At 36.3% G+C, this 60,948-nt stretch overlaps 2 protein-coding genes, 1 long non-coding RNA gene and 2 other non-coding genes across 7 annotated transcripts; 1 reads left to right on the top strand and 4 right to left on the bottom strand.

Annotated features, from left to right (window-relative positions):
* Positions 1 to 4,637: 4,637 nt before the first annotated feature.
* Positions 4,638 to 7,261, bottom strand: LOC127789227 (uncharacterized). Of its 3 annotated transcripts, none has more exons than XM_052318055.1 (6): positions 6,854 to 7,255; positions 6,219 to 6,309; positions 5,862 to 6,040; positions 5,397 to 5,460; positions 5,215 to 5,272; positions 4,638 to 4,852 (listed from the first exon to the last, which is right to left on the bottom strand). In XM_052318055.1, exons 1-5 carry the CDS (start codon positions 6,986 to 6,988, stop codon positions 5,256 to 5,258), a joined length of 486 nt encoding a protein of 161 aa, XP_052174015.1. In that variant the 5' UTR covers positions 6,989 to 7,255; the 3' UTR covers positions 4,638 to 4,852; positions 5,215 to 5,255. The 3 variants fall into 3 exon arrangements, with proteins under 3 accessions (XP_052174015.1, XP_052174017.1, XP_052174014.1); XM_052318057.1 differs by having other exon boundaries at positions 5,397 to 5,457; positions 6,854 to 7,253; XM_052318054.1 differs by lacking the exons at positions 4,638 to 4,852; positions 5,215 to 5,272; positions 5,397 to 5,460 and adding an exon at positions 5,478 to 5,769 and having other exon boundaries at positions 6,854 to 7,261.
* A 9,177-nt stretch (positions 7,262 to 16,438) lies between these two features.
* LOC127788867 (uncharacterized) lies at positions 16,439 to 17,301 on the bottom strand. The gene is made up of 2 exons (XR_008020461.1): positions 16,902 to 17,301; positions 16,439 to 16,738 (listed from the first exon to the last, which is right to left on the bottom strand). It is a non-coding gene; the product is annotated as an uncharacterized LOC127788867 (long non-coding RNA).
* A 2,339-nt stretch (positions 17,302 to 19,640) lies between these two features.
* Positions 19,641 to 19,722, bottom strand: TRNAS-AGA (transfer RNA serine (anticodon AGA)). Its single transcript has one exon. It is a non-coding gene; the product is annotated as a tRNA-Ser (tRNA).
* A 77-nt stretch (positions 19,723 to 19,799) lies between these two features.
* TRNAG-GCC (transfer RNA glycine (anticodon GCC)) lies at positions 19,800 to 19,870 on the bottom strand. The gene has a single exon. It is a non-coding gene; the product is annotated as a tRNA-Gly (tRNA).
* A 3,291-nt stretch (positions 19,871 to 23,161) lies between these two features.
* LOC127787894 (uncharacterized) lies at positions 23,162 to 24,641 on the top strand. Its single transcript, XM_052315960.1, has one exon. The coding sequence runs from the start codon at positions 23,298 to 23,300 to the stop codon at positions 24,312 to 24,314; it is 1,017 nt and encodes a 338-aa protein (XP_052171920.1). The 5' UTR covers positions 23,162 to 23,297; the 3' UTR covers positions 24,315 to 24,641.
* The last annotated feature ends 36,307 nt before the right edge of the window (positions 24,642 to 60,948 follow it).

Below are 60,948 nucleotides of genomic sequence, written 5' to 3'. Positions count from 1 at the left end.
TTGGCAACAGTTGGATAGTGCTAGGCTTGAAATTAAACTTATGATGGTTAATGGGAAGAATAATGCGTGAGGGAGTTGTCTACCTAGGAGGATGAAGATACTCCCTAAGGGGTCTGATCAATGGGATCAGGGTCACCGTGGTCACTACCATGTGCAGACATATTAGGTGCAAGTGGCAAGTTCTAGTTGTGTTGAGACATGAGTGATTGATATTCTACAATTCTACCTAACCTAAGTATCATACACCACGCACAAAAATAAAGTAAAAAGAAACAGAGTTACCAGATTTATCGAGAGATGCTTATTCTTATTTTTTTTTTCTTTGCCTAAATCTTCCCGGCAACGGCTCCAAAATTTGGCTGCACTCTCACCCTACAATTAAAACACTATAAAAACACAATAAAACTTTTATATTTTTTTTTCTTTATTTAAGTGAGAGGTTTATACTCGTCAGTGTACGAGTGCAGTTGTAGTCTAAATTTAAATTTGTATTTTCTGGATGAGTTCAAATCGTCCACTGAGAGATTTATTTATGGCAAAAGAAAAAGAATATCACACACATATTTGAATAAATTGACAATAAGATTTTTTTTATGGATTTTCAAATAATAAATGCTAGGAAATAAAGCAAGGCAGAAGTTAAAATAAACACTGAATATGAGACTATGAAATTAAATAACACTTGAGTTAAGACAATTTCAGCATCAACCCTCTGATCCCTAATTTTTAGTAGAAAAGATTAGCAACACTAATTTAATTTCAGATATGAGGGTTTGTTATTAAATGCAATTAGAAATAATGATAGTTCTAGTTTAAGCAATCACCATACATGATATGCGGGATTCTAGTTTAAGTAACTACCATAAATTCGATTGTAATTAATTAATACACAAAACAACTAAATTAATCATCCAAATTTGGGTATGATAGTGTTTCCAGTTCTAATAACTCCCATACATGACATGAAAACTCTAAGTTAGGCTTACGCTCCAATCCAAATATAGTGATTTCTCAATAATTAATACACACTCATACTGACATTTAAATTAATGTCACTCATTTAAAACGCAGATTGTTTTGGGAATCATTGGCGCTGGACACTGTCCTTGTCTTAATCGAAAATTAGATTTAACTATTCATCTTCATTTAAAAATTAATTGACATGAATTTAAATGGTGTAATTTAAATAACAAAATTTAAATGACAGGAATTAAAACAGCAAAAATTAACTGGCCATTTAGGCGATGGATAATAAAAAGACGTGAATTAAAAATTGTAGAAATTTAATGGCATAAACTAACCGGCCATTTAGGCGATAGATAATAAAGGAACAATAAATAACATGAGAATTCAAAAGAAAAAAGAATAGAAGAAAGATCACAAGAGAGAAAAGAAGAGAGAACAATAGCAATTATCAAAGAAAAACTCTAAGAACACAACTAAGCTTTCATTCAAAAATAATAACCTCCTCACAAATGTACCCAAGTGAGCTATTTATAGCTCACAAGATGCAATACAAACCACACAATTTAAAATTATACAGCTAGACATAATTATATCTAATGGGCACTCACAAAACATTCACCTAACTAGTGGAAGAAAATTAACTAAAAGACAAAAAATACAAAAGACTTTAGGTAGTGGAATACTCATAAGAATACAAAAGACTTTAGGTGCTAAAACACTCATAAAAATACAAAACAAAGAAAAGTCTTCTACAAGTTGAGCTTTGTTGGGCCTTTGATTGGTCTTGGGTCTTTTTTTTTTAGATTAAAATGTTTGGGCCTTTAGTTGGTCTTTGACCTTTCTTATGTTGGATTCCATTTGATAATTGGGCCAAGTGCACTTGAAACATCCTCTAGACTCCATAATTGGCTCTTGAATTTGAGCAATAATAATGGGTAATCCAACGTCTTCGATTTATGCCCCTAATTAATTGTAAAAGTCAACTTTCTTGCTTCATCCTGAAATAATATGTAATGCGAATAATTATTTATTTTAAGCATAAATATAAAATCAAAATGGGGATATAATTCATTAAGATTTAAGAAACATTAACCCCAAATCATGAAGGATCTGGTGTATACTCCACAGGCATTCTTGAGACTCCGAGGGATGATTTGGCGTATACCTCAGGACTCATTGGTAGCCTGTTCTTGGCTACTAGCAAGTTTGTATACTGATTCTTGGGTGCCAGTGTCTGCACTTTATGTGGGCCCCAAAGACCATATGTGTGCATTTATGCATTTTTTATTATGACTTGGCATTATGGTACATGGCATGACTTGATATACGAAACATATTCATGTGTGGGGGATGTTGATGGACGAGTCAACTATCAGCCCTATTATTCCTTTTTTGGGTATCGTGTTATATGAACACATGGTATGGATATTGTGTGTTATTTATGTATATGAGACCGGCTTGTGTTTCCATATGCGACATGATATGCATGATGTTCAGGGAAAGTCTGGTCATATCTATTTTTCATTATTTTTATGCACTTGTTGAGTCTTATGGCTCACCTTGAAAAAAATGTGCTTTGATGAAGTATAAGAAAGTGTATTTCTTTGAGGACATTGTTGTCCAGTCTTAGAAGGCATGAACTCAATGATTGTTTAGATGTCAGGTAATGATTTTATTTTGACTCTGAGTTATTCATAGTTTCATATATCGTTCTATGGATGATTCCATTTGTTATATACTTGTTGAGCGTTGTGGCTCACCTTGTTTCTTTTGTCATTCTAGGGAAGTGGAAGATAAATATTTGGGGGCGAGTTCTGATTAGATGTGTACAGAGATGTCCCGACCTCAAGATCCATAGGTGTAATTTTGAGAGCATAAGTAGAGGGCTTCATTTTGTATTTATAGTCGTAGCGCCCTTTTATTTTGAAAATATATGGGTGGTAACCCTGAGATGTCGATGTAATAAATGTTATATAATTTATTTTGACTCTTATTGATAGAGAGCAAATATAGAATGAAAAGAAATTTTTGGACAATTTTAAGTATTTTTCTATCTATATCTATTTTGAATGGACATTTTCTGGGATTTCCTATGCTAGTGGAAAAATCCGGGAGTAGATCTTGACATAATCATTTAAGGGAAAGTGTTATAAATTATTAATTATTAGTGAATGACTATTGTACCCTTACACCCCTAATTTTTACCTATAAATATAGGACTTTGGTTCTTAATAATATACACTTTTTGAGGTATGATTATATTCATCTCTTCTTTTTTTCTCTCTATTTCATAATAATCTTTATATATGTTTGTTATCTTGGGAGCACTTAGAATCTGATTTCTTTAGATGAATTAGTGCATCACTATCACAAACACTCACGGATTGTTCGAAATTAAAGATCAATCATATATAAAATAGAAGAGAATGGAAAGTATTGACAAAAATATAAATCAAACCACAAGAAAAATATAGATTCTTATCCTAATTCAGATTGTCCCTTGGGACAATTCTACATTCAGCCTTTAAAGCCTTCAAAAGCAGTCTTCTTTGATAGAATAGAAAGCGATCAGTAGAGCTTATCTCTCCTCACCATTACAAGCATTCAAAATTATAAATAACTATTCTATGACACAATCTTTCCTCTTTTGTTTTCTCGTGAGAATCATGCATCTACTCAAACATCTAGCCCTCTGTCTTATTTATAGAATTTAGGACGTTAACTCCTAAGCATTTCATTATCGGTTTGAATATTACCGATTTAACCCCTTAACTTAATTTTAATTATAAGTTTAGTCACCGCTTATCTATACCCTTTAAATATTAATGCATTCTTATTGTCAAATATCAGCATTACTCAAGAGAACAACTAACAATGTTCCAAGACGATAAGAATATTAACACACTCTAATTATAAAAATATCACTTTAGGTCCTTTCATATAAATTTTCATAAAATATGAACCACCACCCACTTTCAAATATAACCCGAATATTTCAGTAGAGGGACAAATTAAGTTTATGATCATTATCCTTAATTATGATCATTATCTCTAATCTACCAAAGCTTGGTGGTAGACACAGCCATATCTGTCACACTCGCACAGCCCTTGAACAAGAATCTTAAAATCAACCGAAACTGGACGACTAGAGAGACAACAGTGGTGGTCCACAAAGGTACTACTATTTTGGATAGTAAACAGCCCCATAGCCAAATTTGAACAGCTCGAAAGAGCTGCCATGGAAGAGGAAGTCGACAGCTTTGCAATAAATCTTCGGACATTTTCCAGTCTACAAGATACTCATCAGCTTCTTTGTTTTGTTGGGTCACTACCCAATTCGAGAATACATCCAAACTGTTCCTGGCGGACAAATCCACGTTACCTATGCCATGGACACCTAGCCTGCTGCTTTGCTGGCACTCCAATCCCGGATGAAACATCATGCAAACCCAATTCTTAATTTTTTTATTTTTATTTTTGTCCATATTTGTTGTCTCGTCATCATCGTCACGAGGTTTAATCTCACTACATGTATAGTCCGCTGTCTAACAGTACAACCCTATCCTCCAGATAAAGAAAATAATAATACCTCAATAGAAATGTTAAAAGGATTACTATCTAGAAACATCTACCACAAAAAAGAAGATAATCCAGCCACAATAAAGCATAGGTTGAGGGTATAATGAAGCACCAAAGCAGACTTTATTTACAGTAGAAAATTACAGTAGGGTTGGAAGGAGAAAAGGAAAATATAAGGCAAAATTACATGTAACTACTAACTCTATAGTTCTGATATTTGACTGCAGCAAGCATCAGCTTCCTGCATCAAGCTACTAGCATGCATCCATCTTCCACATAATAAACTGACTGCTATGTATATCACTTCCTGAAAGTAGATAACAGAAGGAGCAGTTAAATCACAAGAATCTAGCTAAAACAAATAGCTAAACTCAAAACACACAGAACTAACAACGACAATCAAATTCATGTGATTTTGTTAATAGATGGTGAGAAAGCAGAAGTAAAGCCAATGAATGGAGAGCTAGTAAAGAATCTAGAAAGAAAAGGTCTATTTTTGAAAATCACACATCCTGGGAAGTTGCATTAATGTGAAGTAAAAGGGTAAGATCCACGAGCAAATTCATGTGAAACTTAAAGACGCTTCGGCATTGAAGCGACAAATGAAGTTACACGGAAAGAAAAATATGTAACAACCATTCCAAGCGGATAGTTCAACAGGGAAAGGACCTGAGTATATCGGAAATTCACATGCCATCGTCGCTGAACTCTTAGTAATATAGAGACCCTGCAGCGCAAATATTGAACAAAAAAATGTTTTTAAGTTTACTGCAGGTCTTAGAAATTCGATTTTGCTAGAAAAATGCATGAATTAAGAGATGGCGGGGGAGGGCAAGGGCTTCAGATCCTACCTTGCCACCAATTTCCTCTTGAAGCGCTGTCTGAATCATCTTCACCCCCATCCTTGTTTAGCTGCTAATTAAAATCGAAAGATCCTGTCAACTTACTTTCCATGTACTCTCGTCAATGAATATAAGATGATAATCCTCAATAAATGGTGATTCCAGTTCAAATCCAGCCTTAACTTTTGCAGGATTGAAAATGCTTGGGAAAGAGGTCATTTGATCTACGAATAAAGACTATTTTCTACCACAGAAAAGAGCTGTTCTTTTCCTGCCTTCAATTTAGTTATAGTTCCATGGGGCAAAGGTGTTTATTTGTCAAACCGTAAGTCCAAGGAACCCTCTGAAATTGAATCTTTGCGATATTCATCACGCGTCTTACCTTCCAGAAGACATGTAGAAATCTCTCGATAACAAGTCCTTTTTAGGTGTGTCACAACCAATAATTTTATGTACAACATAACAAGTACTCACCGTTGTCGAGTACCCAGAACCTTGAGGATTCTGAGGGTGAGAGTAGATGTCTTGGCCGCCATAATATAACGAGGAGCTGAGATGACAAGGTTGTTGTACCCTTTGCTCCTGATAACACGGACCTGTGTCCCTACTCGGTCCACTCTGATTTTCACCTTCTTTGCTCCGGGCTATAGCATCTAAAAAGCGAAAAAGTATTACCCAGAATTTCAAATGTAGAACCCATCATAAGGAGAAAAATACAAACAGGAAAATGATATCCTGATATTTTCAACTACTTGAGTTTCAAACTAAAAACAGAAAGTCAGAATTCAAGCTAGAAGTATAGCTTTGTTCTATAGTTTAATCTTCACAAACCTTGAGATTCCGGTTTGGTGCTCCAAACCTGACTTGCAGAGTTTTGCTGCTTCTCAGTCGCTTCGGGGCGCAGAGATTCTCTCCCCAATACCTAAAAACGGGAGAATGAAAGCAAGTTGAGAGATTTCTTGAAATACAGAAACAGAAAATTCATAACTCCAATCATCATTAGGGATTGAAAAAGATCGAAGGTTAACAAGAACAAAGCCAAGGTAAATTCCAAGAATACAAAGTAGAAAGCCTGAAAAAACAAGACTGGCATAGACTAGCACAATCTCACTCCATCTGTCACAAACCACTTATCTTGATCGAACCCATTAAAGTTCCATCTCCAATACATCATTTGGATTCCAATTTCCTCTTTTGACTGAGTTCAGTGCCACAAAATGATTAAACCTATGATTGATTTGAATATCATTCCCTTTCACCTTCGTGCCCAATTACACAATTTGATGAAGCAAAGAAATTGCCACAAACAAAAATTCAGAGCAATCGCTTGATAGATAGCATTCAAGATTAACAGAAATTCTTGAAAGAAGGGTAATTATGCAAGAATAGAAAAGTGAAATGCACAAAGACCATTTAACGGAGACATCGAAATAGAAAAGTGAGAGAAATTCAGTATCGCGGTTTACCCTGGAAGGAGGCGGAAAAATGGAGCCGAAAATTCCGGAAGACGAAGAAGCGGAGGAGTCCTTTGAACCGAAAAGATCAGAAGTGAAGGATGAGGAGGAAGAAGAAGGAGAACCCAATTGCTTCTTTCCATCCATATTCTATATCTATCTTTCTATCTTATTTTTTTCCCTCTCTCCCCCTATCTCGCTCTCTCTGAAACCTCCCTCTGCGAAACCGAAATGAGTGTGGGCCGGAGAGAGAGGACGGAAGCAGCGAGCGGCGTCGAAGAAAGGAGGAAGCAACCGACAGATGGGGAGAGAAACAAACAGAAAGTGCAGAGAAAACGAAAGAGAAAACGGGAGCAAGAGAGAGAGAGAGAGACACGTGAAAGATCAGCTCTCCTTGTGCCTTTGCGCGGAAGAGAAGAGAGAGGAGAAAACCGAAACCGTCGCTCACCATTTTATAGCGCCCTCCCTCTCTCTCTTCTCCTCTCTCCTCATTAAAACTAACAAACAAATCAAGCGCCCACTCCCTCTCTCTCTCTCTCTCTCTCTCACACACACACACACATCTTGGCCGACCATCTCCTCCTCCTCAGTCCTTCCCGCTGTAACTTCTCCTTGCATTGAAAAATTGTCAAAAACAAAAAGACAATCAAATTTTAATAATAATATAATAATATGTAAACTCCATATTTATTTTTTTTTTTTTTGAGGGGGGGGGGGGGTTAAAATGTTACTCATAAAATTAATTTGAATTGAATTTTTATTTTAAAGTAAAATATTTGAAGAAAATATTTTAAGTCCAAAACCCAAGTCTTCTCCCTCACAAGATTCAGATTCTACCGCCTGGTTAGCGGTTACCGTTATGATGTGAGTGCACGACGTTAAGTCAAATCAAGCGAGATCAGATATCGCCACGTGGAGTATCAGATCATGCCGATGGGCCCTACCAATCTGTCGTCCAACGCTTTACCGCCACGAGTGCCTAGTGGATAAACCCGACCCAGTACACCTCCTCCTGCTCCTGCTCCTCCATTTAAGTGACGAACTGAACTCCAACTGTTGCTTCCCTGACCCTGACCCTGACCCTGACCCTGACCCTGAGAGGCCTTTGTCTTCGTCCCTCTCAATTAAAACCTAAACAATTCTTCTTCTTCTTTTTCTTTTTATTTTTATTTTTTCTTTTTTATTTGTTGGTTCGGTTCAAAGGAAAGGAGTGGGGTTGGGCTTATCATGTTATCTTCTAGTTGTGGGACCCAAGCACAAGAAGATTGCCTCCTCCTTCACTGCAACTCCACTGCTTAAAATTTAAATTTGTTACCAAGTAATGGAAGTTACAAAGACCCTGCAACTGATGCTATCAATTCATATATTTCCCATTATTTTTTTTTTAATTATCTTGCATCTATATAGTCTTAGGGACCATTTGTTAATCAAGATATGAAGTAAAAAAATCAAAATACGAGACACATTCATAACTTCTATACTTTTCAATATATTTGTTAAACTTATCTAACTATTCTTAAAAAAATTATTAATAATCTCTTATCCTGATCTTTCAAGATATACTTATATCTTCCCCTTAATAGATAAGAAAAAAATAATGTTTCATTTAGTGTATTTTAAAAAATTTAACAAACAGTTTCATAAAAATTTTAGAATATTTCTCAATTTTATCTCGATCATTCCATATCTTGGTCCAAAAATTATTTTAAATTTATTTTAATATTTTTTTATTTTATTCATTTTAATAAATGCTACCTTAGTTGGGGGATGGGATGCAATTAATAATAATATTATTTCATTAATTAATTTCAGCAATGGCATGCCCACTTCATCATCCCTTTCTTTGCTTTTATAATAATAATTCATCAAAAGCTGGCTCCCTTTTTGGAGGTGAGGTCCCAACCTCAACACTATCCCGATTTCATTAATGGAATGTTGAAAATTTCGGACCACTCAAGAAAAATGCTTTGGCTTGGCGTCCATGGGATCATGGTTGGATGGATGGATGGATGGATGGATACTTTAATGAGAATTTAAAAAAGTAAACATTATTAAATCACGGATCATGATTTAGTAAGCCTGTCAAAACCTTCTTACTAGCTGCTTAATTATTTTTTAATTAAATGACAATGAACCACGTAAACATTAATAGGACCCCAACTTTTGGATGATATATATATTAAAAATGTACTTGATAACATTAAAAAAGTGGAGAGAGAGAGAGAGGGGGGGGGGGGGGGGGGAAGTGCAGTGCAGTGCAGACCACTGTGGGTCGCCGCGTGCTGTACGTGTGTCCAAATCTAGGCCACATGGGGTGTCGTCGTCCCCCAATTTCCCAACTATTTATTTATGATCATCATCCTATTAAAAGAAATTTTATTTGGAGACGTGACCCAATTTTCAAACTCTATTAAAGTTTAATAAACATTTAAATTTTAATATTTATTTCAAACCCTTACGTGTATGTGCCCTGCCCTCTACTTTCGCATCTCTTCATTCCAACCTATCTTACTTGCTTATATATCCCTTGTCAAAATTCTAATTCTAAAAATACCCAACTTAAAATATATTAACTATAATAATAATAATAATAATAATAATAGTTACCAGTTTTCTTTTATCCAAACCCAAAGGGGGGGGGGGGGGGGGGGGGTTGATGAATCCAATTGTGAGTGTGGAAGGAATTTGTCACTTTGCTGTGTTCTCCAGTATGTGCTTTAATTCAATGGTGTCAAATCCGCAAGGCAAGGCAAGGCAAGGCAAGGCATACCAGCCTTGGACTTATCAGGAAAAATGGTGATATGGGATCGTGTGGAAGAGACCACCACCACGTGCCCTCTTGTCTCGAAGCAAATATGAATTCATACATAAAACCAAGTTATGTGTATCTTTAGTGTTAAAGGCACTTATATGAGTTTGAATTTTGAATTTTAAAAGTCAAATCAAATCGAATCAACCCAACTCAATTACGTGGTGATTCATTAAGTTGGGTCTCTACCTTAAACCATATAAAATTTTATGCCCATTAGAATATTAAGATTTTTAAACATGAATTATGATAAAAAAAAAAAAAGCACAATTTGACTAAGCAAATAGATTTAACTAAATAGAAGGTTGAAAAGAAAGACAAGTTTAAGAAAAATGGGTTATATATATTGAGTTAGGTTAGGTTGAGTCCATAGACCCAATAGTCTAATCTAAGCCTAATCTTGTGTCAATCCATTCTTCTAAAAAAAATGAACTAAAACCAAATTAAGTTAGATAAGGGAAAAAAAACAACAAATTAGTCTAATTATAAATTAATTCAGTGTTAATTGTTAAGTCTATCCACACTCACAAGCAGTCCTAATTAGAATAAATAAATTGCGAGAAAGTAAAAAACCTAGTATCTGTGTTCAATTAATTTGAATAAAATGAAACTAAAGCCAATTTTTTTACAAATTCTTAAAATAAAGAACAAATCAAGAGTAAATTACATAAATAGTCATTAAATTTTGCATTAAAGTATAAAAGGGTTATTGAATTTTAATTTATAGTTAAAATATTACTAAATTTTAATCCAGTATACAATTCAATGACTACCGTTAATTGCAGTTAAAACAAACTAACAAAATGCTGATTTTTTTGTATTTTTATATAAAATTTAGTGATCATTTGTGTCGTTTAACTGTTCACATTGTTAGCCACATCAACATCTTTAGATTTTTTTAACGATAATTATGAAATTGTATATTAAATTTAAATTTAATAATATTTTAATTACAAATTAAAATTCAATAATACTTTTGTACGTTAATATAAAGATTGATGACTACTCATGCAATTCACCCAACAAATCAAAGGCCAAAAACTTATTTTGGGATTCAAACACCTATAGAAAGTAGAAAGTAGAGAGATGTGAAGGAGGCGTGGGATTGTGTCCTGTTTGGAGAAAGAAACAAGAAAAGGTAGAATGGGACAAGTTTGAAAACACATCAAAGCACGCTCCGCGTACCATTAACTAACTCTTATCGTGTTGTGAATGGGCCGGCCCGCCCCCAGCCTGCCTTATCTCTCCCTCATGTCATGTTGTGTGCTGCTTTTTCCCAAAGCATCTCTTTCTTTGCTTCTTCGGTCTTCACGTCGGCCAAAAAAATACCACCTCAATCTCTTTTTTTTTTCTTCTTTTTATTATTTTGAGATTTTCGAGCTTACACCCGATTAATCTTCAAGAACGGGTGACATTCTCTCTTGATGCACCTCCCATATTAATTCGGATGCAATCATAAGTTATATACACTTAGAATGGACTTTCAAGAAATTGTTTCCCTTTCTATCGACCCCTTTCACGTCATACGGACAGAAACTCTAGAGAGGTGATAGGATGCACCATAATCTTTCCTCCACAAGGGCGATTTATCTTTCACCATTAAATGTTATTTTTCACAACGTCGCTAAGATTCAAACTTTTGATGCTCATATTATTTTTTTTGTGTTTTACTGTCGTAGTGCGTGGAGTCTGATTCTCTTTTTTTTACGTTGCCTAATAGGTAGGTTTTGTTTTAAAACAATTTATTTATTTAGTGAATTATAACCCTTACCCACTCTATGCAAGGTAGATGGGTTTGAGTGGTACAGATTAAGTTAGGTGTAGCTGGACACTAACAGAGATTATATGGCATTTTTAACCTTATAAAGAAAGCATTTTGGTAATACTAATAAAATATTAAGGATGTGATTTTGTAAATAAATATTCAATTAGTCTGAGAAAATGTTGTACCCAAACTGGACTTATACCCATTTTAGTTATTTTATTTTACTCTTTTTTTTTTTTTTTTTTTTGTAGGCTGGGCGTATCCAAATTTGATTTTACTTCCAACTTTCATTATTGTTATACACCTGTATAATGCCCCTCTCATGCCCGCCCTAAGAAGATTCGACCCAGATGTAATCCTTAATTTGTCTTCTCTAGACTCTAGCTAGTTTTATATATGTTGTGTTATTATTTGTGATTCAAATAATGTTGATTTATTATTTGTTATATTCTATTAATTTATTTGTATTGTATTTACGTAATATGTTGTTACTATTTTTATTTGTAACATTATTTTATCATGTTATCTATGACATATTCTACCGTATTATATGACTAGTTTTATTAGAGCCGTTGATAATCTCATTGGTTAATCCCTCTAATCGTTGTTCTTTCTCTGTAAATGATGAAATTTGGTAATCGTCATACTCTTGACGTATCTTGCAAACTCTCTCATAAAGCTACAAGAACCCGAATCCCTCTAATCGTTGTTCTTTCTCTATAAATGATGAAATCTGATAAAAGAGAAATGTAATCGGGAATTGTTTTGAGTACTGTAACAACTTGTATATCGCTTGTGCTATGGTATAATCTGTGTTCTTCATATTACAAGTTGATCTTGTTTATCTTGTTATCTTTTGTATTTTCTGTAATCTTTGTACTGTAATGTCTTGATTTCCTAGTTGATTGACTAAAGACGACACCCCTACCGTGAGTAGAATTATTTTGATCCCAACACGTAAACATTGTCTCCTTGTGTGTGTGTGTGTGTTGGTTGTGTTTTATTTCGTTTTTCACTTTATAATCTTGGTGATCCTTGGTATTGTCAAGGTTCTTGTGTGTTGTGTATTGGCCGATTACAAGGAATTCTATCAAGTGGTATTAGAGCCACGTTACGATAATACAAGAACGAGTACGGACAAGGAATCACTCAAAGGATTAAAGATTCGTGGTGAGTTGTTTCAGACTCGAGTGAGATCGAAGTTCATACCAAAACTTCGACTCTGTAAGTATAATCCTTTTTTTTCCTTAATTTTTGCTCTAATTCTTTATTTGGTTGTGTGGTTTACTCCACAGGATATTAACAAGTGATAAATAAGTAATTACGTTTTACTTTGTTCATAAAGAGTCTTCCTAGGGCTTCTTGTTATATCTTATATTTGCTCTTATTCCATGTTATTAGTCCTTTCCTTTGCTATTATCTATCCGTATTTTATTTCCTATCAAGATTTATTATATTAATAAAATGGCACCTTCTAAGTTAGAAATAGAAAAGTTTGTTGGCCATAGTGATTTTGGGATGTAGCAAAAGAAAATGAAGGCAATCTTGGTGCAAAACTGGTGCTCTAAGGCACTAGTTGAGCTCAAGACTAAGAAAGACCAACCTCAAACCATAATTGTCTAAGAAAGGCAGGAAATGGATGAGTTGGCCTATAGTCTTTTGATTTTAAGCCTAGCCTATAATGTCCTAAGACAAGTTAATGAGAAGACACGACAACAAAGGTATGGACAAAATTAGAATCACTTTACATGACAAAGATCTTGACAAATAAAATTTACTTGAAAGAAAAACAATTTGGATTTAAAATGGACTCCTCTAAGACATTAGAAGAATACCTAGATGATTTTAATGTCATCACCATAGGTTTGTCTAATAAAGATAAAAATATGTCAAATGAGAATCAAGCAATAATTCTCTTAAATTCTTTACCAGAGTCTTATAAAGAGGTAAAAACAATAATTAAATATGGTAGAACCTCTTTTGACTTTAGAGGATATCTTATCCACCCTAAGATCAAGAGATCTTGAAATTAAGAAATAACAAAAATCCAATTTTGTTGAAGATCTCTATGTTAAGGATAAGTCTAACAAGAAATCTCATTTTAGAGATAAAAGTGAGTCTAAATCTCAGTCTAAGGGTAAAGAGAATTCAAAATCAATGACATGTTGGTTTTGTAAGAAAGAATGTCATCTTAGAAAAAATTATCCTTCAGAGGCAAAAGGATTATAGATAAGAAAATGCAAATGTCTCAGATAGATATGAGAGTGGAGAAAGGCTAAGCATTTTAGAAGTATCGGCATGATAGATTGGGGCGCATAAGCTTGAGAGGACTGTAAGAGTTAAACGAGTTAGGCTTTTAGATTCAAAACAGATTGATAATCTAGAGTTTTGTGAGTCTTGTGTTATGGGTAAATCTCATGGATGCCTGTGTTATGGGTGAATCCCATATGTTGTAGTTTGCTACCTCTATTTTTTGGGGTGGGTTCTTCCCATATTCATGTTTTCTTTTTAGGGCCTAATATGTTTCTTTCCTTTGTTGGTGGATATTCTAAAAAAAATTGGGTATATTTCCTTAGGCATAAAAATGAATCTTTTGAGAAGTTTAAGGAGTGAAAAATTTATCTTGAATATTAAACAGAAAAGAGGATTTAAGTTTGAAAAACTGATAGTCGACCTATAAATTAATGTGTCTAATCTCATAGGATTAGTCAAACCTAAACAAACTGATGATATTTAGTTTAAGGTGGAAACGTGGAAGTCTTAAGGTGGAACATTAGGAAATGCCATGTTTTGGTGATAGCCCTAGAGTTAGCCTTGATCTCCTGATCATAGTAGTCTTGATAGAGTTAGATGATCATGTTGTCTTTAGTAGCCTATAGTAACTGAGTTTGTCCTGGTTATAAGTTTGAGCAAAGTAGTAAATTTTGCTCAATGTGCTCCATATGTAACTGGGAGACTAAGTAAGGGTTCTAGTCAAATTCAAAAAAAAAAAAAAAAAAAACACCTTTGAATAAGGGGGATTTTGTTATTATTTGTGATTCAAATAATGTTGATTTATTATATTCCATTGGTTTATTTGAATTGTATTTACGTAACATGCTATTGCTGCTTTTATTTGAGACATTATTTTATCATGTTATATGTGACATATTCTATCGTGTTATATGGTTGGTTTTATTGGAGCCGTAAATCATCTCATTGGCTCATTTGACAACTCGTGTTTCTTACCCCTTTATATAAAAGGCCCCGATGGAATTGTAATCATCATACTCTTGACGCATCTCGCAAACTCTCTCAAAAAGCTGCAAGAACCCTAATCTCTCTAATCGTTATTATTTCTCTGTCAATGATGAAGTATGGTAAGAGAGAAAGGTAATCGAGGATTGTTTTGAGTACTGTAACTGCTTGTATATCACTTGTGCTCTAGTATAATCTGTGTTCTTCAGATTGCAAGTTGATCTTGTTTATCTTGTCGTCTTTTGTATTTTTTGTAATCTTTGTATTGTAATCTCTTGATTTCCTAGTGGATTGACTAGGGGCGACACCCTTGCCGTGAGTAGAATTATTTTGATTCGAACACGTAAACAACATCTCCTTGTGCGTGTGCGTTGGTTGTGTTCTATTTCGTTTTCTATTTTATAATCTTAGTGATCCTTGTACTGTCAAGGTTCTTGTGTGTTGTGTATTGGTCAATTACAAGGAATCCTAACATGTTGTTTGATTAAAACAATAAATTTATTTGATTAGAAACATCATCGTCAAGCTGCTTGAATTTGAAAAATAAGAAAACACTCAGAGGGCGTGGTGAGATCCCTGCACAAACACTCTGATACTTAAGTCAAACACTGAAGATGATATAAACTATATTGAAATCAGTATTAGAGTCGTTGTATATTTTTATGAATGAGTGCCTACTTATTTATAGAGGAATATAGAATAATCTTTAGTAATTCGAAAATATGATTATTATAGATAACACTTATCTTGATTCTCCCTAATCTAATTGGAACTATCATTATTATAAATAGCATCTATAGATGATGTTTATTTTGCCATTTTTACAAATGAATTTTTTTGTGAATGATTGTTTATCTCAATATTTTAAATTTTTTTTGGAATTAGAATTTTTTATGAATAATTGATTATCTCCCCGAAAAAAAATTTAGATGTAAGAATTATCTAGTTTGCGCATTTGTGTAGGACTCCCGCCTTGTGTATGAGAAATTTATGTTTTTCAACCCAAAATATTATTTTGGCCTCTTGAGTTTTTAATGAATTTTTACTAATGACACAATAATATATATATATATATATATATATATACACGGGTAATTGTTGATACCAAAAATCTTAATATTTTATGCAACTGGAAGATCCGACCAGAAAATGTTGATTTTTTTATATTTAAGACTCTCATGGGCCTAATCAACACTATGAGATTACCTAGATGGGCCGGGCCGGGCCGTCTGGTCAGCCCTCTGGAACGATACATCATCAATGAGATGTTACTTGTCTCGTGAACTCAACCAAAGGTGTACATATCAGCTCAATTCACTCAAAGGTGTACATATTTCATATTTGGTTTGGTTTCTTGATTAAATATGTTGGATCTTCTAGAGATGTTCGTGTTGGTTCCCGTTGGCTGCTGTTTCTGTTTTGTTGGCATAAGGAAGAGAAATCTGGCCGCCGGAGGTCACGTGTGGACATGTATATATTGTATTATATTATTTTACATTTTACAGTCAATATCTAGACCCGCCAGCCACAGCCACAGCCACAGCCGACGTCTGAGTAATTCTAGAGCTTTTCGTGATGCATTGATAGCATCATCAACTGACTCCGTCCAACGCGTCTAGAAGCCTCACCAAATATTCTATTGCTCTTTCGGTCACTTTGATAAGAACATCGCATTACGAAGACACCGCCCTGTCCCTGTTTTGAGTACTCCTTGATAATTATCAACTCCTCAACCCATCCCATCCCTTCTCCCTTTTGTAGACCCAATCGGAGAATCAACGTCGAATGGCCGGAAAACTCAAGCTGCTGGGCCGGAACCCACTTCATTGAATTTAGCTATATATATATATATAAAAATAAATACACGCAACCGACAGCTGTCTATATATATTTAGCTATATATCCCTACATGTACAGTACAGCCAAAGATTAACATTAATTAATTGTGCACAAAATAATGAATGCTAATGGAGCTTCCATGGCAGGCATTGGAGGTCGGAGCAAGGCTTGACCCATGCGCCTGTGCATTCTCCGCCGTCGCAGCACTTGCACTCCATCCCCAGCGTCGCAAACAGATTTGAGATTCCTGTTATCATTAATCGTGAAGACGTCGCGTTAGATATATATTCCACGGCAGAGTCACTATAATCAATCAAACAACATGAATTATTGAGATCGAAATGAATGAATAAAAAAAAAATGCCAAATGCAGCGTTAAAAGGGAGAGGAGGGAAGGAAAGAAGACTTACTCTGCTGTTGTTGTTGTTGTTGTTGATGAGGTAGGGAATTAGGGAGAGGCCGGGCTTCCGCGGCCGTGGGAGAGGTGAGACGGAGGAGAAAAAGCAGGGAGACGAGGAGGAGGAGGAGAGGAAGATGAGGCTTGGGAAGGCGGAGACCCATCCTTGCTATGCTATGGACTGAAGAAATGAAGCAGGAAGCTGGATCATATATATCACAAATAAATAAAGCGACAAAGAAAGAGAGTCCCAATCAATCGCTGGGAACTCATTTTCAATTTTGAATCTAACACAGGAATTAATTAATTGAGAGGATTAAAATAATGTGGATTCTAGATGGGTGCCGCTTTCTCCTTTGGAATAGATAAAAGCCGAATGAAAAGTGGGCTTCTAGAGAACAGGGAGGCATACATTTACGCAATACAACCCCCCTTTTTGCAAGGTTTGTTGTGATAGATAGATATATACCCCATGTCTGTGTTGTACGAAAATATTTCATAGGACTCGTTTTTTCGTTTCTGAAATGTTTTCTATTCCCATTTTGGATCTTATTTATGTTTATTTTTTAAAAAAAATATTTATTTACACGTTTTTATTTTTTATCAAAAATATTTTTCATTTTCATTTCCGTGTAAAATAAGGGAAGGATGGAGGGATGCAAAGGTTTTGGTATGGTTTTATTGGTCCACCAACTGTTCTCATTGACAATAATTGTCCTCGACCTGGCCCGCGTTGAAGGACTTTTATGTCCCTTTGCTAATGTTTTCAAATGTAATGGGTCCCATCCCAAATCCAAGTAAACGTCTCCCCCCCCCCCCCCCCCCTCCAAATTACACCCCGTTGTGTAAGGAATAAGGACGACCAGAGCAGTCTTATGCGTTGTTATTTTTGCTCTGGAAAACCCAAATATGTTATTTTTATAGGCTGGCTAAATTTAATGCAACATCTTTAAAAATATTGATCATTTGCGTAATTTTAAAAAATAATATACACCTTCCTTAATGTTAAATGTTGTGTAATATTTTTTCCTCTATAGTTAATTTGACAATCATAAAATTATTCTCATATTTTTTTTTTCTTTTTTTCTCTCTTATCTTTTTGACTGGGACAAATTGACACCAACCCCTTATCATTGACGCGCTCTCTCTCTCTCACACACACAATAATAGACTTTGAACCCATTATTAAAAACTTGGGATTTTATTAGAAGTCTCATCGAAACTAATATCATTTTTAAGTAAATCCTTATCATAATTTTTTGGTGAAACCCATCGACATTGATAGGGTTATTGTGACCGTAATAGGGTTTTTGCCAATGAAATAAGGGGATAGAAGAGTTTCTTCTACAGTGACGAACAATGAAAATGAAAAAGAATATGGATTCCAATCGAAACCATCATGGAAGATAATCAGATGATGATGATTAATTCCTTTTCGTCTCTCTCTTTTAAATTGAAACCTAGCAATTAGCTCTTATAAGACCTCTCATTCATTTTCTCTTTCATAAAAATTCTAAAACTACCACCAATTGCTATTTGTTTGAGGTGAAAAAGAGAAGCCCTATTCTAATTGAAGAGTCTACATTTGTCCATTATCGAATGAAGGCTAAGAAGAATGTATTTTCATTTTTACACTTTAGATTAGTTTTTGATTAATTTTACATATCTATGATGATATATAGATTTAAATTAAAGAATGAAACTCGACCTTGCAAAGAAAACAGGGGGGAAGGTATGATTTAAAAATATGAATAAATAATATATTAACTCGATCCATTAAAAGTATAGAAGGTGTGTGCTATTTTTTAAAACATAAAATGGTAGATGTATTTTCCATGAAACCTCAATGGCACTTGGTGGAATTTACCCACTTAATTGTGCGACATTTCCATTACAATAAACTCATTATTACTGCTAAAAACTTGTTTTTAATTTTATATATATATTAATGAATTTTATTTGGTGAATTGGTTTAGGAAAATTTTAGGAGATTTGTCTTCAACGACTAAGAATCAACTTTAAATATAATTATTATTAAACACCCTTGCAAGTAATCCCCTCACCCCCACGTCACCAAACATACATATGCTATGTGACGTAGCACTCTCTACCAAGCAAAATAATAACCTTTATCTTATAATATAAATTATAAACTATCTTTTTTTTATGTTATTAGTATATTTGAGTAATTATGAGTTAAGTATAGACTAACACTTTTTTTTTTATTTTTTATAATGAAGTGTGAGTCACACGTCCTTACCCCCAATAATAGACTTACCATTAAGTACAAGGTCCATCTATTTTAATTCGGATTTTTCCATTATTTTATAATTGAGATTAGTTGGTTAATTATTTATATCATTATATTATTTTTACAAAATTTTATATTAAAATAGCATTTTTTTCTCAATGTGTTAATAAAAATTTAAAAATATATGTATTTAAGTATTATAGTGAGCAATCACGGTGCTTGACGTAAACGTTAAGTTAATGAAAGTATAATTGACGTTAAATTTAAGTAAAAAGTCATGTTTTAATAAAAATTTTAAAAAAAATATGTTTAAATATTTGAGCGAACAACCTTAGGTGAGAAGTCGTAATTAGTCAATGACCAATCAGAATTGTGGAAATGAAGAAACATAATCATACACAAAGTCTTCTTGATTGATGATTCATTATTTCCATTTCTGCCAATTTGTCTATTCCATTGACTCCGACGACATTATCTTTTGAAAATAAGAAAAATAAAAGGCGTGAGCGGCAGGATTCGAACCTGCGCGGGCAGAGCCCACATGATTTCTAGTCATGCCCGATAACCACTCCGGCACGCCCACCCTCATGCTGTCTTCATCTCTCTCTGGAATTTCATATTAACATTCTTTTATGTTAAGTTTACCCAAAAAAATTGAAGTGCACCAGCCGGGAATCGAACCCGGGTCTGTACCGTGGCAGGGTACTATTCTACCACTAGACCACTGGTGCGCTGTTGCCTTCTGTTAATGTACTCTAATATATTGTAACTACTACCTTATTTTATAATATAAAATCCATACATTAATATATTTTTTAGGATTTTAGATAGATAATAAATTATAATCAAACCATCAAATACACAGGAAACACAAAATTTTAATATGAAAAACCCAAATGGGAAAACAACCTCAATAAAAAAAAATATATATCATTGTAATGATATTAGCATTACAAAAGTGATATTACTGTAATAATTTTAAGATATTGAGCATCTATTTATAAATTTATTACTCATTTATAAATATATATATATAAAATAATTTAAATAAATCTATATTCTAATCAGAAATGAGCCGTGAATATGATAAATATTGAAAAAGATAAATCTTTTATTGTAGATGTATCTTAATCAAAGTTAAATTTGACGTTCCGATCACAGTTAAATTTGAATTTTGAATCATAATTATAACAATAATATTGTATGATGACTATGTATGATCTGGCGATGGAAATATATAAATTAATAATTACAAAATCTAGTATATTAAATAGCTATAAAGAGCAACTATACCATTAGAATTTAGCAAGGCATTGCTAAATTTTTGCATGACACCTAAATGCAACAGACCCTATAATGCTGTTAGTTTTTAAATTTTAAACAATAAAAGCTAAATAAGTTGTTTGGTGTTAAAAAGATCAATGTGAAGATGAATAATAAGTCAAATAATACACAAATAGTTGAGTTCCATGTGATTGGCTCTAACCCAACTACTTTAAACGACAATTCTATGAAATTTACAACATTAATTGTGATAGTAATTGACTTAGAAGTTAAGACAATGGCTAGTTTACAACAAATTTGTAGCAATTATGTGGCTAACAAACTAAATTGATTCAAACATGCATCATATATTGATTTTTAATTTTAAGGGGAAAGGTATTTTAATGTTTATATTTTATAGTTTATAGATAATAAAATAAAAAATGACCTTATAATCCGGGCCCATAATTTGTTGGATTAATTTAAATTGTCAAGTTATGGGTTAGTTTTAATTGAATTAAGGTAGTTCATTTCACTAACACCGATCTATTTTTATTTGAATCTTCACCAAAATCAAGTGTTTCGAGAATTCTTGTTTGATTAAACTTGTTCTTGGTACATCAAAACCAAGAAAACATGTTGTTTTAGGTAATTTCTTTGATATGTTTGAGCAGGAAAGTGGTCTGGTTCTAAGATCAATAAAAGTGGTGCAATTTCTTTATTTTTTTTTAATTGGTGCTTGCAAGAAATATGCTCAGCTCATTCACCTTCACGCCCCCTTGGTTTGGCGTGGGTTCCACACACACTCGACCTTTTTCTTCGGTTGCTCTCTCATTGTTGACAACTTTTCGATCTTATTTTTTTTTTCTTATTTTTCTATTATTTATTTTTCTTTTCTGCTATGCTTTCCTTATTTTAGGTTGGAAGGATCTCGAAATTATTGTCCCTAGGGCACATAACAAGTGATTGAGCCACAATAAGATGAGATCTGTATTAGTAGACCGTGCATTCAATTCTTTGTTTTGCATAATTAGGCAAAGTCTCCACCTGCGATTTATCTTATCTGTCAAAATTGAGGGCACGAGCAGCAGGGGACCGTATAAGGGCGATAATCTTAAAGATCTCAAAATTGTTAGTTTTAAGCCCTTTTACATAAAAATCTATTAGAAAAATTATGTATACATATTTTCTAATTACTAGAAAATATATTTAAAAACTAACAATATAAAAATTGTATTTTCTAATTACATAAAATATTTATTCTCTTACATAGAAATCTTTATATAAAGATTTGAGTTATGTATAAATCCTTATATATATTTTTAAAAAATTACTCATAAATCCATGTAAAGAGATTTAAATATATATGAAAATAAAAAAATAAAACATAAGAGCATCAAATAATGACAATTGAACACCGGCCAGCAGTGAGGAACCAAGGGATTTTATCTATAGCATTATTCAATAAAGGTTGACCTAAAGGGTTCCGATCTCTCAAGATTAGAGTTGGGAGGATTTAATAAGGGTGAAGGTATACAAATATTTTTATAATTTATCAAAAAAATTGTGTGACACTTTGAATTTTCAAAACATTCCATTAGATATTAAACATTCATTAAACACTGATTAGAGATAAAGACTCAACATGACATGGACGTGTAGTAATTATGAATATCTTTTATACTTTCTCCTTGATGCTTATTTTCCTATATTAGAAAATAGGAACTCGTTGAGTCATTTCGTTCTCGACGTCCAAGACAACCATAATATTGTTAAGCAATTCCATTCCCATTGTCAAGCCATTCCATTTTTGACGTCCAAGATAATCAGAATGTCATTAAGTAGTTTCGTTTCCATCGTTAAGCTACTCCATTCTTAACATCCAAGACAACTAAAATATCATTGAGCTATTCCATTCCTTTCCTATCATCAAGCCACTCCGTTCTTGACATCTAAGACAACCAAAACGTCGTTGAGTCATTCCCTGTTGCTCAAATTGGAACATAGTTCCACATATGACTCATTTATTAGGCTTACCCTAATGCCTTTTGCTCTTCCAACTCTTGAACCTATTGATTTCTTCAACACATGATTCTACCATTACCCTCGTCCAACTCTCTTTCTTCAAAAACTATCATCTCAACTGCCATATTTCTTAGCATCTTTTGCCCCCAAACTCTCACTCATTCTCTATTTCCATGGAGGCAACTTTATGCTTTTCAACACCTCATTCCAACCCTTCCACAACTCATATTTCTCCATCACCACCCAAACTCTCATTCTCGTTTTCTCCATTGTCTACTACTTTACATTCGAGCATTGCCTATTCACCGTCTATTACAACGCTTTCAACTAGCTTTACAACCAAGTCTTCATCCCAAAACTCTCAGATGAACGGCTCCAAAATCACGTTGATTTTTCCAAGTGCTTATTGTTCGTCCTTTTCAATGACTACCACCTCGCGCAATCTTCTTACTACCTTTTTGTATATTTAGTGTTTTTGGTAAAGATTCTATAAAAAGAGAAAAAAAAGAAAAACATGACTTCATAATAGAGAGAGAAATGGGGGAGTGACCTTGTTAAACGTCCTCATTAGTACATGTTTTTACACAGTTTGATGAATAGGTAAAAATGTGTTTAATAATTTAATTTTTTATAATATAGATATTTAGTGAATCGATTTATTTAATCTGAAGGCTCGTGTAGGCTTTTTTTTTTTTTACAAAATGAAAGTAGTTTTAAGAGAATAGAATAGAATAGAATAGAATAGAGCCGCTCATCGTCACTCGCTCCACCTTCGCCATCATCAATGCTCACCTCTGCAAATTAGGGTTCATTAGCCTTCACAGCAATCGGTTCACTTCAAAATTACAAAAGAAAGCGAGGCAGAGAGAAATGTGGATCCTCCAGATGTCCCTCCCAATCCCAACACCCCCGCGAAACCTGTCTTCCTCTAGGGTTTTATCCGGCACGAACCCCATCCCTACGAATCTCTTCCTCACCACTAACCTCTCTGTCCCCTCCCTCCTCCCCGCCAGAACCCCCTGGATCACGGTGACCCCGGTTCGCATGGGCGGCGGCCCTAGAACCTTCCCCGGTGGCGTCTCCAAGTGGCAGTGGAAGCGGATGCAGGCCAAGAAGGCCAAGCAGCTCCTCAAAGCCCGCCTCGCCCGTGAGCGCCAAATCTACGAGATGCGCAAACGCGCCGAGCTCAAAGCCGCGGTTTCCGAGCTCGAGCGGCCATGGGAGGTGGTCGAGAAAGCGCCCAAGCTGTTCTCCGTGAGCGCCGACGAGCAGGTCAAGGTTTTGGCCGACAGGTTTCAGAGGCCCGGCGGCTTCGACATGTGGTCTGAAAAGGACGGACCGGAGCTGTTCTCGCATGTGGATGGAGTCGCTTCTGCCAGGTTTTTCCCCAAAGGGGTTGTTCATAGTATCAAGCCCTACGGGAAAATCGACGACGGTTCCGATGGTACGGGGGAATTGGATTTGCCGACTTCGGTTTCGAAGCCTGAAACTCCTGAACAAAGAAATGGCCACTTGTATTCGGGAAGGTTTGGAGGTGTGTCGAGAGGTGAAGGTCGCTTTGAGACCAAGAATTTTGTAAAATCTTCTGTGGAAAGAAATAGTAAGGATTCTAATGCTAAATTTAGGAAGAAGGGGAAGAGGAGAAGCTCTCGGATTGAGAATTGGAACAATTTGAACGGGGAACAAAGGAGGGAGACTCCGGCGGCTTACAGCGGTGGTAATGGGAGAAGGGGCAGTGGCTTACAGAAATTGGTAGATCTGAATTCTGAAGTGCATGACTTGAGTCTTCAACATGATGGGAGCTACGGTTTTCAAGCAGAGAACTTGGGATGTGACTCGAGTTCTGGGGCTAGAATTGGAAATGCTGTCAAAAACGAGCCATTTTAACTTAGTGTACATTAGTTGGATGGCAAGACTCTTTGATAATTGAGAAAGTTCCGCTACATTGTTATACCCCAAAACTGGTGGACTTTGACTTGAAGCTGGTTGAGCCCCTCGTTCGGTACAAGAAGTAGATTGTAAGTATTAAGGTTTCAAAATGGTCAGGTAATGACCATCATTTTTCTTAAGAAATTGTTTATACTTGTACTTCAACTCTAATATTTATGTGCAATGTAAAATTTTAACTTGAGTCTTGCTTATTTGACTCATGGTATAATAAAGTTGTTGGATAGAAATGTTCCTATTGTCAAACTTATTTCCAGTTTCCTGTTTTCTCATTGGATTAACCAGCTATTACAATATTGCAATTCTGTGTTGCGCATATTTGCCAGATCTATTGTGATTTCTTGCTACGTGAAATCTGTAACTGAATCAGCTTTGGATGATGGAGCAAAATCCTCAGGACATCTTAAAAGAGCAAAAAACTTAGAAAAGAATGCATTCACTTCTGATACATTATCAGCATGAGGTGAAAGATTTATGGTTGATTTTATAAGAGTGGCATATTGAAGCAAAAGTTCCTCTTGGTAATATAAGGAAGTAGGTTTTCCGCAATCTTTTGGGCCAGTCGGGCCTATCTCTGTGTGGCCTATTTTAGTGGTAAAGTTTGAATTGCGTTTAATTGAAAGATTTGAAGAAGTTGGAAATGGACTTATGATGTTCAAGCTATGCCACTATAAGACTTCAACTTGAATTGGTCTTTTTGTCTCCATTAATTTTATGGCTGCCTACTTTTTGGCTCATTCAATAGCTTCTGAAACTCTCATTCATTCAAGAATTTGGTCCATCAGAAATTTTCCTTGTGTCACTGTGATAGGGAGTAGTTCACTGTTTGAAGAGCCATGATCAACTCTCCTTTAAGGGGGCGTTTGGTACGGGAAAAGTTTTTAAATTCTTGGGATTCATGATTCTTGGGAATGCTCTTTGAAATCTTTGATTTCCAGGATTTATGCAATTCTATGTTTGGTTAGATTTAAATATTCTTAGGAATGTTGAGTATTCTTTTCTGAGAATTTTACATTTCTATGTTTGATTTAAATATAACATTCTTGGGAATTCATGTTCTTTTTCCAAAATTATCCTTATTTAATTTTTTATATAAAAATGATAAATTTTTTCTACTATATAAAATATTGGGACCCACAATATCTTTAGAAAGTAAAAAAGATATTATTTTTTTATACATTATGTATATATATATGCATGTGTATATATAATATATATACATAATATATATGTTTGTATGAATATGTATTTTAATATATATAATATTTTATAATAAATAATATAAATATATTATAATATATTTTTTATATTTAATATATAATATATAAATATATATACATATATGTATATATAATATATTTAATATAAACATATTACATATATATAATATATATAATATGTTTGTATGGGGTTATAAAAGGGTAAGGGGTGTTTTAGTCTTTTTATTTATTAAAAACATTCCCAAGTTCATGGGAAACTTGGATTCCCAACCTCCCCCATGGAAATCTTTTTGTGAGAAAGTTACTTAAAAATCATTTCCGGGAATCCTATTTCCCATGATTCTTTTTATAAAAAAATTGTATCAAACATGAGAATATTGATTCCCAACCTAACATTCCTAAGAATCTTAAAATTTCTCCTGTACCAAACGCCCCCTAAGGGTAATGAATCATGATAGAGAGCAGGGAGAAAACAAAGAAGGGAGAAGGCAGGTATAGAGAGAAGAAGAAATTTTTAATTTTTTCATTGAATCTTTTGAATACAATGAAAATGTTTTTGTACCCTTCCAGTTAGTCTAGTCTCTCTCATCTTTTTCTCGATTGGCACTATTCCTACCTTATTACAAATAACCTCATTTCTAATTTTATCTTTTTTTGTATGGCCGCACATCCATCTTAGCATCCTCATCTCCGCTACGCTCGTTTTTTGCTCATATTGTTATTTGACTGCCCAACATTCTGAACCATACAACAAAACTGGTCTTATAGCTGTCCTATAGAATTTTTCTTTTAGTTTTAATGGGATTTTACCATCACATAACACCCCCGATGCATTTCTCCATTTTAGCCAACCTGCCTTAATTCTATGCATGACATCCTCGTGAATTTCTCCATCTTTTTGAATCACTGATCTCAAATAGCGAAAATGGTTTTTTTTTGTATGATTTGGTCTTCCAATTTTATTATAACATTCTCCACTCTTGCATTCTTACTAAATTTATATTCCATATATTATGTTTTCCTTCTACTTAATTTAAATCCCTTAGATTCTAAATTGTTTCTTCACAACTCAAGCTTAGTGTTCATTCCCTCTTTTGTTTCATCGACCAACACTATGTCATCTGCAAATAGCATGCACCATGACACCTCTGTTTGAATGTGTTTAGTGAGTTCATCCATTATTAAAGCAAATAAGTATGGACTTAGTGCATAACCTTGATGCAGTCCCATTGTAATTTTAAACAGTTCAGTATCCCTTTCGCATGTTCTGACTAGAGATGGGAAATGGGCCGAGAGGCCCATGGGCTGGCTCGGCCGGCTTGTCTCATAGCTCAGCTCGGCCTGGCCCGTTACTGTAGCAAACAGGTCGGGTTGGCCTGCCTAGCAAAATGAGGGCCGTGCCGGGCCAGCAATATGTGGCCCACGACCCGGCCCACCAAAATGGCTCGTGGGCCGGCCCACCAACTGGCCCGCTAAAATGGCCCGGCCCGGCCCACCAAAAAATTAAAAAAAATTAAAAAAATGTCTGTAATTAATAATTATAAACATAATAATTAAAAATTATGTTTGTAAAATTTACTGTAATTTTACAAACATTAAATTATAAAGTTATGTTTACATTTTACATTAAATTATAAAATTATGTTTATATTTTACATTAAATTTTACAATAAACATAAAATTAGAACATTATGTCTGTAAAGTGTAAACAATGTTTACAAACATAATGTTTACTGTAAACAATACAAAATTATGTAATAGAAACATATAAATTATAAACATATTTTAAAAAATATTTGTTGCATTTGAGAAAAAAATAAAAAAATTAAATATAAATGACCCACGGGTCGGCCTAGATAGCATGGCCCACGGGCCGACCCAGCTCAGCAGGCCCACGGGCCGGCCCAACAAGCCCCAGCCCGGCCCGCCTTGGCCTGTTGAAGTTTGCCTTGAGTTTTGTCTTAGAAGATAGCAGAACCGGAAGGAGTATAAAAGAGTAGTTTTGGCTGAAGAAATTAGGCAACTTGGGGTTAAGTGTAATTAGTACATTTTGTTGGGATTAATATGTAATTTTCCTAAGTTAGTTAGTTGCCTAAGTGTGTCTGCCTCCTCTATAAATAAGAGGGCAAGGCAGCAGTCTAATAACTTCTCTCTCTTGTCAAGTTCTCTGTTTTCTATTGTGAGTATTCTTTGTTCTAAAGAAAGTAAGGCATGTGTATTGTGTTCTTGAGTTTTCTTGGAGTGAACAAGGGTTGTACTTGAGCAATAGGGTTGAGAGAGGGTTTGGGTTTTGTATTGATCAGTTTCATCCTAATAAAAGGCTGCTCTTGGTGGGTGTTTGAAGGCTGGATGTAGGATTCCCAAAGGCATTTCGAACCAGGATAAATCTGCGCCTAATGCTGTTTGGTTTGATCTTTTAAATTCAGTTATTTTCTTTTCTGTTGTTCAGTTTTATGTTCTTACATTTACATTGCATCCGAGAGTGTTTAAGAGGGTTTATGTGAGGGTTTTCTCGCCTAAGGGTGTAATCTAAGAGTCCTAAGGTTAACATGGCCCATTTATTAAAGGCCATAGGGCCGTGCCGGGCCCTAGTTTCCATTGCCTTGGCTCGGCCTGGCCCTGCCCACCTCTCTCGCGGGCCAAATTCGGCCTGGTCCACCAAATGGGTGGGCCAAGCAGGAGGTGGGCCGGGTCGGCCCGGCCCGCCCATTTCCCATCTCTAGTTCTGACCCTTGTCTTTGCACCGTGATACATGTCCTTAAGGGCTTGTATATAGGCTATTCAGACTCATTTCTTCTTTAAAACTCTCCATAATACTTCTTCTCTAGGGACCCTATCATAGGCTTTTTCTAGATCTATAAACACCATATACAAGTTTTTCTGATGGTCCCGATACCTTTCCATTAGGCACCTTAGTAGATATATAGCTTTCATTGTTGACCTATCAGGCATGAAACCAAACTGATTTTCCAAGACGTCTGTTTCTTTTCTGAGCTTCTGCTTTATTATTATCTCCCAGAGTTTTATGGTATGGCTCATTAACTTAATTCTTCTGTAATTTTCACAGTTTTGAACATCTCATTTGTTCTTGTATATAGGAAATAAAGTACTATTCCTCAACGCATCTAGCATCTTTTTTGATTTAAGGATTGCGTTAAATAATTTCGTTAGTCAAGAGATGCCCTCTTCTCCCATGCATTTCCATGCTTCTATTGGTATATTATCCGGTCTCACCGTCTTATGATTTTTCATCTTTTTTAATGCTTTCCTTATTTCTTCTGAACTTATGCGTTGATAAAATGTATAGCTCACGTTCCCTTCGGAGTTACTAAGATGTCCCAACCTAACTCTTGTGTCCCCACCATCATTGAATAATTTTGTGAAATACTCCTTCCATTTCTCCTTAATCGCTCCCTCATTCACTAATACATTTTGGTTTTCATTTTTTATGCATTTCACTTGGTTTAGATCCCTTTGTTTTTCTTTCTCTTGTTTTAGTTAATTTATATATATTCCTTTTTCTATCTTTTGTATCAAGTCGTTTATATAGATTCTTATATGCTTTTGACCTTACTTCATTAACAGCTCTTTTTGTTGTTTTTTTCGCTTATTTATAATTTTTTAGGTTTTCTTCATTGCTGCACTGATATACAGCCTTATAGCAAGTTTTCTTATTTCTAATTTTCAATTGTATCTCTTCATTCCACCACCAAGACTCCTTAAGGTTTGAGGTTCTACCATTTGTCTCTCCAATGACTATCTTTGCCGTGCTTCTCAGGGCAATAGCCATTTCCCTTCACATTTGGTTTGTTTGTCCTTACTTTTTAATTTTTTTTTGAAGATTAATTGTTTCTCCCATTTTAAATCCCACCACCTAATTATTGGATTTTGTTTTATGTGATTTTTTCTCTTCCAATTTCTTACTTGAACGTTAAGTACCAAAAGTCTATGTTGAGTAGTCAAATACTGCCCCGGTATCACCTTACAATCCTTACAATATAATCGATCCTTTTGTCTCATGAGGAAGTAATCTATTTAGGTGCTTGATGTGATATTTTTATATGTGATTAAGTGTTCGTCTCGTTTTTTGAACCTAATATTGGTTATGATGAGCCCATATGCCATAGCAAAATCTAGAATAGACTTACCCTCATCATCAGCTTACCATCTATAAATTGATGGACAAACCAAGTGGGTAAATCAGTGTTTAAAAACGTACCTAAGGTGCTTGTGCTTTGCAAAGCCAAGGAGTTGGAGTAGGTGGATGGCTTTGGCATAATGGTGGTACGACACCAACTACCATACAACCCACAAGAGGACTCCGTTTGAAGCATTTTTTGGGTATCCACCCCTATAATTCTTGCTATCATGCATTACACTCCTACAGAGACCACATTAGATCAGTACTTGTAGACAAGGCAAGAGGCCCTGCAAGTGATAAGGAGGGAACTTACTATGGCACAATAGAGGATGAAGCAGATGGCTGATGGACACCGCTCAGACAGGACTTTTGAAGTAGGGAAGGAGGTCTATTTGAAGGTAAAAAGGTTTCAACAACACCTTTTTAGTAAGGGTCCTACATCTAAAACCAGCCCTAAGTACTATGGGTCCTTCAAGATCTTTGCTAAGATAGGGCTAGTGGCCTATCAGTTACAACTTCCTGATGGAGTGGGGCTACATCCAATGTTCCATGTATCCCTCTTGAAGAAGGTAGTGGGAACAAGTGAAGGAGTAAGCAGGGAGATCCCTGAACTGGTTGAAGATAGGGTTGTGGAAGTGGAACCCCAAGCAGTGCTGGACAAGAGGGTGGTCTATCAGGATTCCCTTCCCCTCACATAGGTAGGATTCCCTTCCCCTCACATAGGTCTTGCAGTAGACACACTTGCATCCTGACAACACCACTTGGGAGTACCTACTATATCTTCTCCAACAATATCCCAAGTTGGCTAGGCTTCTCTGATTTCTTGGGGACAAGACATAATTCAAGGGGAGGGGAGTTGTCACAGCCTGAGGGTGTTACTGTAATTGGATGTATAAGATTTGGAAGGGGGGGGGGGGGGGGGGTACATGATTGTAATTAGAGGTTGTGATGTAGGTGATTAGAGCCAAGTGCACATGGTCACTTGGGATCCTAGCACCCGAGAGTTGTTATATGAATTCTCTAGAAGCTATAACTAAATCTCCTATAAATAAGAAGTGCACACGAGGATGGGGATCATGTGAGGATTGTTCACTGATCTTTTCCCTCCTATTCTTTTCTCTCTCTCTTTCTCTCTAATTCTCGAGTTCCTTCTCTCCTGCCAATTTCATCTCTTCATCAATTACGGAAGAGACCTCTCATCATATCTCAGATTTGACACCAACCAAATGTGTCAGGCCAGCTCACTGCCACCAATCAATTTTCTCAACTTCTATGGCAGATCAGTTGTTAATCCCTTTCCTTTCTGCTGTTTGAACTTTGATCCCCCAGGTAAAATGTTTGCTATAAGCCAATCCCCAGAATAGTTGACTGTTACATAACAATAAAGTTGACTGTTCTTGAACAGCTGCACTCAAGCTCAGCCTAAGCTCTTTGCTAGTCAAAGAATTTCCTGGGAATTCTCTTGCTTCTGAACCTGTACCTGTTGTATCAACCTCGTTCCCCTAAACTTGAATGTCTTCAGCCATATGTCTTCAACCTTGTTCCTGAATGTCTATCACACCGATAACTTCCAAAGCATGATCTTGCAAGCAACTGGTAATGACATTAAGAATAGCGGCAAAAGTTCCCTCCAGAATATAATTGGTCAAAATCTGTTTGAGAACTGTTTACAAGAGCAACAAGGTTCTTTTGGAGTCAAAAGTATTGGTTTGTCTAAATTTTAGTTACTTGATTTTGCGATCTTTCTGGTAGATGGAGAAAATCTTTGATTGCTGAAGAAAATCTGATTTAAATTAAATAAACTTGACAGGTATTTGTCTATTGTATTCAAATTTATACTTGGCTATACAGAATATGTACATATCAATATTCCGTAATCTTGGGAGTTGTGAGTAATTGATGACAGAAATATGGATATGTATAAATTAGAAGGAGATTCTCAATTCACTATTTCTAAAAGCATATTTAGGGTTTTGGAGTAGTCATGATGTGGTGGTGGCTTATACTGAAGGAAGAACATATATTTCAAACTAATAACTAGGATGAGAAGTACTTAGTGAAAGGAAAAAAACTAGAAGGGCCTGGGGTTGGAATCTCTTAAAAAAGCAATATATTGTTTTGCATTTTTCTGATGAATGCTTTATCCTAGAAGTTCTAATGTGGTCTCTTTACTTTCTCATGTTTTCATCAGCTAGAAGGATGTGGAAAGAAGGAAGCTATTGCAGGAAGACTGGAAGCATTTTGAATTTTTGGACCAAAGAGAGGCCTAGTTGGAGATTAGGAATTAGAGATGCTTTTTGTACTCAAGATGTTATTGTGAGAATAGAGCAGATATGAATTTGGTGGTTGCTGGAGTCCCGGTTGGAGATGGAGATGTGGGCTTTGTCTATGTCCCCTAAGTGAGGATGCAAAGTTGGAGAGAAGTGGCTTTCAATCTAAAGCCAGTTCCTACCAGGATGCAGCAAACATATATCCTTTTACAGAGTTAAAACTAAAGATCCTTGATGGAGGAAAGGAGGAACCTATATAGTGTATCCAGAGTTTTGTGCAGGAGAGGCCTTTCTAAGCCATGTCTTAGCAGTCTTTTTAGAGGGGTTGAAGGTATCTTTCCAAAATGCAATTTATGAAAAGGATCTGAACTTTGTGTTGCTAAATGCTAGAAAGGCAGTTCTACAGGTTTGGAGATTAAGGACTGTCATGGAACTTTCTACCTACTCATTTGTCTCATTGAGGAGGTGAATAAGGTGAAAGCTCAAGAATACTAGTTTTAGAATCATTCTTTGATGCTTTAATGGTGCTCAGCTTTAGCAGGCTCAGCCCAATTAAGATTGATGCAGGCAGTGTAAGGGTTATGGTGCCTGTTTTCCCTATTTTTTTGCGGAGTTTGGAAAATTCAGAACCATTTGAAATAGATGTAGTGGCATATTAGGGGCAATGAGAAGACAAAGTATGGCACACCTCAGGTGGACTAGACTGATTAGGGTAAAAGGACATGAACTCCATTTTGGCACTGATTTGGGTGGAGGTTGGAGATTTGAGCTTCATGTCACTGATTTAGTTTGAGCTGGGGGCTAGATGGAGGGACTCCGTAAGCCATGAGAGGATGTAGAAGTCACTAGCCAAAGAAATAGGATATGGGTGGTTATCTTTTATGTGTTGTCATGACCCCAAGGGCATATTAGTCATAGTATATTACATGTATTAGTTAGGTGTTGTACTTTACTGCTTTACCTGTTTGTACCTTTCAGTTGTTTTAATAACTGAAAGCCTAGACATTCTATATATAGGCTATAGTAGGTAGAGAATTGGATTGTGGAATGATAATCTGAATTTCTGTCTTCTCTCTCTACATTTCTCTCTTGATCTCCTCTTTTCTTCCTCACTTCTCTTTGTTCTCTCCCCCTTTTTGTTTTGTTTCCCCCTCTATTCTGTTCTCTCTCCCTCGGATTCTTCTTATTTCCTTTCTAAACCCTAGGTGCATGACATTTGAAAATCAAAGCCGGAGGTCTTCGGTTGTTGAATTGAGTTGAGGTGAGTAAGGAAGGCATGGATTGGAAGTAGGTCTGGTGTGATTGTTGATCCATAGCGATTGCGATCAGATCTGGAGTGATAGTTGATCCATAGCAATTGTGATCATTGGTGATCAGCTGCAGCGATCAAAGACAGTAATTCACTGTAGATCTGAGACCATAATTCAGGGGTAGATGACTTGAGGAATGACAGAAGGTACCAGGATGAAGCAGCTTGAAGCAAGGATGGAGGCGATGGAATTGGGACTGCTGCAAACTCAGGAGGCAGTGAATTGCCATACGCGAAAGTGTGCAGAGAGATCTCACTGCAACTCAAGAGAGTGTGCAGAGAGAATTGGAGAAAAACAGAGAAACATTGGATCAATTTGGCTAGAGAATAAACAGCATGTTCAACATGCTGTCGACAATGTTGCCTTGATTTTGTTTATCATCGGGTTCTCCACCAAGATCCATTTCTGATCCAATTCTGCTTGGTGATGGCATTCTCCCTAGAGTTTCAGGAGTGCAGGAGGCTGAAGAGTTTCTGACCCTGGAACTAGCAATCCAAGTAAGAGGTTCTTCTCAAACATCTAATTACACTCTCATGCCAAGATTGGAGATACTGGTTTTTGAAGGATTGAAACTGAGATGGTGGATCTGCGGGTGTGAGAGGTTTTTTCAGTATTATAATATAACAGAAGGGCAGAAGATCAACCTGGCAGAAACCTATCTTAATGATATGGCTAACTCTTGGTACCAAGGTTGGATCAAGATGAGGAGATTTGAGGTTAATTGGACTGACTTTGCGGAGGATCTATATGATTGTTTTAGAGAATCAATGACCGATGTGATTGAAGAATTTAACAAGTTAAAAGCAGGACAGATCAGTGATGGAATATCAAATTAGGTTTGCAGAATATATTAGGAGATAGTAAGTTGTTTAAATTATGTTTTAGTTGTAGATAATTGTTGAATATTTATATTTTATGTCTATTTTATCTCCTAATCTTTAGGAGATAGTTGTTCCTAGATTACTCAAAATCCTTTCCTACTTTATAAGAAAGAGATTAAGTTGTAAACTTGTATATATTTTCAAAGCCCTCTCAATATCAATCTAAGCAAGCATTCTCGATTTCCTAAGGCTTGTTTCAATTTCATTAAAATACATCTCAGATTAACCCTGGTTCAACCTAAGTTTGATGAATGTCTCCCCTTTTCAATTCAATGCCCCAGTCCAGTTTTCTGAATATTGGTTGAGACCAGTTCTTATTGCATTTGATTTATATTAATATGGTTCTTGATGTATGTAATGCTAGATCTAGGCAAACTAATTCTATTCTTCTTTTTTTTAATCTTTGTGATGTAAGAGTCCGTGTGGCCATCTGAATTCTGCTAAGATGTCCACTGTGATCTAATGGATGAGTGGATGTATACCTAGAGAATTCATGCATGTTGTTTATAGTGTACTGACTCCCTTAGCCCATTGCCATTTGATCTTGGGCCAGCTCCCACTAGCCTAAGGTCACTCAACCTTTTGATCTTTCCCTTGAGCCCATGGTCCTTTGACAATGGGCCCAACTCAAAATGTTTGATCAAGGCTCCTTGAACTTGGAATCCTTGAGGAGAGACTTCCAATCTGTTATGTGTTTCCTCCCACAAGGCTACTTGAAGTATTGTGGCATGGTATGATAGCCAAAGCTGAATATCTGCTGTGAGTACCATCCTTCTACATAAGGGGCTTTGGCTCACGACTTGTTCGAGGGAGAGAAACTCAGGCGGCATCTGAGTGATTGTCCCACATGAGTGGACCACCCCTAGGCTGTCATCCAACATTCTAGAAGCATTATAAATGCACATAGAAATGGTATTCTAATGTGATTCTAATTTTTATGTGAGAGCATAACAACCCTCTTCTCTTCTTACTGGAAGGTTGTTAAAACTTCCCCCATTACCTATTAATAAGATAAAAAACCAGGAGGTCAAGCAACATTCAACTTATTACTACTCTGCCCAATTTTCTCCCAGTCACTTCTTCTAGACTATTTCAGTATCTATCCACACCTTCACCTCCATGTCACATACTTTGGCTACTAGGCCTTTATTTTGTAAAGGGTATTAGCATAGTTGGAGGAATGTTCTAATAATGCAAGTTGTACTAGTGTATTAGAGATTGGTAATTGTTTTTGGCACCAATCTGTAGCTGAGGGTAGTATAAGAGGAATTGACCCAACCATTTCAAACCACGAGAATAATATAGAAGCAATTCAAATTCCCTTCTCAATTTTCTCTCTCTCCTCTTGAATTTTGACCCTCAATTCTCTATTTCATAACCTGCCCTCTCATTTTCCCCACCTAATTTCTTCTCAAATAGTTGAGAATTCTCCTGTCAGATCTAGGATATGACATTCTAGTATCAGAGTAAGGTCCTGTCTGGCAATCTTCAGAGCAATCAGACACCATGGCTGATGGTACCCGAATGAAACAAATGGAGACATGTTGACAACAAGTGTTAGCATCGGTGGCGGAAATATAGAATCGAGTGGGATCCGTAGAGGAGAAGATTGAATCAGTGGTAGATCGGAAGTTGGAGGTAGTTGCAGAGAGATTATGTGGAGATATGCGCAATCACATATGGGAGGAGATGAGGGAGCAAGGCAGTTTGCTGTGTGATCAATTGCAACAATTCATGCTTATGTTTTCTAGCTAAAATCAGATAAGAATTTCGCCTGATTTCCCTCTTAAAAGATAGGTTATTGGAACCAATCCTACCTAGAATTGGAACCAATAACCGGAATGTTGGATCATCAGAATTTGAGGTGGATTTGGCTATGGTGGAAGAAAATGTGGTGGAAAGGAGATAGGAGACTCAAACTCTTCCACATCAATCTGGTTTTCCAATACTGAAACTGGAATTACCTGTATTCAGCGATAAAAACCTCGATGGTGGATAAGGTGATGTGAGAAATTATTTAGTATCCACCAGGTAGCTGAGAACTAGAGAATGGCCTCGGCATCGGCCTATCTCAATGATATTGGTGATGTATGGTTCCAAGGATGGTCCAAGGTTAGGGATACGTATAATTGGGATGATTTTACCAAGGGGTTGTGTGGAAGTTTGATAGAAGACCCATAAGACACATACAATTCCGTTACCAAAGATGGAATAAGCAGGGGCAGAATAGTGATAAGGGAAAGGGAGAAAGCAACAAAAGCGGTTAAAGGGCAATATGGGGAGAGCAAGCAGGTGGCATGTGTGTACAACGGATTCTGTTAGAGGAGCATAGCTGGAACAACATATAAATAGGAAAAATAGTAGAATAGAAAGACATTCTGGAGTAGGGAGATATTAGGAGAGTGTGGACCTCTCGAAAGTCCATTTTCCTCTTTCTGGAGTAGGGAGATATTAGGAGAGTGTGGACCTCTCGAAAGTCCATTTTCCTTTTCATTTACTTAATTTTTCAGTGTAATTCTCTCTATTTTTCAGTAAACCAAGATAGATTATCTTCAATAATCTATCATTTGGTATCAGAGAAACAAAATCAATCTCCATGGTGAACCTTAGTGATTGAGTAAGAGACCTGGAAGGGCAGATAAATGGGTTGTACAGTGGGCTAGACTCGCTAAAGTCGGAAGTGCAGAAGGTGAGTGGAATCGAGAAAAATATGGCCACGATGATGGATTAGTTCGCTCTCCTGATGGCGCATTCGGATGAACAGGAGCGAGGGAGAAAAGGGAAGCGGGAGGGGACAGAGCTGCCTCAGGGTTCCTCTTCGTTCATGGAGGGAATGCCAGAAGTGAGAATGGGCAGAGGCGATGGGGATGATGTAGTCGAAATGGCAGGAAGGTCTGATTACAAGGGGAGGCGCCTGGAAATGCTGATCTTCGAGGGAGAGGATCTAGATGGTTGGATTTTCAGGGCTGAAAGGTATTTCATTGTTAATCAGTTGACAGAGCTGGAGAAGTTGGAATCCGCAACCCTCTGTTTTGATGGGCCAGCGCTCGCATGGTTTCAATGGGAACAAAAGCAGAGGCGGGTACGGAGTTGGGAAGAACTGAAGGTGATGCTAAGAAGCTGATTTAGGTCCACGCATGAGGGGACCTTGGAGGAGAGATTCCTTGCCCTTAGGCAATGGGGATCAGTTAAAGAGTGCTGCCTTTGCTTCGAGACATTGGCTTCACCTCTCGAAGGCATGCCAGAGGCCTTGTTGGAGGCCCAATTCATCAATGGGTTGAAGCCGGAAATCAGAGCGGAACTGAGAATGCTAAGGTCGAATGGATTGGATCAACTCATGGAAGTGGCCCAACGAATTGAGGAAAGAAACATGGTAGTCAGAGGAGGCTCCTTCGGAAGTGGTCAAAACAGGGGAACGACTCACTTCAACCCATTTCCGAACCACCACTGATCAGTGAGCACGGTTGCCCCACCAGCATCGCCAAAGTCAGCAACAACCAATGCTGTTGTGCTGCATCGGAATCCGGTTGCCGGTAAGGGGAGTAATCTGCCTTTCAAGAGATTGAGTGAGGCAGATTTGAAGCCCAAACGGGAGAAGAGGCTGTGCTTTAGATGTGATGAGAAATATTCTATTGGGCATCGCTGCAAAAACAGGGAGTTACAAGTCATGGTGATTTATGACGAAGAGAAGGAAGAGCTGGGGGTAGAGAAGAGGAGACGGAAGGAGGGGGTGAATGGGAGGTGCAGGAGGCTAAGGGAGAGGTGATAGAATTGTCTATGAATTCGGTGGTGGGGCTTACCCCACCCCAAACCATGAAGGTGCGAGGGCAGATTGTTGGCCACAAGGTCGTGGTACTTATAGACAGCGGGGCTACACATAATTTCATTGTAGCTGAGCTGGTACAAACACTGGGACTGCCAAGGTCAGAGACGGCAGGCTACGAAGTGATCATGGGAACGGGGATTGCTGTGCAGGGCGCCAGAATTTGTAAGGGGGTGCTTCTTTCTCTTCAAAACTTGGAGATAACCGAGGACTTTCTTCCCTTGGAGCTAGGGGCAGCTTGGATGTCATCCTAGGAATGAAATGGTTGGCAACTTTGGGCAAGGTACAAGTTGATTGGAAGTCCCTAACTATGAGATTCAATGTAGGAGGAATGATGGTCACGTTGCAAGGGGATCCAAGTTTAAGCAAAACCCTTGTCACCTTGAAGGCCATGATGAAAGCACTAAAGGATAGCGGGGAGGGTGTGCTTCTTGAATTAGGGTGTCTTTCGGCAGATTGTGGGGAGTTCATTGTTGTCACACAGGGCGGTATCCAGCAAGTGTTGGCTGAGTTCGGTGAAGTATTTAATGATCTAGAAGGGTTGCCACTAAGAAGGACACGAGAACATGCTATCAACTTACAGCCGGGAGCTACCCCGGTAAGCGTAAGGCCTTATCGCTACCCCTATGTTCAAAAAAATGAAATTGAGAGGCTAGTACGAGAGATGCTTGCTACAGGGATTATTAGACTTAGTATTAGTCCCTTTTCCAGCCCTGTTTTGTTGGTAAAAAAGAAGGATGGGGGATGGAAATTTTGTGTAGATTACCGAGGTTTGAACAAAGTAATGGTGCCGGATAAATTTCCTATTCCAGTGATTGATGAGTTGTTGGATGAATTGCATGGGGCCATGGTGTTTTCAAAGATGGACTTGAAGGCCAGATACCACCAGATTAGAGTTAAGGAAGAAGATGTGCCGAAGACGGCATTCCGTACTCACGAGGGGCACTACGAGTTTTTGGTCATGCCCTTCGGGTTGACCAATGCACCCGTAACATTTCAGTTCCTTATGAATGAGATCTTCAAATGTTAGTTGAGACGATTTGTGTTGGCTTTTTTTGATGATATTTTGGTATTTAGCAAGGACTTGGGGGCACATGAGTAGCATTTGAAGGAGGTGCTGAAGGTGTTGGCTGAAAACCAACTCTACGCAAACAGAAAAAAAATGTCAGTTTGGGCAGCGGGAAGTGGAGTACTTGGGCCATGTCATCTCATGCGAAGGGGTGGCTGTTGAACAGTCCAAAGTTAAGGCCATGCTTGAGTGGCCAAGGCCGGGGTTGATAAAAGAATTACGGGGGTTTTTGGGACTGACAGGGTACTATTGACGGTTTGTGAAAGATTATGGGAAGTTGTCTTAGCCTCTCATAGAAAAACTACGAAAGAACGGGTTCGGTTGGGATGAAACAACAGAGAAAGCTTTCCAGAAATTGAAGGAAGCTATGACCTCCTTACCAGTGCTGGCATTACTAGATTTCACTAAACAGTTTGAGGTGGAAACGGATGCGTCCGGATCAGGTTCAGGGGCTGTTTTGATACAAGAGCATTGCCCCATTGCCTTTTATAGCCATGCATTTAATCCTAACGGCCGCAACAAGTCGGTGTATGAGCGGGAGTTGATGGCAATAGTGTTCCCTGTCCAAAAATGGAGGCACTATTTATTGGGCTGGAAGTTTATCATACACACCGATCGGAGGAGCTTGAAGTTTCTCATGGAGCAATGATTGGTGAGTCCCAAACACTAAAAATGGTTGCTGAAACTGATGGGCTATCAGTTTGACATCCAATATCGGCCTAGGTGGGAGAACAAGGCAGCAGATGCTCTCTCAAGGATCAATCACTCAGTTGGTCTTTTTGCAATAACAGTTCCTACGGTTATTCAACTTGAACAATTGGCTAAGGAAGTGGAGGCAGATGTGGAATTGCAGAAATTGATCCAAGAAATACAGTGAGATCCATTGGCCAAGCCCAACTATCAATGAGCCAATAATCAACTCTTATTCAAGGGCATATTATACTTGCCTAAGGGATCGACTTTGATTCCTACATTGCTCCAAGAGGGGCACGATGGGAGTTCGGGTGGGCATTCAGGGTTCTTGAAGACATACAAGAGGATAGCAATGAATGTATACTGGGTTGGAATGAAGGGGGATATCCATCGCTATGTGAACCAATGTACCATCTGCCAGCAACACAAATACCAAGCCTTATCACCAGGAGGCCTTTTGAAGCCATTCCCTATTCCGAGTCAGGTATGGGAAGATATAACTATGGATTTTATTGAAGGCTTGCCTAAATTTGGAAATATGGACACGATATTGGTTGTGGTGGATAGATTGAGCAAATATGGACATTTCATAGGACTCAAACACCCTTTTACTACTAGCAATGTGGCTGCGATTTTTGTGAAAGAGGTGATACGCCTACATTGCCTCGATCTATTGTGTTTGACAGGGACAAGGTCTTCATGAGCCATTTTTGGGAAGAATTATTTTGCCTCCAAGGCACGAAGCTATGCAGAAGTACGGCTTACCACCCTCAATCGGATGGGCGGACGGAAGTACTAAATCGGACACTAGAAACCTACCTACGATGTTTTGCGTCAAGAAAACCAAAGGCTTGGTTCAGCTAGCTACCATGGGCAGAGTTATGGTATAACATTTCTTACCACACGGCTTCCAAACTTACTCCCTTCTAGGTGGTTTATGGATGAGAGCCATCGGGGTTATTGCGGTTCGAAGGGGATTCTACCCCAGTGTCGATAGTGGAGCAACAGCTGGTTGCGAGGGATCAGATGTTGGATGAATTGAAGGCTCAATTGCTACGGGCTCAAGCTCAGATGAAGGTCGGGGCAGATGTGAAAAGACGGGATGTTCAGTTTGAAGTGGGGGACATGGTTTATTTGAAGATCAGACCCTATCGCCGTAAGTTGCTGGCTGCATGTCCTAATGAGAAGCTAGCACCTTGATTTTATGGCCCATTCGCTGTGGAGAAGAAGGTTGGGCAAGTTGCTTACAAGTTGTCCTTGCCTGTGACTTGCATCATTCATCCCATCTTCCATGTTTCCCAATTACGCAAGGCCAACGGTATGCTCACCGCCCTAACTGATATACTTAGCCAGCTCAGTGAAGAACTAGAGATGTTAGTGGAACCGGAGGCAGTTATTGGAGTAAGGCCGAGAATGGGTAAGAACCTAAGAGGCTTGGATGTACTCATTCAGTGGAAAGGGTTACCACCTTTGGAAGCCACCTAGGAAGCCTATGACATGCTCCAGCAACAATTTCCTGATTTCCACATTGAGGACAAGGTGAGTTCTATGGGGGGAGGCATTGATAGAAGACCCATACAATTCCGTTACCAAAGACGAAATAAGCAGGGGCAGAATAGTGATTAGGGAAAAGGAGAAAGCAACAAAAGCAGTTAAAGGGCAATATGGGGAGAGCAAACAAGTGGCATGTGCGTACAACGGATTCGGTTAGAGGAGCATAGCTAGAACAACATATAAATAGGAAAAATAGTAGAATAGAAACGCATTCTGGAGTAGGGAGATATTGGGAGAGTGTGGACCTCTCGAAAGTCCATTTTCCTTTTCATTTACTTAATTTTCCAGTGTAATTCTCTCAATTTTTCAGTAAACCAAGATGGATTATCTTCAATAATCTATCAAAGTTTCGGTGAATGAGGCATGATGGACATAGTGGAGGAATTTAATAGATTGAGACAGGAGGGAACAATACAAGAATATCAACTGAAATCCCTTATATTAGGTTGGGATCCTTACATGACAGAGGAGTATTTTATATCAAGCTTTGTGGGGGATTGAGTGATGAGCTGAGATCGACAATAAAGATGTTGAAATCAAAGACTGTTTAGGAGGTGGCAGAGGGGCCTCTTTGCAGGAACTACCAATAAAGACACTAATGAGGAAACAAAGGAGACAAAATAAGTAATAAATAAAGGAGGGAATCAAGGGCTAATGCAGTTTGGTGGGAAGATACAAGGGAGGGAATCCCTACAGGGGAGGGAATCCTTGAAGGCAGGAGCAGGGGTTCGATATCAAGTAGTGCCATCATCCACTCCAACCCTACAACGAAGGGACAAACTCATAGAGCAGAGGAGACGAGCATGTTTGTGTTTTAGATGTGGTGATAAGTACTCACCGGGGCATCAGTGCAAGAAGCAATTGCCTATTAGAAGGGGAAGAGGAGAATGAAGAGGAAGGCCTAGCAGCAGTGGAAGAATTGGAGGAAGAAGACAATGGGGTAATATCCTTATATGCAATCAAGGGAATGGCCAGTAGTAAGATAATTAAAGTGGAAAGTAGGGTGCATGATAGCACATTGATGGTTTTGATTGATAGTGGGAGTACCCACAGATTCATTGATGAGGGAATGACTAAGAAAACACACCATGGCCACTATGAGTTCTCCGTGATGCCCTTTAGCCTTACTAACGCCCTTGCAAAATTTCAAGCTCTCATGAATCACATTTTTTAACCTTATCTCAAAAAATTTGTACTGGTTTTCTTTGATGATATCCTGATCTATAGCTCCTCATTCAACCAACACCTAGAGCATCTTAGGACTACTTTTGAGGTCATGTGATTCAACGGGTTGTACCTCAAGAGGTCAAAATGTGCCTTTGCACAGTAACATGTGGAATACCTGAGGCATATTATCTCTAGTGCAAGAGTTGGCACGAATTCCAAGAAAATTGAGGCTATAACAGCATGGTTGAAGCTCACTAACATTAAGGCACTAAGGGGGTTCTTGGGGCTCACAGGGTACTACAAAAAGTTTGTGAAGAACTATGGGTTGATCAGCAAACTGTTAACATAATAGTTGAAGAAAGATGGGAGGCAAATGAGGCGTTTGAACAACTTAAGAAGGCAATGAGTGAGGTGTCCGTGCTTGGATTTACAGATTTCAGCAAGCCTTTCACGTTAGAGACAGATGCTAGCAATACCGAGATAGGGGCAGTCTTGTCACAGGAGGGCAGGCCATTGGCTTTCCTTAGCTAGGCCCTAGCCCCAAGGCACCAAGGGCTTAGCATCTATGATAAGGAGTTATTGGCAATCCTAATGGCTGTGGATATTTAGAGGGAGGGCACTTCATTATCAAAATAGATCATGAGAGTCTCAAATTTCTGCTGCAGCAAAGGCTACATACACTTACAAAAGAAGGAGACGACCAAATTAATGGGGTTTGATTATGTGATATATTTTTGGAGAGGCAAGGATAGACAGAACACATTATCTTGCTGCCAAGAGGAGGCTATGACAACAACAATCACAATAGTAGTTCCAGATTGATTTCAAGAAGTGACAGAGTTATTTGAAGGGGGTGTTGGCAAAGGAATTGTTGGAGCAGCTAAGCATTGACGATAATAGTATACTAGACTATGCTTTAATCAATGGAGATATAAAGGTAGGCTGGTAATTAGTGAGTGTGAGGCATTAAAGGACAGGATTCTTCGGTCATTACATGGATCACCATTGGGAGGACACTCCAGTATACAAAATATGTATATGAAGGTAAAACAAGTTTTCTATTGACTGTAGCTAAAGAAGTATGTGATGGAGTACATGATGAATTGTGATATCTGTAAGGATGTAAACATGAGACAGTGGCTCAACTAGGCCTACTGCAACCCTTAATGTGACTATGGATTTTATAAAGGGGTTACCAAGATCTGAGGGAAGAGATTGCATTTTGGTGGTGGTTGATCGGTTTATGAAATTCAATCATTTCCTTGGCTTATCTCACCCCTTTAGAGCTTAGGAAGTTGCTAGAATTTTCTTGGATAATGTGATGAAGTTGCATGGAGTTCTCGTATTTGATAGAGATAAGGTGTTTACCAGCCTGTTTTGGAGGGAATTATTACGATCTATGGGCATTAGATTACACATGTCCATCGCTTACCACGCAGAGACGGATGGGCAATTAGAAAGGGTCAATCAGTGCCTAAAATCATACCTAATGTTGAATCAGAGAACTAAAGAGAGAGAAACTTGTTGAATCCTTTGCATTCAACAAGGTGTTCTCTCGTTTTGTAGAGAGAACTTGGTGGGAATTATGTAGGGGAGAGATGAATAAGAGAAAGAGGGGTAAAATTAGAAGATGAAACGAGAAGGAGAGAGAGAATTGAGAGGGAAATAGAATAGGAAATTGTTCAAATGATATTCGATATCTTCTCAATGAAGCAGTTGGCGCCAGAAATGGTTGCCACTTTTGCATGTAAATGTCTCAATTCCTCACAATTACAATTACCTACCGGCCTTTATTTTTTATTACAATTATTCCCCCTTAGGTACATGACAAAACCCTAGTTGGAGGAAATAAGTTCCGCACTCAAACAATAGATTGTACATCTATATATACTAATACTAAATGGGTCATGACATAAGTCATGATATAAGCTAATCCTAATGACATAAGCCATGACATAAAGATAAATCTCACACTCTCCCTCAAGCTGAAACATATATATCATGTGTGCCAAGATTGTTACAAATGTAGTTTATTCGAGGGCTCGTGGGGGCGTTGTTGTAGAAGACTGCTACGAGGAGGAGGCGGCGACGATGGCAGATCGGTGATGCGAGATCTGTGCGATGCACAAGATCCAGAGAGGAGGCCACGAGATCTAAGAGAGCATTGATCTGAGAGTCACGCTGGAAGGAGAAATAGACGTGAGATCTGAGGTCTCGTTGACAATGGCGATGCTTCGAGGCTGAAGATAGGCCATTGATTGACCAAGGGGACGACGCCAACAGAGAAGAGGCGGCTTGGCAACGGAAAGAACGGGTTGACAGTGGTGTTAGAGGGACAGATCGACGGGGAGGGGTTGCGGGCAGATGACGAGATTTGAAACCAAATTTGAGATACCGGCGTTGGAATGAGATCTGGGCTGGCCAAGAAGATGGCCGGATCTGAGAAATAATGGTCGGATATGAAGAACGATGGCCGGATATGAGGTTTGACAGCTGGATTTGAGCGATGACGATGGTGGCAGGCTCACAGATCTGGACGATGGCAGTGGCGGCTTGCAGATCTAAAGACTGGAGTGTTACAGGCAACGGCAAAAGGTGACAGTGATAGGAGGCTCGTGGATGGCGACGGATCGACTGCAAGCCAGTGAGATTTGAGATTGCGATGGAAGGATGACCCTGGTCGATGGCAGATTTAAAGCCTGTATGGCTTACTGATCGTTGACAAGACAAAGAGGTAGATCTGGCGAGACAAGGAGACGAAGAGGCAGATTTGATGGGAGCCAGACATTGAGGGAGACTGGCAGGTTGACGCTAGAGACTAGTTGACGACGACAGGCGATGGCGACTGGCGACAACAGGTGATGGCAGTCGATGAAGACAAATCGATGGTAGAAACAGTCGCAACGGTTCAGATTTGAATCGACTTGGTGGTTGCCGGTGACGGTCGTTGCAAACGCGAACGAATTTGAGGATTGTCGTCGGTGATGGAAAGGCACCGAGGAAGCATTGGCGGTGAGACAATGAGCGATGATCGGATTTGGGTGAGCTAGGTGCAGATTTGAGCAACGGGGGCCAGATTTGGGCAACAACGACGACGGCGACGACAAGATTTGGGAGGTGCGTAGAGAAAGCCGCAGGCAGCGGTGACGAGAAAGTAGGTCGTGGGTAGCGGTGACGACAAAGTAGGCCACAGACAACGTCGTCGCCGTGGGGTGTGGCTATGGCAGCTGGAGGCTATAGCCACGACTGCAATAGCTGGCTGCGCTGTGGCGAAGGCGGCGTTGAGGCAGTAAGGTGGTCGTGGCTGCAACTAGGGTTTGGATGGTTGCTTTGATACCATGTTGAATCAAATAACTTAAAGAGAGAGAAACCCTAGTTGGAGGAAATAAATTCTTTACTCAAACAATAGATTGTACATCTATATATACTAATACTAAATGGGTCATGACATAAGCTAATCCTAATGACATAAGCCATGACATAAAGATAAATCTCACACCTAATATGCCTTTGTTTTCTACAGCCAAAATGGTGATACAAGTGGTTATCAGTGGCTTAGTGGTGGTACTATTCAAGTTACCACAATTCAATTAAGATGACTCCATTTGAAGCTCTATACGGATACAAGCCAGCTCTCCTACTAGCTATGTATGCAACGATGACAAGATATCCTACAATTGTTGAAAACGAAATTGGCTAAGGCACAAAATAAGATGAAACAGATGGAAGATAAGAGGCGTAGCTGCGTAGTGAAAGGGAATTCTCAGAAGGAGAGGAAGTATATTTGAAATTGAGCCACCCACATCTCAAAGCCCTAACTTGCAAGCTAGTTTCTAAGTTGAGTCCCAAGTTTTATTGGCCTTTCCTAGTTCTTGCAAGGATAGGGCAAATGGCCTATCGTTTGCAGTTATTAGAGGGATCTCAAATACACGTGGTATTCCATGTCTCCCTGCTCAAGAAAGCTGTCGGAACACAAGTGGCCAGTTGAGCCCTTCCACCTAATCTCAGGGAAGAAGTAGACTTTGTAACACCAACTGCTATCCTAGATAGACGGATCATCTACAAGCAAGGAGCCCCCATCACCCAAGTGTTGGTCAAATGGTCTTCCCTCCACTCACACAACACCACTTGGGAGTACTTGCTAGACCTCCTGAGGTAGTTTCCCAGTTCTGCGAGCCTATTACACATTTCTTGAGGACAAAAAATTGCTGAAAGGGGGGAAAGTTGTCACGTACTTAGGCTACTAGGCCTTTATTTTGTAAAAGGAATTAGCATAGCTGGAGGAATGTTCCAGTAATGCAAGTTGTACTAGTGTATTAGAGATTGGTAATCGTTTTTGGCGCCAATCTGTAGCTGAGGGCAGTATAAGAGGAACTGACCCAGCCATTTCAAACCAGGAGAATAATATGGAAGCAATTCAAATTCCCTCAATTCTCTCTCTCTCTCTCTCTCTCTCTCGAATTTTCCCCCTCAATTCTCTAGTTCTTAACCTTCCCTCTCATTTTCCCTGCCTAATTTCTTCTCAAATAGTTGAGAATTCTCCTGTCAGATCTAGAGGATCTGACACTCCACACTAGCTCTGTGGTGGTGATTAGTACTATCCTGATGATCTCTGGGAGAAGCTCCCTATACACGAAAAATAGGATCTTAGTAATGGGAAACTGTTTGAGATGTAATGGTAGACAGTCATCAGATTGTCATCATTATGCCCATTATCATTTTCTTTCTTTTGTGAAAAGCAATCCCAACCCTGTTTTTTATGATTTTCAACATGGCATTATGAATTCACCTCCTCTTGTTCTCTTTTTTGAGTGTTATCAATGATATCTGTCATCCTATTATTACATAACTAGCTTATGGAATCATCAGACTTAATAATAAAGGTTTTAGCCTTTATGTGGAATTATATATTGATGAACTGACTTAGATCTCTATTTCTAAGGCTCAGTAATGACCATCATGATGGACAATGCTCAACATGTAATAGCTTTCACACTATCCCACCCAAAAAATTTAAAAATAAAAACAAAAACAAATAAAATGGAAGAAAACAGTTGTATGGCTTCTTGATTAAAATTGTTTTGTATGTTTCATTTGTGAAATGATTGTCAAGGATTCTAGACATAGCTCAATATTGAGGCTTGGGAATTTGTTAAGAATTTTACTTGACTCAAGCTCGGCTTGTTTATATTAAACAAGCTTTAAACAAGCCTTTTCATGGGCTTTAATTTTAAAGCTCGATTCTAGGCTTGTTTAAAGCTCACTAACATCCAAAAACTTAGTATTTGGACACAAAAATTTAACATATAAAATTAGTATATTTTAAATTTTGAGTAATATAGATAGCGTGACAAAAAAAATATAAGTTGTAAAAACACATTATTTTCGAACAAGCATATAAATGAGTCACAAATGAACCTATAAACGAATCACAAACGAGCTTGTTCATGAGCAAAAAACGAGTTGAGCACCTTAAAAGCTCAAGGTTGGCTGGATTACTAAATGATCTTAAAAATTAAGCTCAAGCTTGTTTATTTCTAGATGAACGAGCCCTAATTGAGTCAAGCTTTAAGTTGTTAGTGGACAACTCTATTCATTTGCATCCCTAATATTGAAAATGGCTTGCTATAAAAAGAAAAGAATAGGACCATATCAATTATATTCATTCATTGTCATCTCATAAAACTTCTAGGTGCGAAGATGGTGTTGGAACTTTATGTCATCATTCCCTCGCTAGAGGGTTGTGTTAGGAAGGGCATCTGATCTGAATTTTTGCCACATTGTGTTTTTGCATGGATTTGCATTATTAATGTGACTTTTAGAAGTGAATTGCCATTATGGATGCTTTGCCACCATCCCTAACTTAGTTAAGATATGGTGCAATTTAATGATGATGATGATGAGTCAATCTAGGTTTGAGCGCAATGTTCGTGTTCAGTTTAGTTCGTAGTGCATATCTGTAGACCTTGGGTGTATGGATGTCCTGTGTAGAAGGCATGTGGATTTTCTTGTTTGATGTGTGGACCATTGGGTTGATCCAGTAGCCAACTTGATTACGGAATGTATTGTGACTTGCATCACTAAGGCCTTGCTGTATTTCACTTGTCACTGTCCTTTTATTTCCAGAACAAGACAAATTTTGAGCCAACCTCACTTTCTATCCTGTGTATATCTCATTCTTCCTGGGTTTCTACTCAAGCCTTAGCTGCCAACTCAACCAAACTGGATATGCATATCTGTTGTCCTCTGTATATCTCACTATTCCCGGGTCAGGCCTTACGTGCCAACTCAACCAAACTGGATATGCATATCTTCTAAGGGTATTCGGTATTATGTCTTCAGCCTATTGCACCTGATTCTCTTTTATCAGTTAGGCTGCCCAGGTAATCATGTCTAGAAGCACTGGGGTGCCTTTTTGTTCTTTTCCTAACTTGTTGAAAGTCAACTCCCATTAACTAATTGTCTATGCACTTGCTCAAATGAGACATGGGCAGTGGGCTGTTGTTTCCATCACAAAAAACTAAACTAATCTTATTACATTTAGTGGGATTTACTTTATGATTTTTGAATTGCTTCCCCAATTTTAGAGATTTTACTTTCTAATTTCCTATATCAAAACGATGATGACATCAATTGCAGATTGACTTAATGCTATTTGATTAGTAAACAAGACATTGATTTATCTGTCTGGTTGTGGCTTTTTTTTTTTTTAATCTGAACTAGAGAGTTGGATACAAACAGAAAGAATATTTCAAGGGGTGAAATTCACACTCCAGCTAGTGGAGACTGAAGCTTTTGCTTTATATATATATATATATAAATATATATATGTATAATATTTTGTTAGTCTTCCATTTTTTGTCCTCCCATCTAGTTGGATAAAGGCTTGTAATGTTGCTGTTCCATTTGAAGTCTTCTTTCATCCTGATTTGTCCATGTGTCTTTTTTATTTCGTTTGTTTGCGGGGTATTCCCTTGCAGTGGTTTGTAGCCTTTTGGCTCTTTTTCTGTTAATATAATTTACTTACAGAAAAAAAAAAAAAAAATTAAGATATTTACTGTTCAGAAGTAATGTGACCCTATCCTGAGACTGTATTTTCATCTTCAGTTATTATAGCATAGCTTGAGTCATAACCAACAATATCAACTTCTAATGTGGAATAGCCACAAATTAGGATTGGTGGTTGACCTTATGAGCTTGAACAATTTGTTGGTGTCCTGTAGGAATTGTATGTATATCATGTGGGGTCAGGATAATGGGATTCAATATACAATTTGCTGTTCAGTGATACCATCATTTGATAAGTTGCTGCTTTTTATTAGAAAAATATTGATTGAAGCCTTAGTGGGAGTGTCTAGCTAGTCGTTCTAATTTACGTTAGTGGTAGGAATGATGGGGATCAGTGGTTGATGCTACTACAGTACTACTACTGCCATTACAGTTAGTGCTACTAATCCAGCTTGTATTAGATAAGTTGACACAAGCTTATCTGGGTGGATATGTGTCATTGTCAGGAACTTAGATATCTTGATGTCTGTCATCTGTTGGTTTTGTTAAGATCAGGAAAATTGGAAGGAATTTGGGATATTTTTTGAGAACGACTTGCAAAAGTCCTGGAATTATTCGTTACCTCTCTCTTTGAAGTTGGGAAGGTTTTTGGATACAGGCCTTATGCTAGAAAGCATATCACGTTGACATTGTAATATTCCAAAACTTTGGATGTTTTGCCTGAATTTCAGATTCTTGAATTTATTGAATTTTTGGTGCAGTGCACATCAGTTTCAAATGCCACCGTTAATGACAAGCTAGAGAAAAAGGTTCGATAGCTCTACCTCTATTTGAAGGACATGATCTTAAATTTCATTATAGGACGAGAACATGGTTTTGGTGTTTCTGTTTTGTAGGAATTCTTGAGTTTGCAATGCAGGAACTTGAACGGCAAAACCCAAATTGCAATGCCAGAGCTTGAACTTGCAACTCGATGCTGTTAGCAGGGGAGCTACCAGATTTGGAATGAAGATGATTCTGACTCGGCAATCAAGTACTTTACTTTATGGGCATTACGGGTTGTCTACTATTTTTGACACAAAATGGCCCATATCTCCAAGCATGCTTGCCAGATGGTTGGATTCCATGGACTGAAGATAAGGCGACCATCCAGACAATGCAGGGAAGGATATCTTTATGGAAAGCATGATCTGTGACCTCCTTTTAGAAAGAAAGCCGCCTTTCCAAGCTTGGGATTGGCGCTTGTTGTTCAAGATGAGGGCTGACACGTTTTTGTTTTATGGGCTGACACGTTTTTGTTTTATAAAGTTAAGATAAGGCTGCATACACATCTCATTCTTTCCTAACTTTTTAAATCAAGTGAGTCTTGTTTGCTAAAGACTATATTTTTTTTTTGGTTTTGTTTAGGGAAGATTGAATACAGTTAAGCTGTAAGCTTGTGATAATTAGACTCAATAGGATGAACGACCCAGTTGGCCGAGTGTGGAAGATTGAATACGGTTAAGTGTGGGTGATTTCAGGCCTTAGCAGTTATAAAAAAGAATGAAAAATGGTGCATCAAATATCTGTCGAGAGGTAGGGAGGGGCTTGTAATGTAACAATACCCCTCCTGTGTGGCAGAAGTTCAGTGCACCATTTTAGGTAGGTGCTTAAATCATTATCCTTTCGAGTATCATCATTCTAAATTGAATTATTATTTATTAGGTTACAAGGGGCTTAAGTGGAAGCATCTGATATAATATATGGCTGCTGTTTTAGGAAGAGAGCGTACTTTTATTCTGTGTTAATGCTCTTTTTTGAATGGACTTAGTATTGAAGGTTGTCATGATGCCATTTGCTGTGTGTAAATAAATATGATTGATTTAGTTATATTCATATTTTCATTTGATTTTTGAGATAATACTTGAAATCGGAGTCAGTACAAAATATAGCGTATGGTAGGTATGGTGGGTGCATAAAGATTTGTCTTTTACCTCATGCTTCCTATATTTCCTGGCCAACAAACTCCGGATTGAAACAAAAATTATAAACCTCGTTGCTCCCCCAATTAAAATTCCGAACAAAATTATCCATTTTGTTTGGTTAAATTAATCATAAATTCTTTAAATTTTGGATCTCTGATTGAACAGTTTTTAAAATTTTATATTTTGTTAAATATTAATTTTTTTTTAAAGTTAGTTATGACACTCTTTCATTACTAATAACAGTAAGGTATGTCTGATTATAAGCATAGAATTTACATTAAAAAAAAATATTTTCTAGACAATTGAATTGTCTAGAATTAAATTTTAAAAAAAATGTTTATTGAAGATATTTGACTTGACTTAATTTTTTATTTAGAAATTATTGTATTTTTTTAATTTTTGATATTTGATTGTCATTATTTTTTATGAAAATAATTACATGTACATAATCAATAATTAAATATACAAATCAATAATTAGCTACATAAAATTGTCAAATATATGCGTATTTAAAAAATAAATTAAATATACATAAAAAAATACACATACACCTATAGAAATTTGCCACAACCACCGTTGCTGCCATGGCCACAATCGTTGTCACTGCTTGTCCATGGCTGATGGCCTTCGTCACTGCTCGGCTATGGCCGATGGCTAGCTGATAATCGATGGCCGCTGATGGTCCATGGCCATGGTTGCTGCTCATTGCTCATTGTCGCCGATGGCTGTCATTGTCATTCTCTAATCATTGCCCACGCCTTTGTTATCGCCGATGGCCGGCACTATAAGTCTCTGTTGATGGGCGGTGGTGGAAGGGGATGGCCTGTTGGTGGGTGAGTTTTTCTATTTCCATAAAAAATGAAATCCAACCCCTCATAGAAAAATCAATTACAACGAAAATAAGAAAAATAGCATCACATGATCATAATATGAAAAATATTTTTCATCAAAAATTTAATCAATCAAACAGCTCAAAAGTTGAAATTTGAGTATAACATGACCATTTTCCATACAAAAGGATGCCAATCAAACAGACCTAAGCAAATTAATCATACTCTTCCAAAATTAGAGTCTTTAGTTTGGATGCCCTCGTATTTCATTTTTTGCCAGGCTCGGGCATGGCCTGTCTCTTTCAAACCTGGGGCTAGCTTTGCTCATGAGCTCGCTTATGGTGAGTCGAGATAGGCTAAGGCTCACAAGTTTAAATCGGCTGAGCACAACAAAAGTTGATCGAACCAGTTGGATTTTAAAGTTGTTTCAAAATTAATTTTAAAAATAGTACATTTTATTTAATGAAAATAACATAAAATTATTTTTAAAAATACAAATTCCACTTGCAAGTTAGTAGTTAAAGTTTAAAAATTCCACATAGAATTTAGTAATTTTTGCTTTATAGTTTTTAATGATTCAATTCCAATTACACTTTTAATTTTTTTTTTAATTTGGATAAATATTTCAAAGTTATAAAAAGTTTCTTATTTAACAAAAATATATATTTTGTATTTATTTAAGATGATTATAGCTTTTCTATGGCTAGCCTATTTTTAATTTGTGTATGAGATATACATTTTTTTAGGCTATTGATTAAAAGATATAATTTTTGAGCTTGAGGGTTGTTACTTGTTACTAACTTAATGTTTAAAAAATTAAGTGCAAGAAAATAAAATAAAAGGAGATACCAAAAATTTATAGAGGTTTTGGCATATCATATGTTTAGTCTTATTTCTTCGAGTCAAATACACTTCAAGATATTCACTAAAAATGATCCTTATAGCTTTTTGTATAAGAGCTCCAGACCTTACATAATAATCCTAGATTCTTTACTGACATTGTGTTTTGATGTCTTTTTTATAATTTATAATTTCTAAAGTAATAGGCCTATTAGACATTATATACAAAAATTTAAATTTAAACTTGAAATAGAAAAGATTATAAATTTTTTATTTTTTAAAAATACATTTATTAAGGTTGGCCCCAACGGGTTAGGATTGTTGGGTAGGCGAGCTAGTAGCTTGACTCGAGTCTGGTGGGGGAGGCCGACGAGCCAATTGGACAACTTTATTGATCCTTAATTTTTTTTAAAAAGGCTAAAACATCTATTCATAAAAAATAATATTAATTAAATTAAATATAAATTAAGAATAATGTTAACTTAAATTAATTTAATTCCTTGTTTTTACAAAAGGTGTCCACGTCATTTCATGAAAGTTTAGAGATTGATTTAATAAAAAATAAAAGTTAAAGGGTACTCCAGCCAAATAATCAAAGTTCAGGAAATGCATAATTAATTTATTTAATACCATTAATAATAAAGGAGTGCTGACTAATTTGACAAAATTTAGGGACTTATCTAGTGAAATATAAAATTTAAGGAGTGTCTTGGGTTAAAAAAACCTAAAATTTTAAAAAGGATAAAGGTTTAAATCGACTCTCCATCTATTTCAATTAGGTTAATTAAGTGTAAAATTAAGTTTAAACCTAATAAATCTAATCCTTTTATTTACAGGCCTATCGAGTCCAATTTTTGCCTGGCTCCCATGTGTGACTTACAAGTGTTGCTAACCCTAGAAAAAAAATAAATAAAAAACTTTCCCTTATTTAATGATAAAAAAAAAAAACAAAAACCCTAACTTCTCTCATCTTCAACCCAAAATTAAAAATCATAGAATAATGGACTCACCAACGAAATCAACTTCAAGTATTTTCACTGTATCACGATGATACAAAAATAACAATCAGGTTGACTTCAACTACAAGAAACAAGCTAGATATTACCACTATAGTATGTAGACACCAAGATTGCTATCTTGAAGTATTAACAATTCAAACAGAAGATTCTACTCTTATAGGGTATTTGTTTAAAAAAAATATTATTATTTTTCCTTTATTTTATAAAGGAATTTAATAGAAATTGTGTGAGTAAAATTATTTTATTTTATTTTTGATTATTCTCTTTTCAAATAATGAACTGCCAATTTTTCCATTGGTATGATCATGAGTTTATGATGAGGTTTGTGGAAGTGATAAATGAGCTAAGGTCAAGAGATGAAGGGGACAGTGAAAATGATGTAAAAATTTTGTCTACTCTGTCATTTGAAACATTCACTTTCTTACCAACCTTGCTGCCAACCCCAACTGTCACATTAACTTCATCACCAGATTCATTGACATATATAGGGTTGACTTCCTTGAGCTACTAGCTATAGGGTAAGATTAGGTGTATCAATCTAATGTTTCAAAAAAAAAAAAAAAAAAAACTTCAATATGTCTTTGACTTTACTCACTTTGATCATGTCATAAATTGCATCACCATTATTATCTATTCTCATCCAATGTGCAATGTGTTTCCCCCTCGGCAACCAATAAACTCTCACCTTTTGTCCATAATCAATTTGCCTAATCATGTTTAGTATCATGATGTATTTGAATTTTCCAATATCATTAACATTGAAATCTTCTATCTTTCCCCTTATTATGAAAGGTGAGGGTTTCTAACAAATGTTCCCCCATGAAAAAACTTCACCATGAGACTCACATCCTTTCCCATCCTATTAATTACATCATGACAATGATAATTAAAATAAAAAAATTAAAAATATATAAAATAATAAAAAAATACAGTTATAGTACTATTACAGTAGATATGAGGATCACAAAAACAAGTCCTCCATTTTTCAAATCCCACTCTCACCACACGGTTAACAACTTTTTTATGCCCTATATGGAAATCCTCAAACCTAACATATTTTACACCTCATACCACCCATTCGCTCATGTAAACTATGCCCTATATTATCGTTAAATAAGACTATTTTCACACAAGAAGAAGACAAAAACGAATCCCGACCCCATGTCCTAAACCTCGAGAAAGAAAGGCATATGCCTAACATCACAATACAGAAAAAGAAAGTATAGCTCACTTCCATAACGTGCGATTGTATTGAATCTAGGTTTAGCTTGCAATAGAATTTTTACATTCAACAGTAAAAAGAAATGAGATAATGCATTCTCCAATCTACTCAATGAAATAAAACCCTAAATTCATCCTTATTTTGAATCTTTTGTCAATAACCCTAACTTCTTCTCTCTATTGTATCTTCTTGTCTGGTTCCATGGTCAATCCCAATGAACACATTGATTTTTTTATTTTTATTTTTTGTCATTTTCTAGAAATTTCCTTCATTCATACACATTGCATTCATGGCATGTAAGTCAGCACGGAGCCGGACAAAAATTGGACTCAATAGGCCTGTAAATAAAAGGATGGGGTTTATTAAGCCAAAAAATTAATTTTAGACTCAATAAATCTAATTAAAATAGTTGGAGGCCGATTTGAACCTTTGTTGATAAAAAAGATGTGTGATCAATTTAGCTATTTTGTTTTTAGCTATTGATGGGTAGAAACATATACTTTGTACACTTTAGACTACATTATTTTCATAAATTTTAAATGCTATTACAAAAATGATAAAATTATTTTATCAAGTATTATTTTTATATAAATGAGTTTATATTTTATTTATTTATTTATTTTATTTTAGATTCTTATTTAGTTAAAGGTATTAAGTGCCTCTATTTTTTTTTTATAGTAAAAATGGCATCAAGGTGGAGAAGAAGCTCCTCAAGGAAAAATAAAAAAAAATTCTATGTCCCATCCCCCACCCCAATCGGGACATGTCTAGTTGTGCTTAATAATGGACAAAATTAATTTGAATTAATAATACATTATCACCATCCATTTTATTTTATTACACTTAGCCTAATAATAAACAATAAAATCTAAAAAATACCCATCGAATTAATTAAAAGATCAAAATATTCAAAATTTACAATACCTCAACATATAAAAAATAATAAAAATAGTAGTACCATAAATCTATACAATTACCCAATAATAACAGTAAATAATAGTATATATGGACATATAAGTACAATCCTTATATATATATATATATGTGTGTGTGTGTGTGTGTGTGTGTGTGTGCAAAATGGCTTAAAAACTCTAAAGTAACGAGTCTAATAACGCTACCTTGATTTAAAAAATAATGCATTAATAAGGTTATTAGGGTTACGATTTGTTTGCGAGTTTTTACATGCATATAATATTGAAAAGGAAAAACTCCACTGAAATAGATTAGATGAGAGGAAACAAATATATTAATACTTTATACGTCGCGTTGACATTTACGTTGATGATTTGGTTTTATATTTAAATGTTTTTATATTATTACTAATAATAATGTACCCTACATCTTTGGATTTATATGTGTTATAATTACGGTAAATGAATTATTATATATAATAATAATAATAATAATAATAATAATAATAATAATAATAATAATAATAATAATAATAATAATAATAATAATAATAATCAAACAAAACCAAATCTACCAAAATTATCAAACAAAGCCGCCAAGGAGGTCTTTCTTCAGTGCCAAGATAGAGGCTCTAGAACCTATAGATCCCAGGTTCAATCTTGACATTTGCAAGATTCTTCCTGACTTAAATGTTGATTTTCTTTTCTTTAATTTGTAATTTGGGGTTTCATTGGTTGTATTCTTGAGTGTTTCACATGTACTTAAATATATTTAATTTGTACCCACAAAAAAAATCAAATTAAAGCCGTCGATGTACTAAGATGTAGTAAACTCTTGTTTTTGGAGTCTTTTTCTCTCTAGGTTTCCTAGAGAAGGCGGTTTATAGCCGTCGACCATTTTTAGCCTTTGTCTGTTGCTAAGTTTTGGTTGGTCCTGTTGCCATTGATTTTTCAGAAGTGTTCTTGCCATGGCACGCTCGATCGACTTTAGGGTGTAGTGTTACCTTTGATCTCATTGATGTTTTCCTTACGTTCTACCAGTTCCATGGTCCTAGATAGTTTTATAGACTTTTTCCACGTCCAATTTTATATTGGAGCTTGATCCCACGTCTCTTCACATGCCCTTATCCTCTCAATGGCTTTAGTCCTTTTGTTCGATCATTACCCTCTTTAGGCCTTGGGTGTGAACCCTCGTGTTTGATCCTCAATTTAGCGATGTTAGTGTGATGTCATGTTCAAAAGAATGGCATGTTCAATTTTTATTTTTTTGCTTTAAGTAATAGTACAAAAAATTCCGTCACTAGACCTTCAAAATCCATTGCTAAATAGGGCTGCCAGCGACGAGACAATTCCATCACTATACGCGCGCCAGTCCTCCCTCTGCTCGCCACATGGCCATGCTGATATTATTTCCCAGCAATAATCCTTTAGCTGCCCCTTGAATCAAACCCCTAACTTCCTAGGAAAAAGTAATGCGTGTGAACCAACTAATCAAAAAGCCTCATTGATTATTAATTTGCATAAAATATATTTATAGTATTTTTTTCTAAACTTTCCAATATTAAATTTACATTTCAAAATTTTCTAAACTTATTTAATGAATATTAATTTTAATATTTATTAATTTTATTTCATTACTAATTCAAATAGAAGTTTATAAATTATTATATTAGCAACAAAAAATTTTGTTCTTATTTTGAAGTTAATTGAAATTTTTATAAATTTTACATTTAACTATGAAAACTATGTGACGAAGCTCATAGTTTAAATTTTTTAAACTAATTAATTGAATTAAATTAATTAATTAAAAAATAAATTATTTGAATTAAATTAAATTAAATGAGTTAATTCATAAATTTAAAATAAAAAGAAGAGATAAATTAAAAAGATGGATATCCACTTGAAGGACAACATATTATTCAATTACGTACTTTTATGCTTTTTTTGTAAAGTCACTTAAATTTTTTGTTATTTAATTACACTTCTTTATTTGTATTTTTAAGTTAATTTAATTTTTATATCTTTATTTTTTAATCAATTTAACCCATTTACTTTTTTGTAATCAAAGCTAAATGTAATAAAAAAATTAAAAATTAAAAATAAATACAAGTACATAGATGTAATCAAAATAATAAAAAAATTAAGTTGTTACAAAAAAAAAAAAAAGTATATTTGATTAAATTGAGTAAAAAATATAAATTTAGTTGCTAAAATGTGAAATTAAAGTATGAATTTCACATAAAATATAAATTATGGATTTTTTTTAAATTTAAGTATATATTTTTTTATTTTTAGCGACGGGTTAGCCTGTTGCTAAAATTTAAAATTTATATTTTATTTTTTTTCTTTTAAGCAACGGGTCAGCCCGTCATTAAAATTTATTTTTTTTTTTTTTTAGTGACGGGTTATCCCATTGCTAAAATTTAAAATTTAATTTTTTTTTTCTTTTAGCCATGGATTAGCCCTTTGCTAAAATTTAAATTTTAGTTTTTTCTTTTTACGATGGGTTAGCTCTTCGTTAAAATTTAAATTTAAATTATTTTTTTTTTTAGGGATGGGTTCGTTCCGTCGCTAAAATTTAAAATTTAAATTTTTTTTCTCTATTTAGCGACGGGTTTGTTTCGTCACTAAAATTTAAAATTTAAAATTAATTTTTTTTTTTCTTTTTAGCGATAGGTTCATCCCTTCGCTAGAATTTAATTTTTTTTTTCTTTTTAGTGACGGGTTTGCCCGTCGCTAAAATTTAAAATTTATTTATTTATTTCTTTCTTTTTTAGCGACAGGGTTTCCGTCGCTAATTTTGTCGCTAAATTTAGCGATGACTAATTCGTCGCTAATTAGTAACAGAATAATTGCGTCACTAAAACTTATTTTTCTTATAGTGATAAGAGCCTTCCCAAAATTATGCATATTTAAAAATTTACCCCTAAGATCCCTTTTACGAAGAGCCTATCATGGTTTGATAGGTGTCTTGCAAATCATAGTCTGACATGTCCTATTAAATAATGAGTGACATGTGTGACCAAGTCCTTAACTAATTCGCGAAAGGGTTCGCGGCTAAAAGGTTTCCATAGAAGCTTGAAGATCTCATTGAGAATCTCACTTGGCTATTATCAATTCAACCTATATAAGATGTAAAACCTCGATAGGAAAGGACATATAACTCTAAAGACATATTACTATCTCTTTTAACTTCTTCTTGAGTACTAACTTGATTGTTAAAAACTATATCGAGGGACAACACCCCACATTTGCAAGAGTTTGTGCACCATCATACTTGGTGATCTTCCTCAACATCATCCATTATCGCTTACTGTGGGGCTAATTGTTTAGTTAGCCTATGTAGTTGAACTTCCAACAATTCAAACCATGCCTTATTATCATACATTTTCAACTCGTGGACACCAAAGAGTGTTAACACAGGTTAGCAAAGCTCTTTCCTAGACTAAGCTACTACCAAACACATTGGTAACCTTCAGGTGTAGGAACCAGAATTGACCCTAATACTTGAGGGGTTTATCTAACAATAGTAATAATAACACGTTAATACCTCAACTCACAAATTTCAACAACAAGAACAATAGCAAGAGTAGGACCAGTCTGTGCATAGAGAATTTGTAAAAGGGAGAAAGGTCCCTTAAAATGAGAAACATAAGTCCAAGTTCTAGGCCTCCGCCTTCTCAGTTCACAACCACTCCAAGATGGATAAGTTGAGCATAAACAAAGAGATTCAATTTCTAAAAAATGGGTGGGAGACTCACTTTAAGTAGAGCTCTAACTAGCTATTCAGCCAAGTAATAAGGGCTAAGATATTTTTTGAGTAGTTTTGGATCCTGTTTATCAAGCCATATAACGGTTCTAGTGACCTCGGATACCACATAGATATGTTTTTGTCCCATATACTTGTTTAGTCATCCTCATATTGCATGTGATGTTAGGCGTTCTTGAAGAAATTAGAAGGTAATGCTTAAATCTAGGACTCGAGCCTACTAAGTTATTCCATCACTAGCTTCATGCATTTTAAGAACCAATTCCTAACCTACTTTGAGTCATGCCAATAATACTTGAAAACATTAATAACCTTGGTGAATGGCAAGAACAATCTGGGACAATTCCTCGAAGAGCACCTTGCTCATTTCAACAAAGAGGCCTTGGGCATCCATGATTTTGATCAGGGTGTGGCCATGACAACCATTATTATTAAAATCCTGATTTTACACATATGATTTTACAATTCAAAGATCCCCAAACGATTCAAATCCCATGTAAAATCCAATTTGGGATAAAATCCTATAAAATCTCGATTTTACATGTACGATTTTACGCTTCCGAGACCCTCAAACGATTTTACAATTCAAAAACCTCCATTGATTTAAGTTGTAATTTAGAGGATGCTTCCAATGTCTCAATGTCACATAGCATTTAACATTGGAACTTATGCAATGAATTGTTATATTTTGCCTCTAAATTGGAACTTGATTTAACATTGATTGTATAAGTTCCAATGTCACACAGTATCTAACATTAATTGCATCAATTCCAATTTACTTGATTTAAATTGTAATTTTTACTTGATTTAACATTGATTGCATAAGTAAATCAAGACAAACAAGTAATTAATTAATGGACCACCCAATCCCAAATCGGGATTT

Source organism: Diospyros lotus, chromosome 13, assembly GCF_014633365.1.
Source record: "Diospyros lotus cultivar Yz01 chromosome 13, ASM1463336v1, whole genome shotgun sequence".
Classification (NCBI taxonomy): Eukaryota; Viridiplantae; Streptophyta; class Magnoliopsida; order Ericales; family Ebenaceae; genus Diospyros; species Diospyros lotus.
This window is presented reverse-complemented; position numbering and strand designations above follow the sequence as displayed.

What these genes read in the sequence shown, in the direction of transcription:
- LOC127789227 (XM_052318054.1), bottom strand. Translation starts at nt 6,988, where the DNA reads ATGGATGGAAAGAAGCAATTGGGTTCTCCTTCTTCTTCCTCCTCATCC. An exon ending in CACCAAACCGGAATCTCAAG is followed by an intron (nt 6,041 to 6,218) that starts GTTTGTGAAGAT and finishes TTCGCTTTTTAG; the next exon opens with ATGCTATAGCCCGGAGCAAA. An exon ending in GTTCTGGGTACTCGACAACG is followed by an intron (nt 5,770 to 5,861) that starts GTGAGTACTTGT and finishes GTCTTCTGGAAG; the next exon opens with GTAAGACGCGTGATGAATAT.
- LOC127787894 (XM_052315960.1), top strand. Translation starts at nt 23,298, where the DNA reads ATGTGGATCCTCCAGATGTCCCTCCCAATCCCAACACCCCCGCGAAAC.